General features: G+C 38.0%; 2 protein-coding genes across 2 annotated transcripts; one reads left to right on the forward strand and one right to left on the reverse strand.

The window, feature by feature from the left end:
• Positions 1-677: 677 nt before the first annotated feature.
• MOV10L1 (Mov10 like RNA helicase 1) lies at positions 678-32,550 on the reverse strand. Its single transcript, XM_034062928.1, has 23 exons — positions 32,463-32,550; positions 30,829-31,013; positions 25,777-25,927; positions 25,264-25,376; positions 24,266-24,456; positions 20,463-20,576; positions 18,424-18,618; positions 17,624-17,738; positions 16,002-16,179; positions 15,293-15,363; positions 14,830-14,921; positions 14,019-14,077; positions 13,403-13,513; positions 11,139-11,317; positions 10,515-10,661; positions 9,722-9,843; positions 8,760-8,859; positions 8,168-8,332; positions 6,181-6,354; positions 5,258-5,407; positions 3,533-3,640; positions 1,108-1,245; positions 678-773 (listed from the first exon to the last, which is right to left on the reverse strand). The coding sequence occupies exons 1-23, from the start codon at positions 32,548-32,550 to the stop codon at positions 678-680; spliced, it is 3,042 nt and encodes a 1,013-aa protein (XP_033918819.1).
• A 4,286-nt stretch (positions 32,551-36,836) lies between these two features.
• On the forward strand, positions 36,837-55,733 carry MLC1 (modulator of VRAC current 1). The gene is made up of 12 exons (XM_005146100.3): positions 36,837-36,935; positions 37,508-37,691; positions 39,795-39,884; positions 42,136-42,189; positions 42,277-42,378; positions 47,842-47,943; positions 48,848-48,919; positions 49,395-49,511; positions 50,419-50,475; positions 51,572-51,694; positions 53,108-53,275; positions 55,163-55,733. The coding sequence occupies exons 2-12, from the start codon at positions 37,512-37,514 to the stop codon at positions 55,235-55,237; spliced, it is 1,140 nt and encodes a 379-aa protein (XP_005146157.1). The 5' UTR covers positions 36,837-36,935; positions 37,508-37,511; the 3' UTR covers positions 55,238-55,733.
• Positions 55,734-68,968: the final 13,235 nt, after the last annotated feature.

Raw genomic sequence — 68,968 nt, forward strand, 5'->3', positions numbered from 1 at the left:
TTTTCACTTCGTGAAGTACTAAAATCTTGTTTGTAGAAGCTTCCAACTGTTTCAGAACATGTGCCCTTCCCTGAGGGCAAAGGGTGCTGGCTTTCCTCAGGATCAAATTGCTGTTAAATATTCTTAGTTTCAAAACAGATGATGGCTGAATGCATCTTGAACACTGGAAAACTAATCACACCTGTCAAAGGGAAGAAGATACACAATTTTTGGTACCTTTCCATGAACAACAATATTGACTAGAACAAAAATAAACAGGCCTTTCAGCTAGTAGATCACATCCGTTTAACAACATATCACATGCTACTAGAAGAGACATGTTTAAATCAGTCTTCGAGTTGATTTCTTTAATTACAGTAAAGTCACCTTAAACATTCCCCCCCACCTCCCTCTAACCCAAATCATTATGGTCAAATACGTAATGCATCATTAGGGGAATATGTAAAATGCCAAAGTCGTCAACAGCTCTTACACAATATTTAATGCTCAGACTCCTATGGGGCAGGGGAAATATATGGTTACATTACATGTTATTATGTTTGAAGCACTTAAGAATGCAAAATCAAATCCCACGCTGATACCACAGGCTGTTGTATTCATCAATCTTTCAGATGGTATTAGCTTTACAAATAGTAAACTGATCTGTGCCTAGCAAGGTTGAGGTGAAGACCAGAAACTCACTTCTGCAGGTATGCCAGCTCTGGAGGCAGGTCACAACCGACATAAGCTCCATTCATTAAACTGTATTCTAACAGTGCACAAAAACAGGGATCCTGGAATAGAAGTGGAATATTTTATTTGAATCACATTGCTCTGTGAATTTTCTAACAAATTAACTCAGCACATGAATGCAGGAGATTTAACAGGACCTTTTCCAGCAATAGGGCTGCTGCAAGCATGGCCTAACACTGAAGGAAGACTTACAGCTGCTCTAAGTTAGCATTTGTTGCACATAGGTGTGGGGAGACAGAATTTACTATTCCAATCATTTCCAGAATACTGCTTTCCTTTTTATCTGGAAAGTCAGACATAACATCAAGAAAAAAGTAACGACCCAAATCATTCATTCACTGTGGCAAATACCAAAGGTATAAAAACAAAACTTACTTTTGCAAGAACATCAGGATTTCCAACGACGATGAGCAAAGCTTTTGCTCTAGTAACTGCTACATTAAATCTCTTTGGGTTAAAGAGAAAGCCCAAAGAGTATTTGGCATCACCAAATAAGCCTTCACAAGATCGCACCTAAAATTATGGATAATTTTAGTAATAAAATAAAGAGAAAGCAACTTACCTTGCAATAGCCATAGCATAACTTTAACACAGCATTTGCTTCCTGCCGCAATCTACATCTGCAGCTCAACATCAGCAATGCACAAGTTAGCTTCTAAATTGCAGCTACCTAACTATTTCCCACCACTGGCTTTCCCACAGGAAGTCTATTCCCCAACAGGCTGCTAAGACAACTTCAGCAATTATAAGAGAATGGTGCACTAGGTTTTACTTTAGCATCAGGACTACCCCCCTGTAATCTGAAACACAAGATACCAAAACTGCTTCAGAAATCCCAGTAATTATTATCTTGTTAGTAGAAGAAATGCTAGAGCTGCTGGTATTCCAAGTCCTGCAGCTGAATGACAGTGCATCTTTTCTGCAGGCCTCCTTCAGTAGTCTCATCAGTGTGCTTTGATTTAGCTTAGAAAAAACAGCCAAAGCAACTAGTGTGCTGTAGCGTACTCATTAAATTTACACCTCTATTTTACCTATATTTGAACCCATCTTTGATAAAAGATGGTTTTCATGACCAAAATAATGAGTTGTTATAAACAGGAGCATGGTACATACCTAGGAGTAGTTTAAGAGAAAAACAATGCTGGATTGAAAAGCTATGGTATGATGCAGAACAAAGAAAGCAGTCGTAATACCACTGCCCTCAGGAAAAAAAAAAACAAACCAAACAAGACAATCCCCCAGACTCTTCCTCCAAGCCACAAAACAATCCCCAAAACCAACTGTTCCTCCACCCCTGCATCCACTCTGCTTTCAGTGCTTTGGTTGTTTACACAGCTGTTTTATCCTACTCTCTCCTGGAAATCCTATGTACTCCTGCTACAAGTAGGCCAGTACTGGTCATATCTTCAGCTACCCATTCCTGGTCTATACTTCCTCCTCTGACCAGTTTGCCATGTATGCCATTACTCAGACTTACAGGCTCTGCCTGTTCCATATGTTCTTGAACACCCCTGAGGGACCTAGGTCACAAAAACCTCAGGAGCTCCACATTCCAAACACTTCCATCTTCTAAGTTTAGAGACTTACTGCACCAAAACCATGTCACCATTTGGAAAAAAAGCAAATATATGCAGACTTCTCTATTCTGAATTCCACAGTGTAGAAACACAGCTATGTAGGGCCCACAATGCCCACTAAAAGAAAGTCTGAACCCTCAAGTATCATCCTACACTGACCTGGTATCATTTGCTGATACAATATTAAGCTTTCTCTAAGATTTCCCAACTGTCTTTTTCCACTGATCCAGCAGCGATTTTTACTTCTGTCCAGGAGTTCAGCATGCCTACAGCAGCATATATTTGATAGCTATTGACTCAGATTGGTACCATGTATTCTGGTAGCAAGAAGCTCTCTGCAAAAAAGCCTCAGCAGATATTAGCTGACTTGTCAGCTGCTGCTTACACTTCTCAACCCCACACTGATTTCTTCTTAGAAGCACAAAGAAAAGCCTCCTGACAAGAGCCTCAGGCAACAATCTTACATGCCTGAAAAGACAAAGAACATAAAAGTAGGATATAAAGAAGCTGCTGTAGCTTTTCCATTTATGGGGTTTTCACATGAATTCAAATACCAGGGACAGGTACATTTGCTGGAAGAGCATCTAGGATTTAGAGATGGAATGGGCATATGCTTACATTTAACCTCAGCTCAACTTGGGGAGTCTTCTGAAGCCTGGTGTCTCCGCTGCTACAAACAGTATTTCCATACTCTAGGCAACTGCCTGAAAACTATGACCTCATCTTTGCCACCAGCAAATAACATGCACTGAGATCTTTCAGAACAGACAGACATCTGCTGGAGCATATTGCCATCAACTTTGCAAAAGATGAGACACAAAGGTTACCAGCTTCCAAATAACAGCAAGCCCTCCCAGTACTCTGTGACAATCCTCTTCCCCCTTTGTCAAATGCAAGGAATAGCCTCAACACAATTCCCCATGCGTTATCTTCCCAAACGTGTATCTAAAGACTCTCCCTAAGTGAAAGGTACATTATCTGCATGAACCTCCAAAATAAACTCAGCATGAGTATCTACAAAGGTTTAAAGTTTACTTCAAAAAATCACAGATGCTCTACTGTTTCCATGCACCTAAAAATAAGCTGTTTTCAAATACTGTGACAGACTGACAAAAATACATCTTTTTTTTATTCTTTTATCCTGTAAAGCCCTACATCAAAGAGGAAACACAGAGAATCAGACATACAAAAACTCTCGAGATGACCACAACAAATATACATACTGTTGATAAGATGACAGCCATGTACTCCTGCCCTTGAAACTCTTCTACTGAGCCAACTTTAATGTCTGCCAAATCGATACTTCTCAGAAGAAGTCTAATTTTTTCCACCTACCAAGAAAAAACAAAACCAACAACAAACCAGTGTTGGAAGGAATTAATTTTTACATTTGAGAGGTTTACATTTGATTACTTCTGAACTGAAACATACTCTGCATACAAGTATGTGATTTAACACAGAGAAGTCTCAGGAAATGCCTACACTTCACTCAGCCATCACTCACCAGTAAGGTTTTAAAACTGAACAGTAACTTTTCCTGAGGAGTATCACACTTATTACACAACTGACAAGGTGCAGCGCTTGCTACCATCACTGAAACAGAAATCAGTCTGGATTTTAATGAGAAGGACAACTTAGATCCATAAACCCTCTTCTTACAATTTTCATTATATCCAAAACCATGCTTATCACAGATTCGGCAGGGCAAGTAGCTTTCCCTAGCCCCTCAAGATGACTGTGCAGATTCCACCTTTGTCAGTTGCACCATGCAGTTAAAGACAGAGGTGAGATGTGACCTTAAGTATCCTCCCAAAAAGAGAAAAAGGAGTCTTGTGGACCAAAATGCTGCTATGTGTGGGATCAGCATCTTACCATCTGCTAAAAGCTTGCTGGAGAGCATACACTAAGAGCTCCAAGAAATTTACCAAGAAACCATGCCTGGCTGAGATGGGGAATAGTCAATGACTACTTTTTAATTGGCATTCCTGCAATACAAGGTGACTTTCTTGAAGCAGACATTATTCTTCTATGCCTTGCATCGCAGGCAGATGAAGGACATAATCACATTAAATGATGTGAAACGTTTTAGGGAGTATAAGAGGTTCAGCCACAGCAATATATAAATGTTTGAAAAACAAAAAGTAACTGCAAACACAGGCAGGCACATAATACACCTGACCAGGAGGATCAGCGTATTTGCAAGCATGATTTCCTCAACAGGGGTTGGTCTTTTCCACACAGGTCATGTTGTGTGGGTTGTCTCCCCCAACCCACACACGTAATGCCATGAAATCTGAGATGTGAATATCAAGGGAAATGAGATGCATGGTCCAGAGCATCCTCTGGAAATGAAAGGAGATGTATCCTTACGTACATGCTGTCTGCTCTCATTTTAAACAGACGTGAATGTAAATAGCTTTAAAAATAAAGCACAGCATTTCAAGTTGACACTCAACATTCTCTACAGGTTTAAATAGCAGCACAGACTTCAAATCTGACTACAGGACAGCTAAGTCATCCCAACTCCTCTAGTTTCCTCAAAGCCATAGCAAGGTGACATGCCACCTACTTCACTACATTTCCTTTTTGTTAAAGTCTTCAGTGCAGAAAGTAAGTGACACAATCAGACTGCTGCTCCAGCTGTTGGATAATAAATTCCTGACATGCACCCTTTACTCCCAACAGCTGAAAACTCTGCTTCCAAAACAGCTTGCCTTAATTGTTTTCCAATTTTTAAAAGTAAAAGAGTAGAATGCCATTACTTGCTGTCTTCCTCTATGTTTAGATTTCAATGGAAACATCACTAGGGATTGATAATACACTGTGTAGGATGATGCACAAGAGCAAAGTTTTGACATATGCCTCCCTGACTTTAACAAGCCACAGCCACAGTGTAAATCCATAAGATAAAATACAGCAACTCTGAAGTTGTTAGGCATCATTTCTACCTGTTTACGATATGGTGTAATCACTCCAATGTCAGTCACTGGCACTGCAGTGTTCTCACTTCTAGCAAGGTGAGAACAGTACCGCATTACTTGAACTGCTTCAACTGGATTAAACCATGAAGGACTGCGACTTTCACGTATTTCACTGCCCTGTATTAGGGGAAAGGAAACAAGATGAAGACCAGGTGCAGAAGTGATTACTTATTAATATATTATTCTTATACATACTAAATGCAAAAAAAAAGGTGATGTAATGTTATATACAATTTGTCTTCTTCCCTACACACCTCTTCCAATGAACAGTATCAACTAACTCTTTTTGTTAAGAATTTGGTGGAGAATTTATATGACAACAGTACTTTAGGTGTGCAACAAAGGGATTAAATCTCAACTCTCTAACACATCAGCACATTGGTATCTTGTGCTTGTGCAAGGTAGACGAGCTCAAAACCAATCCTCTCCAAGCAGTGGATGTTACCACTTTTTACTAAATTCTTGGAAGACTGAAGAAAAAAAATCTTGTTCTAACCCACTATTTTTCCCCCCTGCCTACTTAAGCCTTAATACTCATCTAGTTTTAGAGCCCTGTATTCATTTGCATGCAGCAAACTCTCAACAAAAGCAATCTAAAGGCATCTGACTGTAGCTGCATCTTGGTTAATCTGCTATGAATTTAAATTTGTGTCAAAATGTCTCCACAATACACTGCAATGGGCAGCTGCTCAAGTTCTTAGCAAACATTTGACTTCAGTAGCTGTTTCTAAAATCAGATGTGCAGAAAGTCATATTACTGGCAAAAGAAAAATTTCTTCATTTTTCACATCCTTTCTAGATTTTTTTCTAACGAAAATTCATCTACAACATCAGTAAACTTCTATAAGGCATCCTCATTTGTATTTTCTCTACAGAAACATTTTACATACCCTTACTCCATGAAAAATTAGTGGAAATCCCTTCTTGGGCAGTTTCCCCCAACGCAACAAAGAATTTACTACTGAAGTGTCCGCACAAACTTCTAGTTCCTTATGATAAAACAATTTAGATGGCAAGGCAAGCAACGCAGGATGTGACCTGTAGTTCTTTGTAAGTTTTGTGATCTGCAAAACCAAAACCCCAAATCCATAACTGAAACAGATAATTATTCATCAAACTTCACACTACACAGCTCCCAAGCAGATATATACAAAGGCAGGCTGAGAAAGTTGGGGCTGTTCAGCTTGGAGAAGGCTGCGTGAAGACCTCATAGCAGTCTTCCAGTATCTGAAGGGAGCCTACAAGGATGCTGGGGAGGGACTCTTCATTAGGGACTGCAGTGATAGGACAAGGGGTAACGGGTTAGAACTTGAACAGGGGAAGCTCAGGTTAGCTATAAGGAAAAAATTCTTTACTGTGAGGGTGGTGAGGCACTAGAATGGGTTCCCAAAAAAGTGTTAAATGCTCCATCCCTGACATTGCTCAAGGCCTGATTGGACAGAGCCTTGGTCATAGTCTAGTGTGAGGTGTTCCTGCCCACAGCAGGGGGTTGGAACTGGATGATCTTACCTTCCTTTCCAACCCTAACTGTTCTTTGACTCTGTGATTACTTCACCATCCTCTAACATTCAGCTTTTCTAAAGCTGCTGAAGACCTGTATTGAATGCAAAAACTGCAGGTGTGATCTACTCTAAATAAAAAAAGCAGTCTTTTGAAAAAACATCTCTTTCCTCTCCAAGGGGAGGAAAAAGAAGAAAGATAAAGCCAGCTGAATGTACTTGACAAATGAATTGGTTTGAATGGGGTTTCCATGGACGTAGCCCAATTTTTTTTCTGAAGAAGTCCTGACAGGCAGAAAGGGAGCATTAAAACAGCTGACAAATACATTTCTGGCTTCTGTATTTAAATGAAAGAATGGCCCTTAAGGAATAATTCTAGTCTGTAATGAACAGCTCAGAACCCAGTATGTCCCATAAAGAAGACTAACATATGATACTCAAAGTTAAATAGTATCTTTAAAAGCCCTCATACTTCCTGCTCTCTCATTATGCCAATTCTACTTAAAGACCATATATAAGGCACACAGCAATGAAAGTTTGCTGTAACAAATTTTAGGAGGAAGTACGACAGGTTTTTCAGCAGGATGAACCCAATGTAAAGCCCAGGGCCAAACACCTCACTTTTCCCAACAGGTATGCCATCAGATTTTGTCCCTCTTCTGTTTACATGGTCATCTAGTCATCTGTGCTCTCAGTTTAATTCTCCGAAGTGTATTACCATGAGAAGAGGAAGGCATTTTAGTAAGTTTAACTTTGGCCCTGTACTTCAGATTCAGACAGTAAGTTAAAGCAGCTGAAAGATCTGTGCTTGTTTACGTACTATCCTACCTCTGCCACTTAACACAGACTTTAGGTACGTCACCATACAAGGTTTCGGGAAGCTGTACTTCAGGAAGAGGTGATAAAAAAAAATCCCTCAAAACAAATAACCAGGAACTGCTTTCTTTTCCTTTCTGAAACACTGTGTTTCAAAATTAATCTTTATGTTTAAACAAGATGGTTTAGTTTTTTTTTAAATCTTTTTATTCTAAAAGTAGAATCTGCTCTCATGTAAGTAATGCAGTTACAGTAAAAGAAGACCATGGAAATGGAAGGGAATTTTAAGTCATTATTTAGACTTCTGTTTTGTATACAACATTTGACCTATTCTGCTTGAGAATAGAGAATCCCTTCAAAGAAGGATTTTAATATGCTGGAGGACTCAGCATCCTTGTTACCTGGAGTATATATTCAAAATAATCAAGGTTTCCTAGACAACTAGCACTCAAGCTAACCTAATCATTAAGCATCAGGGAGCAGAAAGGTGGTAAGGAAAGAGCAGGAACCACAGTTTCTCCTTTTTTAATATAGGTAAAATGAAAATGGTAGTTTTCCTCACCAACAAAGGATTATATGCTCCACAGGCAGCAAAAGCATCCTCATCTCTCAGGTATATCTCTCTTGATGTCAGCCTTTCCAGAAAGGACACGTTTAATCCAAACATCAGTGCAATTTTAGATTTTATTACTGGCCCTAACTGCTTTGGATCTCCAGCAAGAACTATCTGTATATGGAATGAAAAATAAAAATACATCCATCATTTATTAAGAAAGTTATTAAAATGTAATTTCAGTAACAACATACACAGTTCAGAATTAAAAAAGGTCAACTGATATGAAGTATTCTGCTTTCCTGCAAACATCCGATCTGTCTGCACAGGCCCAGGACAGAAGTACATTGCTGCCTTAAACTAAGAAAGCGTATTTTTATTTTGACATCTTCCACACCCTGAATCCTGTCCTACCAACATAGACTTGTTTTGATGTAAAAGAACTCATGCAAGTGTGGGAAACAGCTATTGTGCAGGAATAAGATTCATTACAAGTACTCAGAATCCCATATTCATTACCAGGAAGCTGCTACTTGCATTCATAGAAATAACAGTGGACCAAAATTTTCTTCCTTTCAGGAAGTGATGCCAAGAGAACTACCTGTCCATTAGCTTCTGATATCAACCCAATAGGAATCAAGCTCTCTGGTTCAGTTACTTGTCCGGCCTCGTCCAGAATCACATGAGTGAAATGTCCAAGCCTAGAATTAAATAACATGAACCCCAGATAGGTCTGTTTTCAGATTAGTTCATTCTGCCACCCTGTGGCTGATCTCAGCAATTCTGTTAACGTCCTTGTCAAGCATACCAGGCAACTCCATTCACTGAGCAAAGAAGTGTATTTTCAACATGCAACATAGAAAAAAACCCCAGTAAGTTCAATATGTCATCTGTGCTTTTACTTACATACTCCAATATACACAGCCACTGGTTATCTTAATTAAAGCATTGCTCATACCAAGGTTAAGACACTCAGAAAAGCCTTCCTTGTTCTGAGTTTCCTTCAAGCTACTTAATTAGAACAGTGCACTTGGTGGAGCCAAGACAATCCCCAGGCTTTGTTTCCAACAACTCAAGCCAGTTAGGCTTCAGAGTGTCCTTTCACGAAGTTAAAATCAAAAGCAGAGGAAGCTTTAGTTACCAGCAATTGACATGGTAGGTTTGGGGTTGTTTTTTTTTTTTCCACAATTAAAGGTAACTTGCTAAAAGCCAAGCATAACATATTTTTTAGTGTGACAATCATTTTGAGCCAAAATGATTATCAAGAGCTATATCATTTCCAAGGCTCCCATCCATTTTGGAGGGCTCCCACTTAGTGAAGCAAAGGTTATTGTGTCAAAAATCTTTTAACATTATTCAAGATAATTCTTGCATTTACCACAGAGAAAGTCTCTGCTGCAGTATTCCTAAAACCAAATTGTTTGCTAGGAAGACAATTTCAAAAGAGGGACACATGCAATAAACTGTATTAAAGAAGCTTGAGTTACAGTACAGAGCATATATAAAAACTCAGTTTTGTAGCACCCAGCTACCTCAGCAATATGCCTATCTATAGTACTCTACCGTATTTCTGCTTGATAAAACATTCCTGCACTGCTGCATGTGGTAATTATTATCCTGAACCATAATGCCTTCTGAACATCATCACCATCCTTGCAGTAAGGTTTCACCAGGTCATTAATTTGCTGCAAAAACAAAAAAGTATTTTGCAAAACAAAATGCCACTCTAAACCAAACTGCTTCAGTTTGAATTAAAAAGCCCACTGAAAACTACTTTAAAAGCTGAGCAAAACACTTTTAGACCCATTCATATACCAAACTGAATTCTTCATTAATTTGCCTAAACAAAGTAGCACATATGCAAGACATCTGTGGGGTTTTTTTGTTGTCAGGATCAAAACTGAACATACGGATGTTTCATATACTTATGTATGTATATGAAGTATATATGTATACATAAAATACACAATGTGTATTGTATAAAAATGCCAATCCTACTTGTTTACATTTCCATGTAAGTAATCTGAATCTGGAAACAAGGCTTGACTTCAGCTACAGACTTTAAGACTGCTTTGCATATCAAAGCATCTTACATGAAAAATCTGACCAATATGCATGTGCTGCTTGTGAAGTTAGGCACTGCAAGGAAGAGGTGAAGATTCTGTGGTCATACAGTCAGACTGTGATCAGCATTTTCCAGTTAATCTTCTGGAAAAGCTGAAGTAGTATTTTTATAATTTGGATCCTAAAGAAGCCTAACCAGTCTAATAACCATGATAGTTACATTACCAGATCAGTCATTTAGGACCAAAATATTAAAATGGAAATATGAATGGCAGATATCTATCATATTTACCTCTTCTGACCTGAACAAAGCATTAACTCGGACCATAGTTCCTGGTTTTAATAGATTGCTTTGATGCAGCCGCAAGCAAATTAGATCTGTTGCAGCATTTGATGGTGCACAAACCAAAATTCGACTGTCTGGGAGAGTAGAATGTATCTACATTAAAGAAAATAGACATAAAAAAAAAGTTTAATTAGAAAAACTGCAATAGCTCCAACATACCTGATTTCACTGAACACAGAATCCTAAACCTTTATGTACATGTTATATTCATCCATCCTTTTGCAGCTCAAGAACAGCAGTCTTCACAGTTACAACTCCTCTCAAACTGAGCGTACTGACAGGAGAATTAATTCATGGCTTTCACATTAGTGTATACCCATGCTTCACAAATATTTTGTGCCCTACTGGAATCACAAGTTAGATACTGTTCACTAAAGTTTTAAAGACAAAGACAAGCAGGTTTGAAAATAAGCCATTCAGGAATTCTACTGTATCCATTTCAAGATCTTTCCTTTTTCACTGAGCTTTTGAAAATGATCTTGGGAAAAAGTAAGACAGCACTTACAGAATTACTGTAAGTGTTCCAATACTGAAAAGATTATAGGCGACTGATTTCCCATCCACCGTTACCTGTAAAATAGCTTCAATTACTGTTACTGTTTTTCCAGTTCCTGGTGGTCCAAAAAGAACATAGGGTGTTGGACGGCATTCACCACTCAGTATCCTTTTCACTGCCAGTTTCTGTTGCTCATTCAGCATAGGATTGAAAAATTCAAGACCTCCCTGTTTAAGTGTCCCAGTTTCAGCAACTATAATCAAGATAAACATACATTAAAACTCCACATAAATGTTTTTAATGCAGGTTCAAACAATTCCAGTTCACATTATGCTTCAAAAAAAAAAGTCATTTTCTTTATGTGGTAACAACTAATGAAATGCTCAAAAATCTCAGTTTCATAGAGTAGTGTGTAGAAAATAAGCCATTAATCTCTCAGGAGCGTACTGGTTCTTTAACAAAACTGAAGGCCAGGAAAGGACTATGATTACGTAACTCAATAATCTTGCAAGCCTCTTTCTGTAATTTCAGCATGAAGCTCGTTTTTTTGGTCCCGCATCAGCAAAATCTCAGTAACTTTCAGTAACTGGTGCTGCAAGAACAGTACCAGTACTAGATGACCAGTAGTAAGCCACAACTACTGATTTTTTTTTTCCTTAATCCTGTCCAAATCAGTCTAGCTTTAGCTTTCCACAGCAGAATCTTATTAACTGTGGACAGAAACACACTGTAAGTAATCCATTCTGTATTTCTTCAGGCATCCTATTGCTAGAAAGTGATAAAAATCTCCCTCTTCGGGAATTAAATACACTGATATTTAAATTCACCCTTTCCGGAAAAGCTCAGGAATGATCTGGGCTTTCTGAAAAGTCTTCTAAAGATACGGCATCTTTTCAAAGGAGCCATCCCAAGGATGAGACACAGCATCGCAGCAGCAAATTAGAAACTTTGAACATGACCAAAAATTTTCTAGTAAATGACTGGGAGATGGTAATTTACTGAGTACAAATACATCACTAGATGTTTGTTGTCCCCACCCTGACAGCGTTCAAGGCCAGGCTGGACAGGGCTTTGATCAACCTGGCCTAGTGGAAGGTGTCCCTGCTCACGGCAGGGAGAGCTGGAACTAGGTGAGCTTTACGGTCTCTTCCAACGCAAACCATTCTATGAATGGAGATATTTAAGTAATCCACAGAAAGACTTCAATAAAACTTGCTGCTAGTAACATTCTAGAATTTGTCTCTTAAAAGACAGAACACAAGGATATCTCAAAAGTATCTTACTCAGCCCTGGCTTGCTGAAGTGACTGCAATCCTGAACTAATACTTTATATTCAAGAACAGAAAGTATACCAAGTTGGCTTGTTGGTGCAGCTACTCTCATCACATCTGCTGTGTTCACGTCCCTTGATACAGTGCATTTTCCCTGTTTGTTCTGCAGGTTTTTGACCTGAAAACAGCAAGTGAAGGTAAATGCATTTAAAACTGGGTGTACCAAAACAGTCTGAGAACACACTGGCTGAACAGTAATCCTCAGCCCTTTTCAGGATCCTTGCTTACTGTGAATGCTATGTTCTTGTTATGAATTGGAAAGGCTGAAAACTCAGATTTAAGTTTGGCTATGAGGAAGTGAAGAGGTAGTCTAAATCAAAGTTACAAAAAACTGACAGACAAGCCCTTCCTTCTTTGTAGTGACATAAGGGATAACATCCACTTGTTGCAGGTGGAAGATTCATACTGGGAATTCAGCAAAAATCTTGAGTGGAAAGGTGGTGAAGCACAGGTTGTGTAGAGACTGTGGAATCTCTAGACAAAAATAAACAAACGCTTCCCCACCTCCCCCAGGCTGACGTGATTTAGTGATGGTGACAAGTGCTGCTTCGAATAGAAAGGAGGACTAGAAAGGACTTCAGAGGGTTACCTAAGAAAGATTTCTACATATTTTTCATGTAATTTAGCAGTTAAGAAGCCTGAGTGAATCTACTCAGGATAGGATGATTACCTCGCATCATAAAATTAGGTCCTGCCACAGGTGACAGGACTTCAGTATCTAGTCAACAGTAGCTATGAAAACTAGTCTAAGGCAAGTCTGAAAATTCCAACTATAATCATATAGGGTTTTTTATTAGCACTTGCCTTAGCTTAATAGTATTAGCTATCATAAAATCCCCTGCCCCAGGCAGCAAAGACTTTCCTCATCAGAAAGCAGCAGAATACAACTTTGATTCTTTGATACACCATTATGCAATTCCTTCTAACAATAACTGTCTGGTAGGTACCTGTTACCAGTCTGAATGGCAGTCAGCATTTTAAGGAACATTTAAGAATAGATACCTTACTTTCCTGCTGGAAACATTGTTCAAGGCCATCATCAACAACACAATACTTAGCAGTATTCTGGGTCTTGACAGCTTGTGGTGATTGCAAGACAAGTCTTTCTGGAAATAACACTTTAAATTTACAGGAAAAAGAGAAAGTAGAGAAATTTGAAAGCACATTACATTGATTAACATCACTGCTGCTACATCAGCTTGCTCTGAGTTGCCAAAACTGGTTTATCAGAACTAACATAAATGCGGTAAAAACCTGTATGAAATTCATACAGATTGCTCTACTCAACCATAAAGCCAGAAATCAGTGCTTTGTAATAAATTGAGGTAACAAACCACTGCTGTTTCGCTTGCTATTCTTCTATCAGTGCAATTTCTACATTTGTTATTGGCTCAAACAGTTTGAAGTTTGTTTCTGCTCCTCTCCCTTGTGATGGCCAACAGATGAAATTATTTTGATGATACCCACTCCAGATTCAGAGTTGTTTAGAAAATGAACATTACAGAAAAATCCTGTAAGTACAACCTACAATGCATTCTTCTCAGTATGCCCTGAAAGCAATCTAAACCACAATAAACCCCACAAACTCACTCCTCTAGACAGCTTAAGTCAACTGAAGTGTACCTTTTTCACCCAGGTAGATAGCTTGCTCAACTGCCAACTGGCATCGCCTGCTAGTAATCCTGTTATTAGAATACAAATTTGTAGATTAAGGAGCTTATATTTCAACAAACTATTGCAGCATACAAGGTCCATACAGAGATAAGTTGTTTTTTTTTGTATAAAACATTTTTTTTTAAAAGCAGCACCTATTGAGAAATACACTACAGAAGTGTCATTCGACAGCTCTGCCATGAAAAATACTAACACGTATATCCTCTAGCTCTTCAGTGAGACAAAGATGTGTTGGTGTTCCAGGCCCAGATAGCCTTTAAAGGAAGTTCTCTGCAAAACTGGTTTTACAGAGAGGATAATGCAACTCTACAGATAGTAACATCTCACAGATGAGACAAAACCATAAAAGGACAGGTGGTTAGCATCAGCAACTTTTGCCCCACCTCCATTCCTCCCATATTCTTGCAGCCATACTGGTGTATCTTTTTTTCTTAAAAAACTCTAAGCAACCAAACCCTACCTCATTCCCCCCCAACTCTCCCACCTTCTTCCCCCCTGCACTGCCTGGCATTGATGCAGTCATTTTGAGAAGCTGAAGACCAGAATTATTTGTACATCCTGACTACAGATATAGCCTTCTACCGATGAATGCAGTGGCAAAGGTGTGTTGAGGAAAAGAGGTGAAAGAGTTGGCAAGACCTTAATTATGTCCTTCTCCTACCTGTACCCATCAAAACAACCAATTAACAATCGTGTACTTTTTCAAAGTCAATTTACTAAAGGAATCATTAGATGCTGCTTTTTGGAAATATAAAAATACCTGCAATGCACAAATTCTACATCCATGGGTTCCGAGTTGTAAGACTGTTCAAAATCTGCATCAAGTTTAAGACTAACATCTTCATTACATATCTGTTGCAAAGATCAAAAGAAGTCAGTTTACTGATGCAAGTTGAGTACTTCAAACACAAAGAAGCATCCCTGAAAGCACTGAACACCCCACCACCACCTCCAAAAAACCACCTAGATTTACTGGCTGTCAATATACTGGGTATTTACATTATGTTATGAGTGCTTTCAGAGCAGGTAAAAATTATAATCTAAAAAGCATAGGGAAGCCAAAGACTTAAAGAATGCAATAAAAACACAGAAACATCTCTCAGAACACAAAATAAATTTAGTTTCCCAAAATTAGATTAAAATAGTCTGTAACTCCATGAACTGCCAACTTCTCTGAAACTCATGGACCGCAGTGTTTTCAACAGGAGATGCACCTTGCTTACCTCGGTAATATAGGCAACGTACTCCATTATATGTTCAGAGTAGACCTGACTTTTCAGTATCACCTTATCACCTAATTGTGAAAAAAGTTGAAAGGCAACATACTGTTAAAGGAATAGTGAAATGCTAACCACAGCACTAAATTTTTTGCTCTTTTGCATGGTTAAACTAAGAATTTGCAGGATACTAGAGGTTAATGAACTTCAGCAAAGTTGCTGTATCTGTGAGCCCGTTCTGAAATACCACTGAAATACAATTGAAATGCAGTTGTATACTGCATTTTAGAAGTGATCTAAATGTTGATGCCATCAGATAGTACCTCCTGAAAACAGTATCTTAATATATTATTTGAGGTTCTGAATTTAAATTACTTTCCTGGCTTTTGCTTTTGACACTCCTGTTGTCTTTTAAGTTATTACCACATTGTAGTTTATTTTTGCAGAAAGCCCCCACTTTTGCACATCAAAAATCCTAAGTATCTGAATATGTGCAAGAACAGCTACATGCTGCACTGCTTCAGACAGCCCGCACTTTAAGACTTTCACTGAGACACTATCAGCACAGTTCACCTGTCTAGTAGCCTAGATTAGTAACTTTGTGTTCAAATACATGTAAGACTTCTTTAAAACAAGTGAGTAAGCAATGGAGTTTGAATTGCACTGAAAATATTGATCAACATGCTATCTGGCTTTATTGCACATTAACTACTACCTGCAGTGAGGCGAGGTCTGCCCTCTTCCACTCCTGGCACTTCCAACACTAAAAAGTTCCCACTCCTTTTCAAAGTAACCCCACTCATGTTAAAGTCTTTTATCTCCATTTCTTCCTCGATCTCTTCAAGCCACAAGAGAGCAGAAAAGTTTGCTTTATAATTATCTAGATTAAGATGCTGAAAAATAAACCAGGATATATTATATTGCTGTAATTTCCACACTTCAGATGCAGAACCCACTATTCTTAATGTTACACAAAACATGTCTTAACACAGACTGCACAGCAACTGGGTTGTCAATTAAGGCACCTAAATACATGCTTCTATGTACTAGCTAATATTTTAAACTCCTCCAGTAGTCAAGAGAATTAGTATAGTCCTTGGAGATCAGATATGATGGCCAGTCAGCTGAAGAATTCACCAAGTCTCTCCCTTCTTCAATAGCAGTTTCAACATCTAAATTCAGGGGCAGTCTCCAAATGGTTTTCTATGCTCAGTAATCCCAGAAAGCACAAAAATCTAAGTACACCAGGAAGAGACGATGGAGAAAGTGAGTCATATCAGTCTTGGCACTGGCTGGTTATTATACAGTTTATGGCAAGCTGAAAGAACCTAAACTTTCTTCCTCAGAGCTCAATGCATCTCACTTGCAGAGGTATTTTCCAACAGCAAAAAGTTCTATCAAAACAATAACTGACAGCACAGAACGCTTTCTATTTGTTATCTTCTCACAAACACAAGGCAAATGAGCAGTGCTTCCTGTAACAGACTTAAAACAGTCACAGAACTTCAGGTGTGGCTAAAAGTTACCAAACTTCCTGTATAAAATTCTTTCAAACATTAGAGAGCTTTGTATTTCTGAGAGAACCACTAACCTGCTGTCTTAATGCCGTGACCTCAGATTTTGTGTGAGCTGTTTAGAAAGCAGACAACAGCCTTTTGCATTTTTGAAAAATTAAGCATCAGGCCAAGTTTACAAGTCCTTAAAGTTAGGGAAACAAAAGAGTGAGTAGCAGCAATGTTCTACCAGAAACCAGGACAAAGTTCCAGATAAGGAATCACTGGAACATACTTGTTAGATTTGCTTTTAATTTTTGGTGTGTATACGCTGAAGTTGCTGTACTTGTGTGAAGAATTTGAACAAGATTCAGGGAATTAAAATTGAGGATTTAAAGAAAGCCAAAAGTTCTGAGCATCCAGAAATGAATCCTCTGTTATTGCAGTATCTTAAGAAACTCTGCTTTCATTTACTAAGAGAAAACTGCTGGACTACTGTTCTGACACCCAAAACCCCCCTTTCAAATGATGCTCAAAAAGGGAAGAGGAATCTTTGTTCAGCTTCTGGGGTATTCCCTACCCCGTGTCTCCCCCGCTCCCTGTATACTCCTACTCCCTTTTCAGTTTTTCTCATTTACTCTTTTGTACTCTTACAGGCTTGGATTCTGTGACATACTGAAACTCAACAGAAGTTATGCCGCACAGACTAAAGTCTTAAGCCTACAGTAGTATCCCATCATCTTCCATTACACCAAAGGGCTACATTTTTCTGCTAAATTAAGGCCAGCTTGAACAAACCCCATACATAAAATACATTGTCTTATATAAACCTACACTTGCATACCTCTGCTAAGAGAGGCTGAAAAGCCAGTATGTCTAACTTCTGCTCCACACATCTTCTTAAATCATCTGGTACAGGATAATGTGGTAGAAAGCTTGGCAAACGCTTTCTGTGACTTCTAAAACAAAAATGTATGACAGACGATTTAGCTTTCTCAAATGAGACATGTGAAAAGCAGCTAATTAACATGCTACGTCATCAAGGCCAGAACATGCACACACATGACAGGCCAAATCGTGCCTCTGAAGTGACAATTAGGAAGTTTGCTGTGCTGGGAAGAAAAGTAAGTGTTCCAGTTAGAGATTATTGGAATACATCATGCATCTGCTTTTTCAGTTTAGGGATATTTTTATAACTAGGCAAATCCTCTAAATATAATGGAAGCTTATTCACAAAAGGGAAATTGTTTTGACAATGAAAGAATGGGCAACATTTATCATACATAGATCTCAAAGTTGCTTGACCAGTTAAAGAAGCTAACTCTCAGAAAACTACCTCAATTTTTCCATATTGTTTCTTAATTACACAATTGTTACTTGTAGAATACTATGCAACAGCATTTATCTTCATCACATTATATGGTAGAAAGCTTGTGTTTGAGACATCTACAGAGAAATCAAGCAGTTCATTACTAAAAAAAATCCTTTCCATCAGTAATGCCCACACATATCTTGTTTGCAATGTACACATATAAAGATGTACAGATTCTCCCAGTTTTACATTTCTTTGTCAGTGTTATAGAACAGATGTAGCAGTATCAAATAGAACAGCATTGGGGTTATTTTTGTTCCAATTCACAGTACCTGCTGTACTTAGGGAAAACCACTGTTGTCATCCTTGGCTGAGGTTGTGGATTAATTTGAGGCTTTCTTGGAGAAAATGGTTCCACAGGTGCTAGTAATAATTCTTCTTCACTTGTTACAGTGGCTTCAATATAACGTCCCACAGTAAAATCAGAAAAACCAAGCAACAGGAGCTCTCTGCTGTAACCGGGATTTCTTCAAGTAAGCAGAAGTTAAGTTCTTAAAACCATCATGTTCACACTTGATTTTCCCCAGCCATAAGTATTTTTAAAAACAGCACTGCAGATACTCATTTCAGGAACACATAAGAACTGATAACCTATCCCCATCTGGAGTTCAATTCCGGTATAATAAATAAAAAGTAAAAATCTCAACCCCTGTATTTCATCAACAGCTTGAGAAAAGAGCAAAATCCCTCCCCTCAACATATTAGGTACAGAATTCATACATCTGTCACAAGGAACATCTTGGAACTACTGCTACTGAAAGACTGGCCAGACATTTCCATCAGAGGAACCGGAAGCGTATCCCTTCACTGTTTGCAGAAACAGTGGTTTGCTCCACCCTGCTTAAGATGACTCAGAACTGAGCCCTAACTGTAAAACACAGCAAGGGAAGAAAGCAGGAGAGATCCTTTACTCTGGAAAAATGCACTTTACACATGTAAGTGGTGCTTGGGGAGTGACAGAGAGGGAAGGGAAAAAAAAGTAGAAATCAGTTGGAACAGTTTCTTCAGACTGGTTTCTAAGGAACTTAAGACAAAAGACCTAACACATACCATCTGCTCTGAAATCATTTAATGAACCCTTCCCAGCACTACCCAGAACACAATTCTCTCCTCAGCACTAACTACATGGTCCAACACTATCACTATGTGCTTGAAACAAAGGCATCCCATAAGGATTCCACAGCTTCCTCTTTGACATTACCACTTTTTCATGTCACCTAACACTACTGGCTCAGGTTAAAGCTGTACCCTCATTTTCTCCAATACATAAACTCAGTGCAGACACTGAACTGCCCAGATTTATGGCCTAACTTTGCAGGCTCTATGGTCTCTTAAGTGGCCAGCTTGCACTTGCTACCTTCATGCTGCAGCCTCCCATGGAGTTCTGTGTGGGTTGTTCTGTATTAACAGAAGATTCTCAGTCTTTGTGGCATTTACAGACCTACAGTGAGGTATACATTGTTCTTTCTACATGCCTTTCTTCACAAAGGCAGGCCATGCCTACAGTTTATCTTTCAAATAGCAACTAAATCATCCTCCTACAATTCCTACCCTTGCCTCTTTATTTAAAATGGTAACAGAAGTAGGGTGAAAGCTCATATGGTGTTGCTTTGATGAATGAAACTACTTGATTGTGATTTACTTTCAACTTTTAAGTTACCATCGTAAGAATCAATGGTTGTGGTACACAAATTTGTAGAGCTATAGCTGGAAGCAACTGAAAAGTACATAAAAGTAAGCTTCCCAATATGGAGGCTCCTATTGTGAAAGAGCTTGCACAAAGCCACTTTTTATTCTTAACTAAATCCATGAAACATTTTGTATAGCAAAGTATTTTTGCTTTTCAATAACTATGTCCTCCATAAATTACACCCTCAAGGAAAAACTTTTTTCTTTTTTTATTTCAGCATACATAATCTGCATTTAATATGACAGGACATCAGGGTACTGAAACTGGAAGAAAACTTACCAGGCACAACACAAAAACTCCCAGGAAATCTGTATTAGCTCTAATGCTCATCAAACAATGGGTTTTGCAAGCCAGCTGTAGGCACTGTCTTCACCTTACTGTGTTTTTTAAGAGAAGCTATCTATTCCCATTATATTTCTCCACTTGCTACTACCATTTTCTTTTGACAAAATTCAGAATCAAGCATTAAAAACATAACTCCTTTCATTACTGTATTTGCTATATATACTGGCTTATGTTATCCTGCACCAAAAAACATGCCTAGAATAAGGGAATGATTAAGTCAATTTTCATTACTTGTTTCCATTGTACTGGTCAGAACCAATGGAAAAAAATACTTACACAGCTGTACATATGACCACTATGAATGTTTTTCCACCTGGTGGTATGACAATTTCTCCGGTAATACTGACGCGTCCTATTGGCTGTTCCACATCTTGCCCTTGCTCCTTTTCTCTATTATGTAGATTTTCATCTTTCACCAGGGAAAAGATTTTTTCTGTCCTTGACAGATTTGTATCCTGAGAATTAATTCCTTCTGCAGCAAACAGATTTTAAATAATTATCTTACCCCAATTGCTACTGCTAGCAGAGACAAGGCATCTCAAACTTACAGGTATTCTGAGGAGTTAATACACAGCATTCAAATATTAACATTTCACTGTACCTGGAATGACTCCATTCTTCATAATGGATGTATTATGCAATGATTCATATGTTGTTCCTCCACTGTTATACAAATTAACTGCAGCTTTCGAGAGGTCTTCTTGATTTATTGGAAAAGATGACAGATATGCTTCTGGACTGGTCTGGCATTTTTGAGGCATCTGAAAACTGAATTGCTTGACTTTCATCCATCCAGCTAACCTGCAGCTGATTAAGGACTGTGGTGCACACCCTTTATTCCTAGTAGTTATGTAATTAATTATATAATTAAATGCATAGTTAATATTCTTGGGAAGCTTAATTCTACCTGAAGTCAAATACAACTGTCTATAGCAGGCTAGTTCACCATTATTTCACAACCACTATCAGAAAGAAATTGCATTGCTGTTTCTAACTTATGAGGACTAAAACCTTTGTTACATGTTAGTATTTCTAGGTCATATCAACTACTACTATGAAGCATACAGAAACATTCTGTATTTAAAAAAAAAAAAAGCTTTGGTAAATTATCATTGGATAACTCTTAGGAAAGAGCATACAGAAAATAATAGAGGGCATTCAGGTATGACTTCATTTGAGCCTCTATGCCCAGATGTGGAGGGGAAAAAAAACCTAGAAGCCCCCCAAAACAAAAAGAAAGCCACCAAAACAGAACCCCCTCAAAGATACACCAATATAGTTACTCAGCATCCAAGTTAAAAGTGTCTGCTTTTAATATCTTAGTAAGCAACAGCCTCATGAGCTAGGATTTTGAAGACAATCGTGCATCTGCAGTTAAATTTGAATACATGTAAAAGTAAAGCATATACTTCAATCCTCACTCCAGAAAAGGATTTTATTAGGACTGAAAAGAGACACAGGATTGGAAAACCACAAAGTAGTACCTGCAAGACAGATGCAAAATAAAAAAAAGACTATCCTAAAGACATTAAATTCAATATGAAATTCTCTTTAATTCCATAGTATTTTGGGGGTTATTTGAAGACCATGAGCCACAAGGCTCAACTATGAGAGGCCTGTATGAAAGACAGATTTACAGACTATGGAGCGATGGAAAGGAAGAAAGCAAGCTTAGAAAAATCAGAAAGGCTTACTCTATCCAAATGTTCATTCTTTTAGACTCCCCCTGCTTCAGAGTTCCAAAATTAGTCATTCTTGACACTTCCAACCCTCCTTTGTCTCTCATTAAGTCTTCATAAGGCTCATCCATATTGACTCCATTAGAGTGAAATTGTCTGTAAAAATAATTTTAGCTACTAATTTGAAACAGACTTAACAAATGTCTTTCAGCAGAAGTTTTAGAACCACTATACCAGAGCACAGGCACAACATTCAGGAAGATGCAGGTGAGAGGCTACTTACAATTCCAAGACAACTTGATTACCTTTACTAATTTAAGCAGCAAATTGAAAACAAGTCTAAAGCTGTTACAGACCTCCTTGGGAGCTAAACCAAGACACAGCAAAGAACAGTTCCTGGTTAGCACTGGAGCTTAAGAGATAAAATGACTAGACTGGAAGTGTTTTAATATGTACCCCAAACACTTACATCTTCTGCTTACTGCTACAATCTGAAAGCAGCAAATGGAAAATTAAGTTTTTAAAAAGCTCAAAAATCAAAAAGCACCCTTAAGAATTATCACACATACTGCTGATGAAAAATGTCTATGAAGCCAAAGTCACACGCTCTTCCCTGAGACAGCGACCAGAGCTCTCTCAGTGCCAACTACCTGCAGAAACAATAAAAAAAATTGCTTCTATTCTACCATGCAGGAACTACTCTGTTAGATAAAATGGCATGAAAACAACTTGAAAGTATTTTAAGTGTCGCTAATATCTGCACACCCTAAGTTTTCCTTAGTCAAAGAACTGCAGAATCATAGACAGTTTGGGTTGGAAGGGACCTTAAAGCTCATCTACTTCCACCCTCCTGCCACTCTAGACCAGGTTCCTCAAGCCTCTGTCCAGCCTGGCCTTCAACACTGCCAAAGACGGAGCATTTACTTCTTTGGGCAGCCAGCGCCAGTGCCTGACCACCTCAATAAAGAACTTCTTCCTTATAACTAACCTAAACTTCCCTGTTTAAGTTTGAACCCATTACCCCTTGTCCTGTTGCTATAGTCCCTAATGAAGGGTCCCTCTTCAGCATCCTTGTAGGCCCCCTTCAGATACTGGAAGGTTGCTATGAGGTCATCTAATACCATAAAGTAAAAAAACAGCTGCAATCATTTTCTATTAGCTACATCAATTTAGTAGCAAAGCCCACTAGATGTCTCCCACTGCAGCTTAAGCTATCTCAAGTTTTTGATACGGTAGGAAATAAAGCAAACCTGAGAAATCAACCTGAAGGTGTACTTTTGTAACTTGGCTTTAGTAAGAATTTTCTGTATAAAATCCATCATTAAAAATTGGTCAAACTGAAAAACAAGTGAAGAAATTTTACTATTGTGCAAAGTGATGTAAACACTTCAAGCTTTATTTAGGTATAATTTAAAACTATTGCATCCATTTTCTCCAGTGAAAACTGATTATTCCATTCTTCACAGTCCCTAGCAAGATCTGCAAATGACATTGTTGGAGACGTATCCAATGCCATTTTTGCTCTCCTTAGGACTTTCCACTTGGTCGACAGCTTAGTTTTGGCCTGCACAATCACATGCAGTAATCCTACCAAAGCCCTGTCAGCACCGAGTGACAGATTTTACAGGTAACAGCCCTATCTATACACATTTGGGCAGTACTTGTTCTTTTCACAGAACAGACAAGCAAACTCACAAGCCAAACTCCAAATCTTTGCTGCAGAACTGCTACTGACTAGTTGCTCCTTTCTACATTTATGTAGTTTTTTATTCCACAAGATTCTGCTTGCTCTCATTAGTAATCATCTACTTTTTTCAACCTTTTCTGCCATCTGTCCAGATCCTCTTCACATCCCATATGGTCTCTATAGCGCCTGCAGAGCTTCTTAGTTTGGTATATACAACCCAAGAATCTCTACTCCTCAGATCATTGAACTACTCTGTTTAGGACAGATACCTGAAGAATACTACAACTTATGCAAAATGGATTAAAGATACAACCATTTTACATCAGTTTTGCTGATTTGGTTTTCAAGAAGCAAAATCCTCACTAGAAGAACACAGAGGAAACACAAGGTAAGAGCATGAGCATGGCATTTTCCTAACAAAATCATGCAAAATTCCATCCTTGCCTAGCATTACCCATGAGCTGCTACTAGTTCTGCTTCTCTCATAAGCACAGGCATCTTTACCTTCTGGGGAGGAGGAAAAAAAAAAATAAAAATCAAGGGCTAAATTGTATCACAGTGATCTTCGCATCAACTAGTCACCTAGCCTTCTAGTCAGCTAGTGAAAACTCATAGTATTTCTTGCTTTACAGATGCAGAAGAATTTAAGCTGCATAACTGCAATTAATCTCTAGTGTTGTTAAGGGAAAAGAGAATAAAAAAATAAACGTTACCCATCCTGGCTGACCGGCACCAATCCGAGGGCTCTCCAAACATAACAGGATTGATTGCTTTCCACCACAACTGCATTCACTAGATCATGTTTACATGGTGAATAGCCATCAGGAAGTCTCAATGAATCCAAAGTAAAAAATATACTCTCATTTATTGCACCACTTCTTCCACAGATGCTGGTAATGCGAGCCTGAAACAGTTTGTTATCCACTGTTACTTACCAACCACTGCAGGTTTTTTTTCCTGCAACAATCATTCCAGCATTAACAGAGCTGCATTCTTAAGTTTCAGTTGCTCATGGGAGGTAAACATACAGATCTAACCCAGAATCTCTGTGCTCATCTTTAGATTTAGAAATGTAAAGAAACTCAACTACCTCAGATAAGCATAAGGTTTCAATGAAATGATACTATAATATGCATATTTGACTTATCATGATACCTATCTTGTGACTTACCAACTTATCTAATTTATACTTCAACATTACCAGTCATAGAAGAAATTTTTTCCTATGCTTGACATGCAAATATTAGTCATTATCTACAGATAGGGCAAATACAATAAACCATAAACCTAATACATGTATTACTAGAGGTAGCAAGTATTTTCATTAAAATGAAAAAGGGGACAACAGTTATTTTCAAGCCAAAACACTTGGATAAATTAAACAACATACATTTCAAAGTCATTACTTCTTAAAGTTTGAAAAATACACTGGTTGTAATGAGGATATATATAACTAAAACAGTAAGCATCTGAGTCAACAATTGATAGCCAGTAAATAAGTAACTCTTCCTGCTCTAACAAAGCGTGTGTGCTTTTTCAAAAGGCTTTGTTATTTTAGAAATAATCCTATAAATAGATGAGGTGATATGCTTTACCTTTTAATAAAAGATATGTTACAGAAGATCTACCCATATTAGCAACTTAAAACCACTTTCAAAATCCCACTTCACACAAGATTCCTCTTGCCAAAAACAATATACAGAACATTTACCTTGTTTACTTGCTTATATCTCAAAGGCTTTACAGCAACTGCTTCACTGTTCCACGTTGTTGGGTTAATAAAATATTTTGCTTGCACACAGTCACCTTCATAAGGTTTGAAGCCTATGTAAGACAGAACATTTGTCAAGTTTAATTGCAACTGATGTCTTCTGCATTACTCTCATGCAGAACTAATTTAAATTAAATAAAATAACCAGCCAGAACAACACATCATTCAGATCCAGCAAGTTCAAACTTCTCTTAGCATTTCTTTCCCCAACAGGTTATGACAAACTATGGAAGAGATGATAGCAAAAAAATACGCTTGCATGCATGTAATTTATGCTTATATGACTGCATGCCAGTTATGAACAGGCAGCTTTCTTCACCCAAACCCCGTGTTTGTTTTACTACATACATGGCATAAGAACTTATTTGTGATGTTGAATGGAAGTTTATCAGAAGATATTTCTATTGTACATATAAAAAATAAGGAAGAGCAAATAAGAAATCCCCTACACACCTTCACAGACATTTTCCATTGCAAAAAATGTATTGCAATTAATATAGCCACCATTCTTAGAGACAGAGGTAATATTTCCAATTAATGTTTTCATATCTTGTTCAGAAGCATCATCACTGGAGTCTCCCCAGGTATTTTGGGCAGCCTCTACCTATTAATATGAAAAATCCCAACATTCAAACAACTGGTACTTAGGCTTATATGTTAAACATATATTAATACAATAAATACCATAATTTAAACAGCTTATGGAAGTCAAGCTCCTCATTAGATGATTCTATGCTCACTGTAGCTGTTCATTTTTGTACACAAAAACCGTAAATAGTAGCCACTAAACTTTTTAAGAAGTCTCCTGGATACAGCAACACTGACAACTACTACAATTTCATGTTGATTATCAAATCTCTCATGCCTTTCTCACTTTGGTTCTACTTAACAATTTTCTTCTTATTGCAAAGATGACCACCACCCTCCCAGCAACCTGACTGCATAGAAGTGGAACCAGAACGTCACTATTTCAGGAAAAAAAAGATGTTATTTATAAATACTCTATGCATTTCAGACTGCCCATAGTCATTAATAATCTGAAAAAAAAACCCCAACCAATCCCAAAACAAAAAACCCAAGACTTCAAGAGCTGCTTCATACCGACTCCCTCAAATGAAAGTTCACTTGCTTAAACAGTCCTCTGCAGAGCATATAAAGCATCAGTGTATGCAACTTCCCTTCACCCCCAGCTATGCTGGGGCAAGTATATGTCATCTCTGTTCTTAATTCTTAGAACTGTGTGTTCTCTTTCTTGCTCCCAAAGAGCCACCACCATCATGGGTTCAGGCTTCAGAGGCTGTGCAGTCTGTCTACATCGGTGGAATTTTCATGACCTGACTGGATAACACCCTGAGTCACCTGGATCCAATTACAAGCTGACCCTGCTTTGAGCAGAAGGTCAGACTAGAAACCTCCTAAAGTCCAGCCCAATTTCAACTGTACTATGATCCTAATTTCTGTATGATCAGTTTTGTTGAACATAAAAAATACTATCATTTAAGACAGTAATAAATGGCTTAGGTCTAACTCTACTCCAGAGTTTGCAAACATTACTGTTAAACTGTATGTAACTATTTATTGTTTAGTCAACATTGTTATATCGCATTAAAAGAACCATTTCTATATGTTTTTTTTTAAATGACCTTAATACTCACTTAAAAAAAATAGAGAAAAAAATTATGTTTTGCTGCAGTCTGACAGATATTATCTTCACATTCACCAAGAACATCCAAGAATATCAAACTTTCTCCTAAGCAATTTGTATGGCTTCATATGGATAGAATCTGAATAAACAATTACACTGTTCCACAGAAGAGTAGTAAATTTACATTTAAAATTGGTTAGATATGGAATTATACTTGCAAGTACACTTAAGGAAATGTTTTCAACACGTGAAAACACTGAGCAGAGGGCCACCCAAGACTGACCACACTCTTCCTTAACACAGGTAATACAGAAAACACATCTGACACCAAAGAAGTTTTAATTGTGCCTCCCAGATTCTCCACAAGCCTACATGCTGGCAGTGCTCAGGCTGTAGGGCTTGCGCTCATTTCTGAAATCAGGGCGTATCTTTAAGGTTACTTCAACACCAAAAGTTAAAAGACACAATATTCAGTTTTCCTGGAAGGAGATAGTATTGGTGCCCAAACACAACTCTGTATTATTTAATGATTATGCTCATCAGGAAGCTATTTTATTTTGTTCTATCTAAGGGATTAAAGAGAGACTTCCCTCTGCCCCCCAAAACGATTACGACTGGAATGCCGTCAGCTATTTTGAGCAAACTCTCAAGGGCATCTCAAGTTTGTGCTACTACATGGAAAGTAATTCAAGATTTATCAGAGTATAGAATCAGTTCAATTTTTTAACCAAATACCTAGAACAGACCCTTTTGAAGAAGGGAGAGTAGTGCTGTTTTTCTGTAATTACATGTTACGGCAACACAGACAAAATCTTGGAACCAAAAGTGATAACCCTAGATTCCTTATGCAGGAAGTCCATTACAGTCAGGGTTGCTCTTGCCCAGCAGTAACTTCGATGCCTTTTTCCCACCTTCCCCTCCCTCTCCCATTCTCGAAAAGAACACTTATACCATTTTCCTTTTCATTTGCAGAAGCTCACATATTACTTTGTACTTTGAAGAAATCTTTGTCTCTCAGCTTGTTAAATCAATTTGGATCCTGATTTTCTATGGAGTATGGTCAACTTTAGGCACAAGGTTGGCTTTAAGCTACTCATCCAGTCAAAAACTACATTGCCAGAAAGATCTGAGATGCCCACAGGACTTACAACTGCCCTGGTTTTGGCTGGGATGAAGTTAACTTTCTTCCTAGTAGTTACAACGGTGCTGTGTTTTGGCTTTACCCAATGTTGACAAAGCACCTGCTGGCTGTGTTTAAAGCATGATAATGACTCATCACAAACAGGCACAAGATAAAGCATTACGTTTATCCCCAATATTTTGAAAAGGCCATTATCTAGCACATGTAACAAACCATCCCACAACTGCTAAAATATCCTAGTTGTTGAGCAACTTATGCAGTTTCTCAGTTACCAGGTTTATGTATTTTTGAGTGATGACAATATTTCAACAGTATTGTGAAAATATGTCAGTCAGATGGAAAACAAGGAAGGAGAAAGATCTAAATGAACATATTTTTTGACTGTGTGTGAGAGTACTATTTTACCAACCAGCACTGAATTTACTTGGACTTCCTGTATTTAGTTTCATGTAATAAAATCATTCTTACACTTAGAAAACAAAAACCAAAACAAAGAGCAAACAGACATATACAAAAGTTATCTTACAAGACACAAGGGCTCTCATGGCACTAGAACTGCTAATATTTTAGAAATGAGCCTCCTCTTTCACTTTCATGTTTCATTTTAGACCATACAACTAAACTTTCTCCCCACTAACATTCTTTCTTCAGTTTTATTTAATCAATGAGACTGCACTGGTTTCAAAATTAGACCTATTTTGCCAAGAAAAAAATCCCTTCAATTTTGTATGTAGCTGTAGTTCATTTTGCAGCTTAATATTGCTTAGTATGAAGCATCTTATTTACTTCACGAATTATTCTTGTTGCTGTTTTGAATTAAAGGAAGCACAGAACAGAAAAAAATAGAAGCAGGAAACATTTAGAATCTTCCTGAAATAAATTATTAAAAAACAGATGCCAAACAAATCCAGAATAAAAAAAAAACACACCTATAAACAAGCTCCCAGTTGATAATTAACTGCCAGCATCTCAGAAACAGTTTTCATGAGATTATCTATTCCCAAACCAGCAACAGATCTTGAAAAAAGTCGGTGCAAGTAACTGTAATCCATTTCCTCAGTAGTCTACAAATGTCATAAGTATGTGTGCTGATTACATTATTTATAGATTGCATGAGTGGTAAGATGCTTCATTACCCAATTTACTAGAAAACTCAAGTTAACTTTTAAGCTAGTTACCCTGTGATTTGCTCTATAAAAGCAGCTCAAGCTTTGGCCCAGACTTTGGTCAGGGTGCGTTTATGAGATGAAGTACACTAACCTAGTGCTGTACTTGAAAGTACACTGCAGCTAAACCAAGCAGATACATGCCAGGAAGATGGATTCTGTACCACCCAGTTATCAACTGCTTCTACACTGCTATCAGTCCTCCAAGCACCAGTTGTATTTATGTAGTACCTAAATGTAGAAGGGTCACCTGACTCAGCTCCTCAGCTGGATTATCACAGGCACCTGTGGTGGTTTAAACCAATCCACACAGCTCCTTCACTCACTCCCCCCTCCTTGCTCCCCTGACTCCCAGAGAGTTAGGAAGGAGAATCCAAAGAATGTAGCCCCCATGCGTTGAGATAAGAACAGTTTAATAGCTAAGGTATAACACCAATCACTACTGCTACTACTACTACAAATAATAATGATAAAGCAAATAACAAGTGAAGAGAATAAAACACCTCACCAGCCACCGACCTATAACTCACCCCACCCTGCCTGACTGAGCACTGACCGATACCTCCTCCATCCCCCCCAAAGCTCCAGCCCTTCCAGGTAACTCCCGGTTACATCCTCAGTATGATGTGCTATGGTATGGAATACCTCTTTGGCTAGCCTGGGTCAGGTGTCCTGCCTCTCCTTCCCCCCCTCCTTCCCTGATAGGGCATGAGGCTCCGAAAAGGCCTTGGACAAACCAAACATTTGAGCAGTAACTCAAAACATACTTGCTATCAGCAACTGTTCTCAGCCCGAAAGTCAAAACACAGCACTGCACCAGTTACCAAGAAGGAGAAAAAATGATTGCTACTGCTGAACCCAGGACAGCACCTCAGAGCTGAGCCTGTATGATTAAAAAAATCATGGTAGTTTAAAGATGTGACAATATATAATCAAGCTTGAAGTAGGTTTACAAATGAAATAGTAAGCAAAAAGGTATAAAAATCTCAATTTTTTATAACTCTACATGACAGTAAATTGCTGATTTTTGTACAAAAGTTTTGAAAATTATATTTTTATTCACTTCTATGCAAAAACAGTAAACTTGCAGCCTGTTTTTATTTTTTATACATTCATGCAACAATAAAATTCGTAGAATCATAGAATCATGGAATAGTTAGGGTTGGAAACGACGTTAAGATCATCTATTTCCAACCCCCCTGCCATGGGCAGGGACTCTGAAACTCAAAAAATGTTAATACACGGAGGTTTGAACTACATTTGATTAAGCAAATTTTGATGCAATTATCTCAACCAATAGTTTCATATTGGTTGAGCATATAGGTTTAGGTGCTCAACCAATCTAGACCTATATTCAAAGAACAAATATGAAAGGCACATTTTAGAGGATATGAATAAAATAATAATAAAATACCAAATCAATTTATCACCATTAGATGAAGAGCTGGCAATGCCTTCTATTTTGTAGAATCCATGAGGCTATATTAACTTTCAAAGAAAAGTCTCAAGGGATTTACAGAGCAAGTGAGACTACTGTTATCTTCACCTCTTACCCTGATAGCCTTCAAGCCACCTGATATTTTATCCTCTTCAACAGTGGCAGTAACTTCCTGTCCAACGGTCAGTGGCACAGATGTTTTAACAGCATCCTTTGTGAATATTATCATGTCATCTATCATCCCATAATCATAGCAAAATCTTGTCACAACTCCTTGGACAGTTTTTAGTTCTTTATCACCTGCAGCCAAAGGAAAAGTGCTAACATGAAACCAAATTGCTTCAGTTTACAGAACTATGCAACAAGTAACGAATGCTACTGAAAGTCCTAACCTTCCTATAAAAAGGTCTTTCTCTTTTCAAGTGAAAATACCAAGTTGCCAACTATTTAGTTTCACATTTAAGTCTTTAAGTCTCATGGCAACTTATGGTTTCAAACAATTAAGAAAGCTAGTTAAATACAAACTACATTGTAAAAACAACATTCTTCAAGCCACATGAAAAAAAATAAATCACAGAATATCTCAAGTTGGAAGGGACCCACAAGGATTGAGTCCAATTCCCTACTCCTCACAGGACTACCCAAAACTGAACTATATGACCTAGAGCATTATGCAGACGCTTCCTGAACTCTGACAGGCTTGGTGCTGTGACCGCCTCCCTGAGAAGCCTGTTCCAGTGACTGACCATCTTTCCAATCAAGCATCTTCTCCTCATGTCCAATCTGAACTTCCCTAACGCAGCTTCACCTTGTGTTCTATCACTGGTCCCTGGAGAGGTCAGCACCTCCCCCTCTGCCACCACCCTCCTTGAAGCCTCAGCTGCTCCTCATAAGACTTGTGCTCCAGACCCTTCACCAGGTTTGTTGTTCTGCTCTGGAATTGCTCCAGCATCTCAATGTCTCTCCTGTAGTGAGGGACCCAAAAGTGAACAAAGGATGTGAGATGCAGTCTCACAAGTGCTGAGTACAGGGGGCAATTATTCCCCTAATCCTGCTGGCCTCGAATAAAGGATGGAGATTTTCCTTAGCCCTCCTTTTGTTGTTAACATATTTATAGACAATACTGCTTGTTGTCTTTAACAGCAGTAGCCAGATTAAGGCCTAGCAGGGCTTTAGCCCTTCTAATTTCCTTCCTGCACAGCCTCACAACATCCTTGTGGTCCTCCTCAGCTGCCTGATCCTTCTTCCAAAGTCACAAACTTCCCCCCCTGACAGTTCCAGCCAAAGCTCTGCTCAGCCAAGCCAGGAGTGACTCATTTCAGGTGTAGAATCCAGCACTTAAATATACATATATATTCAAATACATTGAAAAACCCAAGATAAAATAATACCCACAAGCTAAACAGCTTCTCCCAAAAGCTCTAGGTCAACAGCTATTTTCAAGGTTCTTCTGTAACAAGTGTTGTGGTTTAAGCCCAGAAGAACCACAAAGTTCTCAGCATCGCTTGCATGGGAAATCCAACACATTTAAAACTCCTATACTGAAAAAGCAGAAAGTGCTGCTAGTAACACTCCTACAGACTGTGCAGTCAAAAGGCTGCCTTCTTGAGTCCCTTCCCTAAGTAAGCCGGTCTTCACTCAGCCCCACTCCTGTGAGGGGCGAGACCACCAGCACCCTCAAAGATCTGAAGGTGCACACATAGCCCGCGTGTGCCACGTGAAACCCACGACAGACCCAGGAACTCCTACCTGACGCTGCACATCTCTCCTCTCCTTCTTCCTCGTCCTCTGCGCGCCTCCAGAGGTAGGACAGCGCCTTACCCAGGAGCCCGAGCATCACCAAACGCGCCCCGCACCACAGACACCCCCAAGCTCCCCAACACCCCCAGTACTGCTGCGCTTCCAGAACCCTCGACTGCGCAGACCAACCACGCTGCTCTCTCCTGGTCACGTGAAAGAGCAGCGCGCCGTGACGGGCTGTATGCCGCCAAGAGTTGGTGGGGGAGGGGTTTCTTTCGGCCTTGCGCCGGGGTCATGTGACACCGGGCGGGGCTGCTCTGCCTACTCCGGGCAGCATTTGGGGACTTGGCCCGTGGGGGGGAGGTGACGCTTTACGGCAGGTGGCGCAGTGCCCTCGCCCGGTGGGGCCGAGCGGCGGGAGCGCTGACAGAACGGGTGCTGGGACGACTCCTTCGTAGGATTATGGAATATCAGGTTGGAAGGGACTCAGGGATCATGCAGCCCAACATTTCATGACCTAGACAAGGTGGCCCAGTACTCTGCCCAGTGGGATCTTAAAGGTATCCAGTGCTGGGGAATTTGCTTCTTCCCTGGGGAGAAGGTTATAGTAATTAGCCATTATTCCAATGGCTGATTGTTCTCATAGTGAAAAGTTTTCTTGTGTCCAGTTGGAATAGCACCAGAGGTAACTTGTGCCTGTTACCCCTTGTCTTTTCCACTTTACTCCTTGTGAAAAGAGAGTCTCCATCTTCTTTGTAGCCTGCTTTTAAATACTGAAACACGGTGTTAAAGGTTTTTCCTGAGGCTGAGCAACACTGTCTCCCTCAGCCTGTCTTCACAGGAGAGGTGCTCTAGCCTTTGTGGCCCTCTTCTGGGCCTACTCCAATAGCTCCACATCCCTCTCATGCTGGGGTCCCCAGACCTGAATGCAATACTGCAGGTGGGCTCGCACCACAGCAGAATAGAGGGGCAGGATCACCTCCCTCGGGCTGCTGGTCACGCTCCTGTTGATGCAGCCCAGGATATGGTTGGATTTCTGGGCTGCATCACTGGGCTGCATCACTGGGCTGCTGAGCACACACTGAAGCCGGCTCATGTTGAACTTCTTGCCAACCAGCACCCCCAAGTCTTTCTCTCTGGGGCTGCTCTCAATCCATTCTCTGTAGCTGTGTTGGAATTGCCCTGACCCAGGTTCAGGACATTGCACTTCATATTGTTGAACTTCATAAGGTTGGCATTGGCCACCTCACAAACTTGTCAAGGTCCTTCTGGATGGCATTCCTTCCCTCCAGCGTATCAACTGAACCACACAGCTTGGTGTTGTCATTAAGCTTGCTAAGGGCACACTCAGTCGCACTGGCCATGTCACTGACAAACATGTTGAATAACGATCCCAACATTGATCTCTGAGGAACACAAGTCATCAGTAGTCTTCACTGGTCTCTAATGTCAGTAGCAGCCAGTTTCAAAATCGTAGAAGTTGTAGATTATTATAGACTTGGTTAAAAGAAAAGAAATGAAAAGTACTTTTGTCTTTATATCATTAATGTAGGAGGTGCTGTGGCTCTAGAGGCAATCGAATTTCAGTGACAGTTGCTTACTATTTCCATAGTTGATATTTTTACCAGTTATCTTCACACACTTTAGGTATCTTGTGTAAGCCCTCTTTAAATTCTGTTGAACAAAAAGTGTTGCACAAAACATAGTTCTTGAGTTGATGAGCTTAACATCCCAGTAATGTAAGTGGAAAGTGCCTCATAAGACTGTTACAGGAGATGCTTTAGGAAGTTGGGCAGAGCAGTGTATACTTTTATAGGAAACTGCTTCACTCCTGTTGTAGAAAGGCAACATAGTCTGTGATTAGAATCTGAGACTAGAGTAGCAGTTGTCTTTGGCAACCTTTTATTTTCTACTTGTATGGTTAGCTCAGCATTATTTTGGTAAAGAAGGGTTAGGAGTGCATTGCAGATTGTTAACCCTTTATAGAGTTCTGTGCAGTTGCTAGACTGGAAGAAATTCTGGTTGACAGTAATTACACACAGGTTCCAGTGTCTTGCTCTGGAGGAACTGAGATGAAACTGATGGGAGGAGAACTGTATATGAATGTCTGTAGTCAGTGATCTTTTTAGGAAAGTGCTGAAGGAGCCACAGCCTCCACTTCTAGATATATTCATTTAAAGCATTTTAGCTGCGGTTTTCTCTGAGATTCAGTGCTCTGTGTTTTTGCATTTAGGTTTGGGAATGTGGGTGTGAGCCTGGGTTCAGTGCTAGGGAAACTGGTCCGGGACAGAATCATTTTTTATTAATTACTGATACAAAAGCAGGACTATGACAAGTTTATGTACTTTATTATCACATTGTCTCTTGACAAGTTATAATTGTGAACCTGTATTTTATCTTTGTGGTTACTGTGAGGATGCTCACATGGCACAACCCTGGCAAATGACCTATTATCTGCAATAGCTGCTTCAGGCAGTCTGACCTTGTTCAGTGGTCATTTCAGTGGTGGAAGTAAGCAGTTCTTCGTAGCCTCTCATGATTTGATTGGATTTTCATCCTGTTATATCTTTCGGTGTAACTTACAATGGAAACTCTTGCTAATTTGTAAATCCTTTTCAGAAGCCTGTAATATTTGTCAGCATTGTTCTATTGCCAGCAGTATTTGTGTAGGTTTCCTATGCACTTTTAAAATTAGAAGGAATTTCTTTGTACAGTACCTTTGTACCTTACCTACATTAGAAGATCTTGGCCTGTGACTTGTGCTGTGGCTACCCAGTCTTGCAATGTGCTTGTATATACACAAAAATGACCCGAGACTTTTTATGCAATCAAGAACATAAAATGAAGAGAACTTAAAATAGGGGCCCAGAAGATTTTTAGAGTAGAAACTGAAGTTTAAGTGAGTTTTGTTGACACTGATGTAGAATGCAGAGGGTACAGTAGGTGTGTGGTGAAGCTCTGTGCAAAAAGGAAAATGGCAAATACTAAGAACTGCACAGTGAAGGGACCAGAAGAAATTTCACCATAACCAGAGAAAGTACTGCAGTGCCATGCTTTCGAGAGGAACCTTTTAGATACAGTACTGGCTGAAACACTTGGAATTGTGAACAAAAAGTTCTAGGTTTTGAGCCTTGTTCTCTTCAGTGGCACAGGACTTTATAAATTCTTTTTTATTCAAAGAGATAGATCAATTAAATATCTGAATAGCTCACCAATTTTGTGTAGACAAAAAAAAAAAAGAAACGAAAAGGTTGATAACCCTAAATTGGTCAAAAGGGATAAAATATGATCCTGTTTTATATCTATGGTAGTTTGTGTTAAAGCAAACCACTACCTAGCATTCATTGAAAACAGAGGGTTTAATTACTTATTTGCTTGGCTACAGTCTTTTTCCCCCCTTTCCTAAGACAGTTTACAGCTGTGTCTGGTGCTGTCTCTGATTTCCATACTTCAGTCTATTAAAACAACTGTAACATTTTAATATTCTTTCAGTATTGGCTGACATAACAAGAACAGCAAAATCTGCAGTCCGTACAAACTGGGAAGTTGTGCTGTTCTGAAGTTTCTCTAGCATACTTTAAAGGTGATGCCCTTTAGAGTACTGAAGATTTAATTGTGTCTTGGTTACAAGAGTGTTTAAAGTTTGGACAAAAGACCCTGTCATTGCTGTAGCTGTCAAGGTGCCAACATCTTCAAGATAAAAGCATTCTTTTCTTCCTCCCCCCACCCCATTGCCTAAGAAGCAGCAGGACTGGATCTAGTGTGTACTGGCCATTGCATGTCACTGCTGCCAGCTAGAGCTAAAATACATTGTTTAGTCATCATGGTGTTCTGTAAGTATGAATGTCAGCACAACTGGAGCATGCAGGGTTTATCTGGACACTCTAGAAAACTAGTGTTAGTTGAAAAAGATAGAATTCTACAGTGAAGATAATATTCTTGATAGATTTCTAACTCTTAACTTTCTAACCTTTGGGTTGGGATACTTGGATACTTGAATTTTTATCTGCAGTGTATTCTAGGGGAAAACTGCATTGTAAGTAGTGTTTGCTCTTTTGAGACAAGAACTGATTGTTAAATATTGTTGTCACGGGTTGGTAGAATAACTAAAAGTTGTACAATGTGAGGGAGTTTTTTTACTGAAGATGCCAAGTAAGGGGTAGTACTCAAATAAAAAAGAGACTTGAAACTTTTTTAATTTGTTGGTCTGATTTGGAAGCAGCCCTATGAGAATGTAGTACTGTCATTTTCTAGTGTGTTCTGTTAATTAAAATTCAGGAGGCATTTTCCTGTTCCCTGGCTTAACTGAAGTTCTTGCTGTGCTTTTGTTCCGTATCTGAATAGATGTTGTTGAAAGCCAAAGTGTAAGGAAGAACTTTTCAAAGACGGCATGACTCACTGAACGGTGAGAATATCACAAAGTGTACAGGCAGCTGTGTTCACAGGACTGTTCTAAACTGACAGTTAACTTTTCAGTTGAAGGTAAGCATGAAGGTTTTTAACTGTTGAAAAATCTGCAGTAACTTAATTCTAATATAAGATACTACTCAAGGTATTTGAACAGATTGGCAAGCAGTGAGATGAACAAAAAAGGGCTAAGTGCACGAGAGAAATGGTTGATACTGGGTAAATCAGAAACAGTTTGCTGTAGCTAAGTTACTGTAAGTATATGAGTTCATTGGATTCACAGTGAAGTCTGACATTTTATATACCTGATAAGAAGTGTTAAAGTAAAATGGAAGTTAATACCTAATCATGTTTAACTTTACTTTCTGTCCTGGAGTTGTTTGTGGGGTTTTGTTTTGGGGTTGTTATTTTTTTTGTCAGAAAAAAGAAGATAAAAAATCTGTGGTTATAGTTACCCTTAAACCTCCATTGTTAGCATGATTACATATTTGGAAATGTAAATACAGCTTGTTACTAAATATTGCTTTTATTTATTTTAAGTAAACAACCCTGAGTCAAGCACTGATCTGTCTGTGTAAATTATATTTTTGGTCTTTCTTCATCATTTGCATTTCCATTATAATTATTATTTAACTGCCTTTGTGAAGTGTTATGACCAGGGAAGAAGGTTACAGAGAAGAATTTAGCTATGACAGGATGCCAACTTTGGAGCGGGGAAAACAAGAGAATGGAAATTATATACCAGATATCAAATCCAGTGACCTCCAGCTATCAAAAAGGCTTCATCCGTGCTTCAGTTACAAAACATGGATCTTTTCTTTGCTGATGGGAGTAAGTACTTTAAATGATACAAAATTTAAGAATGTCGGTGAGGTCTTAGTGCCCAGTAATCTGTTCTGTTCCATGTTGTTAGGGGACTCAAAATTCCATCACTGGTAGCATTGAATATAAATGTTTGTACAGAAAGGAACATATTTAGCAAATTTAGAATGTAACACTTAATTGATGAATGTTATTCTTCGGATAATTGCACTAATCAAAGATGTTATATGAAGGCTGATTTTTATTTTTATATTAATCTTATAAATAGAGAATAAGTGTGGTAGCGGTAAATATCAACCCATCTGGATCTATAAGCAGTGCCTGTTGGTAAAGGGTGTAAAGTATCCCAATCATATGCATTATTTTTACATATTTTTAACTTGCAAGTACTTCACTTGCCATGATAGTAGTGTAATTAAATTAGTATGGCATTAAGGATACATATGGTACTTATCTGCCACATTAATCTTTCAGGGTTCCATAGTCATGTAGTTATTTGATAGAATCTTCAATTCGTGAGGTATATACTTGTGTTTCTTACATGAATGTCCTGATGATGTGAAGATTTCTGTCACTGCTAGAATCGTAGGACTTGCCTGTACATCATGTGCTTCTTCATGTTCTGAGCCAAGTTAATTATGCTTCATTATAGTAATTAGAATTTGATCTTTTTGTGTCAGCTCATGTGTTTTGAAGAGCAATTTTTATTGAGCTGAAATATTTCACTGTTAATACAGTAATTACTTGTTTCTGCACAGTGAATAAAAGAATTGCCTTGTTTTCATGGACTCAGCTGAACATTTTTTCCTTTCTGTCAATCTGCAAAACTTGGATTTCCTTTCAGATGTAGTTACATAGAAAAAAAAGAGCAAAAGAAGAGCTGCTTTTTTTGCATTAAATTTCCTCAGTTGTCAAAGAGGACAATTGATTGTAATTATCTTTCTCCTTTTTACTGAGTTGTGAAAGATTGGAGACACTGATGTTTAATGATAATTTGCTGAAAGTCATATTATGCTGAAGTCATATTATCAAGAAACATGAATTTTATGGATAAATGAAAATACGATGTTATTAACAAACTAGTCCAATCCATTCCAATTTAATTTTTCTCCCAAGTAGTTAATCTCCCTCAGCTCTTCTGAAACACAGTGTCCAGAAAGTCTGTATGCTAAGCAACAGAGCGAGCAGAACTCTCTACTTCAGGGAACAATTTCAAACTGTAGAGTGACATCAGCGTGGCTGCTAGTATGGGTTGTTCTTGTGCCGGAACAATTCACTGTGCTTCGACCACAATTTCAAGTTGTGTTCTATAGGTACTGTTCTTCCAGTCTGCCAGAATTCCCTCTGTGTGTGCTTATACACACACATACACTCTCATTATTTTCTGTAATTTTTTGACAATGACTTTTTAAAGACCCCCCCATAATTTTGTAACATGAAAATTGCCTAAATAAGAGAGCCATTCTGTCTCTTCTCTTCCCCAGCCACTTCAAATAAATACCTCCTTAGAAATTAAAAGCAAAAAGAAAAATGTTAGTAGAATACACTGATCATTTATTGTTGAGATTTTAACACTGATAGTTAGGAAATAAACAGAAAGCAAGGGAACAGGAGTTGGAACATTTATGGGTGAGCAACTGGAGCAAAGCAGGAAGAGAGCCTGGGGACAGGCAGGCATGTAGGTAGAATAATTATCATTAATGTATCCTAATATTATTTTTGTTACTGTGTTCTAGTTGGTAACTGCCCAGCTGCCCATATGGTTAATGAATGTTGGTGGAACCAAGCAGAGAATGCAAAGTAGAAGTTTAGCTGAGGCTTCTGAAACATTTTTACCCCTGAGCCTTTTATTAGGTATATGCCAAATCAAGGCACAGTGCTTGATACAGACATGATTATATTGTTCAGTATTAAGTCCTGGTAACCAGCAAAAGGTCATATCCAGAACTAAGCATGTTTTGGTATTTTCCTTCAGAATTATTCACACAAAGACTGCATTACAACATGTTCATCAATAGCTTAATTTGAGAGGAATTACTGATTTCTATATGACCAGTTGCTTTTTAAAAAATATTTTATTCATATTGATTTCTCGTATTTGTTACTTTGCAGACTTGCCTCCTTATCACTTCTGGATTTTCACTATATCTGGGAAATATTTTTCCATCTGAAATGGATTACTTACGTTGTGCAGCAGGTTCAGTAAGCATTTTTAATTATTTGCTGTGGCCATTTGTCAGCAAAATCAATAGTAAATAATTTTTGTAGGTTTATTGTCTTTTAGTCTGTCTTTTTACTACTAACCTCATGGAAGATTTAATTCTATTCATTAAATGAGTTTTCATCTCATGGTTAAAGGAATAAAGGTTGTCATAATGACAACTGGTTTGTGCTCCCATTTTTGTTAGCCAGCTCACCGGTGGCATGTAGTAGTTAACTGCATGAATGGTTTTTCTATGCCTGTTTCTAAGAAAGTTTTACAAATTTTTGCATTGTTATGTATCTGGGGAATTTCCTGGATAACTGTTATCAGAATGTATTTCAGATTGTATTTTGAAGTATTACTTACTCAGTTTATTTTGCTGTAATATCCAAGTACTGAAGCAGACTGAAGTTCTCTTGAATATTATTATGTTATTAGTAAAATATGCTTTAAAAATATCTGACATGTTCCAAAGTCCAGTATTTTTTACTATTTTTTTTAGGGACTCCTTTTTTTTTCTTACTATACATATATATGCTTTATCTACAGATCTGTGTGTGTCAGATGAGTCTGATGTACCTATTTTGTTCATGTCAGGATTCTGTTCTGTCATTGTTATTTTCACAACTTGAGTTGCAGATTTAAGTTAGGTGCAAGACTAATGCTTTACTTAAACAAGTCCCAGCAGTTCTTCTGTGAATGAGTTGCTGCTTATGTTTCTGCTAGAGGTGTTAGAATAAAATTGAAGTAATTTTTGATGTTAGTATCTTCACTGACATGTTATTCTCTGCAATGTTAGTTACTGAGATGTCTTTTTTTCTGCCCCAAATCTTATCTCTTTGAACTTTGTATTTATTGAGAATTTCCAAAGATCTGGCAGATGCAGAAGGTTATCATGTTGGGTCTGAATGCCTTGCTGTGGATGAAGATGTACACATTTGGATCTCTGTATGTGAGCAAGATGTTACAGCTCCTACTCCAGATACTGGAGTTGGATTTTGGAGTCAATATAGTTTAAGAACCTAGACAGCTGTATAGCCACCTGGCCACTAAGTATCTAGTTCAGCATGAGCTGAATTGCTCTCTAGACTTGTTTAAACATCTTGATTAGTAGTAAGATTTGGTTGCCTAAACATAGTCACATAGTGTTCCTAAGACCCTGGGTATCCAGGACATTGAAAGATGTTTTAATTATGTTAAGTACAGGTCATTTAGGAGTTAGGGAAGTGTTGCCAAGAATTTTATATGTTGATATTAATCAAGTTATAGTGGTTCTATTGTTGGCCAGTCTCAACACAGTTCAGAAGAACTTTGTAAAAATGGATCTATTGAGTCAAATTACACTCTAAGAATTGTGCCTGGGATCTCCACTGTGTTCACTAGGAGCTGTGTTTCTAAACCTAAGGGCAGAGCTAAATGGAAAAACCATGCATAAGTGAAAAGTTTTACAAAGCAATTTCTCTGCACCTTTACTATTGCCTACCACAATAGATATGGTACCATTACAGGTCCAACTCTATCTTACACAAATGCATAAAGTTACAACAATTCTAATAAGAAAAATAAAAATATATTCAACTAAAAATATTATGTTTCATGTTAAATAATTAATTATGTAATAAATGCTGCATTTCTTTACAGATGTCTTTACAGACATCTTTACACACATCTGAACACTAATGCACTTAAGTTCTGATGCCCTTAAGCACTAGTGCCCTTAAACTCTGCCCTTAAATTTAGAAACACAGTTCCTAGTGAACATAGTGGAGATCCCAGGCACAATTCTGAAAGCATAATTGACTCAATAGATAAGTTTTTACAAAGTTCTTCAGAACTGTGTTGAGACAGGCCAAATTTTAGCTTACACAACTGTGACTTTGTCTGTTTAAAAAAATCTGGAGGCCCAGTTTGGGAGTAGCGGTATTTTTCTTTTGCTTGCAGATCTCTAGGCCTTCTAGAGTTAATTTAAACTAACAAAGGCATGAAAAGCCTCATGAAAGACTTTCTTTCTTCTACTCATCACATTGTTCTGGGTAGCTAGTCAAAACTGAAGGATGTGGAGAGATATGGATGGATACAGAATCCACCGGTTGTAATTAATGAGCTCAGACAAGAGTGAAACTTTCCTAAGAGTTTGTGATCTTCTCTTTCTCCAAGTGAAATATGAATTCAGACCAAATAAAAGTATGTATAGAAATATGTATAAAAACCTTTGTGCAGAATATCCCACTAGTCTTCTCATTTTTCCAGTGTATTCCTTCAGCAGTTGTGAGCTTTGCTATAGCAAGGAATAAAATTAATGTGGTAAGTATATTTTACTGTCAGTTATCTCCCCCACTTGCCCCTGGTGGTTAAAATGAGAAAGAAACTAATTCTGAAACTGTTTTTCAGATACCCAATTTTCAAATTTTGTTTGTCTCTACATTTGCTGTTACAACAACGTGTTTAATTTGGTTTGGATGCAAACTTGTCCTCAATCCATCAGCTATAAATGTAAGTTACTGAAACAATTCCTAATTATTCTACATTGATCTTTGTTAAAAAAAAGATGTTGGGAGGTGGGTGGATATTACACATAATTATGTTGTCAGTACCCTGATATTCCTGCTTTAGTCTGTGAGGAGAGTTCATCTAGCAGTAACTTTACTTTTCTGAGTAAGGCAGGATTGGAAACTTGACATCAGAGATGAAAATTTACATGGCTAAAAGACACATGATGCAGCTAATTTAGAGGAAATAAATATGGAAACAACTTTCCTGTCTTGTATTCAGAGTTCAAACCCGTGAATTAAATCTTCAAATGTGATCCAGTTTTATTCACTGACTTTATTTTTCTATTGACTATAGCAAGTTTTGGTGTGTTTTTTTGTTTGTTTGTTTTTTTTTTTGAAAGAGTGGAGTCAGAAGAGAAAATGGAAAATAAATTAGTAGCTCATCTGTAGATTAGCCAGTTTTTAGGGGTGAATTGTACTGCAATGAGAATATGTCCAAACAGTGCTGCTTCTAGGACATTTAATCATCAGATTAAGTACAATCATTTCCTGGTTTTTCTTTAGTGGATAGTTTTGCTTGTGAGGCCACCAGCAAAGAAGCTTTTGATGAACATTTTTATTATACATCATCAACAAAGAGAGTGCAGCAATTATGTCATTTGAAGCACACATTTTTCATGCTGGGAAGAGTTAACTGGGTTTGAGTCACAAGCTTTCATAGTCTGAGCAGAACAGTAGAACTATAGGGTGGGTTTGTTATTTCTTTTCTTTCTTTTGCTATGGTAAAATGTCCTGAGACCTCTGTACTACATAAGGCTATTACACGTATGAGTAAATAACATAGTGATAGGTATTATCATTATTATTGATGAATATTCATGATAAGACTATCACAGAAGAGCAGTACTAATACACTGGCATACATTTCATATAAAGGTTAATGACTACTCTCGTGCTGTTAGTTCTCCCATCATATCAGCTGTTGTTGAAACTAAGAGCTCAGCAGTAATAATGGCTCCCTATAATAAAACAGCAAATCTGAACTAGTGTTAGTAATGAAAGACTTTTGTCATTGGAAAACAGTGCAGAGATAGAGTTTGCTTTGGAGTGATTTGTGCTATTTTTATAACATCACAGAAGCTGAACTTTTAAATTAACTGTGTTTACTTTCCTTTAGGAAGTGCAGTATATTAGGCCAATACTTACAAACCTGCATTTTAAATTAGATAACTTTAGCTTCACATGTACATCTGTGCAGATAGCCTAATTTTCAGAGAGGTGGAATGCTACTGTCAAGCAGAGCTGTGAATATTTAGCACTCTGGACAGTCAGATCACTTGAATTCAAGTAGTACTGACTTTGCATGTGAGCAGTTTTGCCCTGTGTTTGATGGGACAATGTCATGGTCCCCTGCATTCTGTGTGTATCTCAGGACAGTTTACACCAGCTGATTCTTTGCACAGCCTTTCCTAGCTTATTGCTAGTGTAGCAGTTCATGCATTTGCCCCCTCAAGTGTCTTAGGCTGTTGGAGCTGAAGTAAACAAGACAGATATGGGGGTACTGCCTTTTCCCTTTTCCCTCCCTTTCTTGGTAGAGAGTTCAAATATTAGAAACTAGTCCAAGCACTCTGGGAGAAACCAGAAGAGAAGTATGACTGGAGACTACCAGACTCTTTGCATTCCTTTCCCTTGGTAGACAGGATCACAGTGCTTTTAGGACAGTGGAGGGCTATGTCTGCTCAGAAAAGGTGGGCCCGAGGGATGCATTTTGCCACCACAGCAGTTATGAGTCCCAGTGTGATAAAATCAGTTTTGCATATGCTTTTGAGAAGCTTTGAGCTGGCCCTGGGTATAAAGGCTAAACTTCCGTTGCATACTTTTGAAGTGAGCAGTTTTTAATTGCATAAAAATTTGCATTTTCTATTTTTAAATATTAAACGTTTTTGTATTTTCGAGGCAGATGAAACCATTTGAAAAAAGGTTAAGTTAGACTGGAAAAGTGACAAACAATTTATAACAAGGCAAATTCTGTCTGTGGCAAATGTTAGTTGTCTGCAATAACGTACACAAGATATCTTTGGTTTTGTGGTTTTAATTCTCTTCACTGCCTATTGTGTGCCCATGCCATGTCATTGATCACTGAACAAAGCTATGTCAGGATAACTGTGCAAAGCTGGCTCTGAAGACTTTTTGAAACTTTCTGAGTTAAGAGTTACACATGGTGCTGACCCTCCTCTTTGAAGGATCCTGTTTCAGTGGGACAGTCTCACTGGCAGCTTGCTGCCAGCTGTTTTCCATTACCCATGTGGTACAAAGAAAATGTAGGATATCATCTCTAAATGTTCTTTCATCATCGTATTTATTTTCCCTTCCCATGGGAAACTGCACAGGAAAATAATACTTGGTCTGATACGAAATCACTACCTGTAGTTTAAAAGCAGTAAGACTCATAAAAAGGTTAAGTTTATCCAATCAAGGCAATTCACATTTAACACCCACCCCACCACCCTTATAAACAACCTGGGTAATTCTTCACTGATGTTACTCATCTTGATGGATAACTCTACAAAATTACTTTAGATAGATAAGTGGAATGCAAGATACAAGACACGTCCTAGGCTGTGACTCTGTGACACCATTCCAGTAGGGTGCAGTTCTGAAGTTAGTATGTGATTGGTGTGAAGGATGGATAGGATAGGTAGATACAAACTGTCACTGCTGTCATTCTGTTACTTCCCAGCAATCACAGTAATAAGCCTGATGGACAAAAATGAGCAGAACCTTGTGCATGCTGGCCACTGCAACTGAAAGTGTTCAGATCTTGAATGCAATTCAAATAAACTCTAAATTGAGTACATACATTTATTGTCCCCTGGCAACATAAGTGTCTGTACCTCCATTGTAGTTGAGATGATACAGTCATTGGGTCTATGCAATATTCTCTTGTTTGCCTCAGCATAGATGGGTAAGGTGGGATTCTGTGGCCTGAATCTAGTTATCTCTCATTTTAAAAATGCTGTGACATATTCTGCCTGAGTGCTTCTTCTAGTCTGGGTAGATGGGATTGTCCCATCAATCTTGTATCATACATCCCATTTATGCAGGCATGTCCAATATGCTCGAGTATTTCAGATGGCATTAGCAGCCAGCATAATGGAACCTCACCTCTAGCAACTGGTTTGTCCAGTAGCTTTTGTGGTTTCCCCTCTTGTGTATGGAGACTAGGTCTCCACTGGCAGTAGTGGAAGTGTAGGCAATGTGGGTGCACACAGATACTGAAGTGTAGGTTCCTTATTTGGTTACCTCAGCATAAGCCTTTGTCTCCATTAGGTATGTGCTCACTTGTCCTGCCTTGCTCCAGCCACTGGTCCAAGAAGGCTTCAGTCTCCTTTAGGTCACTTGCCATTATTTGCCAGACCTGTGCAGATGTCTTCAAACATCTGTAGGGTATCTTAAATCATATTAGAAGTATATATTTAAGCAACTGCATTGAACTTTAAATTATTTAAATTTGAAATTTAATTCAACCTTTTCATACAGTTTCAGAGAACCATGTTTTTTATACCTGGTGCAAATTCACAGTAAGTTGGATTAAAGTTTTGCTGATCTACTACTTTCTACCCAGTTGCACTTGCATTTTCCTTAGTCATGGAAGAGGATTAGCGACACAGTTTACTTAGTTCTCTGTAACCAGTGACAGATTTTATGTACAGTGGTAGTTGTAGAGAGAATTTTCTTTAGTGCTTAAAAATCTAACATTGAATTTCCCATTGTTACAGATGGTATAAAGAAGTACTTCCAGCTTTAGTTGTATTTCTGTTCAAAAAAAGAAACCAAAACAAACCAGAACAACTAAACCACCTAAACTCCAAAACTGGAGATACTTTCTTTTTTGTCTAGAGGCATTGAACTAATTTTAGGAGTGGAAGCCTCTTTCTGATACTCTAGACATGTTGTATCAGAAAAAACATACTGGAAAGATAAAAGTTAAATTAAAAAAATTAATTTATTTACTGTTACTTTACCAGTTTCTGTTATTTACTTCCTATACACAGCACTAAAGGAGCTAGTCAATCCATGTAGTTACAGTGCTGGACTCAAACTGTATGTCCACTTGGCACTGCACTGTACAGCGTGGCCTTACCGACCCATGTCAGTACCAGCACTATGTGTCAAAACAAATCCGAATCACAGGAGTTTACACACTGAATTAAATTGTTCTGCAGGCATTCTTCATGCTAGCACTTTCCCTAGAAGCTTATTGCTATGAGATTTGTTGCTGTTGCTGTTCATGGCTCTAGTACAACTGTACATTGTGTTGTGTAATGCAAGGCACATCGTTCTAGTTATGATTTCCTGAGAAGGATGATTTTCAGTGCCACAAAAAGCCTCTCAAATCTGCCACTTACGTTCTTTCTCAAAATACATGTGCTACAAGATACATGCCAGAGAAAAACTGAAATTCAGTCATCTACAGAGCAGGTCTGACATGAAGGAATAACCTAATTCTGTTCTAAGTCATTGAACAATGGTTTGCTGTAATTGTATAGGTTCTGGATGGAGCCAGTTCTCCCTAAACTTGCGGTACTTTGCCCAATGGCCTGAACTAGCTACCAAATGTTTTCTTGGGCTGCCAGTGGAAAAACCTGGTTGTTTTGAAGACAAGAGGGAGATTCTACTGCTTAACTTGTGTGCCTCTAGAAGATGATTCAGCCCATGTGTCTACCTCTTTTTCATGAGATAATAAGGAACCAAAGAGAAATATTAGGTGTTACATTCGCTTATTGTTATCTGAAGATGAGTAAGATGTCAGGAAGAATGGCAGCATCCATGTTTCAATATTGTAGTGTGTTAGACCTGCAAGGGTTTTGGTGGCACTAAAGAGTATTCATCAGTGTTCTACTAGGACTAGGTAGAGCACAGACCTGGGATTCTTGGCCCAGTTGCTTGGATTGTGCAGTCATTCAACATTAGACAGTGTATTGTACCACTTGGATTACAGCATATGGGTTAGGATCCTGTGACCCTCTTTCCCCTGTGCAATGGATTGCCTTAGCACCTGGGCTACTCAGGCTTGCTTTTGTTTGTCCTCTTTCTGTTCCTGTGAATCTTCCATGATCTCCTGCAGTGTTCTGGTTTCACATGGAAGGTTCTGCGAAATGCAAATGTACCCAGCAATCACCCCTTTGTCATTAAGTGCTCTACTGGAAGACAGTGATAAAATTTTCAGGCAAAATATTCAAATAAAAGTTAATTTATTAGGATATGCATTCTGGGAATTACGTATACAGATAAGTGTTGTCCTCGAAACTCATCAAGAGCAAAGAAAACAGCAAGATATTTAATTAACATGTATGTCTGAATGTCACAGAAAATAGCCTCTTGAATCCTGCTATATCCTGCCCCCTCCTTTATTTTTAATATGAAAGATGTAACTCATTTATGTCTGGGATTTTACTGACAGATAAATTTCAACTTGATTCTACTTATTCTGCTGGAAATTTTCATGGCAACTACTGTGATCATTTCAGCTAGGTCTACCGAAGACTGCTGTACGAGAAAGAAAGTAGGTATCTTTCAGGATCAAAAATGTCTTTAAATATGTCTTTCTGGGTTTATTTTTTATGTGTTAACAAGTATTGGATTTTCCTGTATTACATACTTAGACAAGTTACTGGCATCTCCAGTATATACTTCATATTATGTGGTTATAATAGATTTGAAGAATAAATAAAAGTACTGTGCTAAACAGTAATAGTATATTCTATCTTTAACTGTGTAATGGGTCCTCTGCAAAATGTCTTGTTAAAATTACACAGCACTGGGTTCTTTGAATACCTTGTGGCCTGGCAAATGTTTTATTTCTGTTTTGTAGAACAGAACTTAAGGCTGTATGAAACATTAGGGTTCTGTGACTTCTGTTTATGCAAGCAATGCCTTTTCGAAGCCTGAAGTGGAGATAGTATTTGTCATGTATACCACAATGAATATCGGCTCAGGATTTGGAGCAATAGGTGAAAGTTTCTTTAGTCACAAGTGCTCTCCCAAATTCCACCCTAATTTGTCCACAGCAGTAGTTCTTTTAGGTAATAATGAAGCAAATGTGCCATGTCATTTTGTGTTCCAGTGAAAGCATTGCTTGCTAGATAAAAGTCATCTGATGTCCTGACCTCCTTCAGTTACTGCTTAACCACATCAGTAAAATCTGAAGGCTCAGGAAGAAAGTATGTGTATACGAGATGACAATATTTGATCGTTGAATGGTGGCTGTACAACAGATAAACTGGGACTACCTTACTTGTTTTAATGTGATTGATGTGGTCTGGCACTGGTGAACACCATGATGTGTCACTGTCAGCTCTCACGGGCCAGACTGCATGCCACTGTTAGGGTCTGTAACAGGTTGTACAGGATATTAGAAATGTATTGCTTTGTATATTTTTTGATCATGATTTTTTATTTCCATCTAGAATACTGCATATGACAGTACAATTGTTTTGAGCAATGTCAGCTTTCCTACTCGAATCCTGAAGTCATATTCGGTAAGGAAAGTGTTGTTTTCTTTCATTAAATCAATTTGTTCTTTCATCTTTCTAAGTGCTAAGGTGCTTTAAAGCTAGAAAAAAAAACCAGCATAAGATTTTTAAAGTAAGAACAAGGACAAGAAATGAGAGCTGTATCTTAAAATGCTGCTTTTTAGAATATTACAAGATAAATATAACAGCCATGGGTAATAGGAATGAAACAACTTAATGACTTAAGGATAAATAGTATAAATGGAGCTGTTGTTCAATGGAGCTAATAAATGAGAGCATAATTATGTATAATGAAGTTGATCTTATTTTCACTTAAGTCAGGTGGAGTTTTGCTACATTTTATATCTGAAGAACACTGACTTCATGTATAGGTAACAGCACAAATGCATTTTTTTTCCCAGTGAGTTCCTTTCTATATGCAAATAGGAAATTTGGTGTTCAAATGCACTTTTAATAATTTATGTACTCTTCTTTGGTTTAGGTGATTGAGGTGATTATAGGAATTTCATCAGTATTTGGTGGAATAATTGCTTTGAATATGGATGTTCTAGTCTCAGGTCCATATCTTTCAGTAACATTCTTCTGGATCTTAGTTGCTGTAAGTAGTGCAAAATGAAGGTACTCTTTTAAAACAATGTCTTTGACCTCTTTTTTTTCTTTTTCCTCTTTCCCTACTGGAATATTTATTTGGCCTTAATAGTAATTGGCAGTTGCTGCTTACCAAATGAATTAGTGTTTCAATATACTTAATATACTCATGCAATATGTTCTATTTTGATTTACAGTGATTTGTTTCTTATAAAATATTTTGATATATTTTCAGTCCTCAGTTCAGTAAAATGGAAATGAGCCATATAACAAGGATATTAGAAGTGAAGTATATCCAAATCCTAGGTTTTAGAATATTTCAGGCTATAAAATAATAGTTGAGTGTAGTTTCAGTGTGATAGAATCCTTAGAACATTGTCTTTAGCCTGTCAGCCTTAACTGTTTTAAAAGCTTGAGGCTGTGATTGGTAACCATTGTCACAAATAACTGCCTGTACATAGGAGCAGTGGATTCTAACAGATGCTGTGCTGCCCTGCTTGCCACAGATTGAACCAGTTGAGAAAGAAGACAGTGACCATTAGATTTACATATGACTCCTATATCTGGAAAATCCCTCAGCATGAAGTAGAAAAGACAATAAATAGGTTTTTCAACATTCAGAATTAACAAAGTTCAGTATGGTTCATTAGGTTTTTATATAGAAGTGTCAGGTTTTGAGGATAATCATATTTCATATGTGTAGTTTTAATACATGATGCTCATTAAATACAGTTGAATGAAGATTAGTTTTATCTTCATTTGACTAATTGATTTCTAATACTGTCATAATAAGTCTATATAGTTTTACCTTTTCAGGAAGTGTAGGATGTGATTTGTGACTGGTGGGAATCACTGTAACTCAGTTGTAATTTTTGTAATTTTCAAATATGTAAATATTTGTTATGCTTTTTTGTTAGTGCTTTCCAAGTGCTATTGCAAGTCATGTAGCTGCTGAATACCCAAGTAAATGTCTGGTAAGTGTGTAAAATTTTTTGATTTTTTCATTAGAGTGGAATAATGCTAAGAAAGTTTGCCTGTGGTAAGTGGGCATTAATCATATTTGCTCACTTGTTTTTAGTTACTTACACAAAAAGTGACAGAAATAGGTAGCATGAATGTAAGGTGATATTCCTGAAAAGAAATCCAGTATGTCTTTTGGAGACTTGTTTCCACCAGTTCTAGGACATATTTCAAAGGTCTGGTGTTTTGGGTTTTTTTTAAAACTGGCTCTTTGGGAATGGATACTATGATAGAAAGCAACATACCTCATGGTATGGCCAGAACTGTGTTCATGCTCTGGAGCTGAGGTCCTTTCTGTTCTATTCTCTTTTGATTAAGAGCTGTGGTTTCTAAAAGAAAAAAATGATGTGTGCAGGCTTCTCTGGACCTAGAACGTATTTTAAAGAAGTTCTTAATCTGCAGGACTAGCAACAAGGACTAACAATGTTCAGTAGAGTGTATTTATTCTTTGACTGTCCCAGATGTGTAGTTAGGCCTCCTTAAAACATCTGTTCTAAGTAATAGTCATGTAACCATATTTAATTCAATAATTATGCATAACCACAACTGAAGTGAGAATTTGACCCTGTGGGGATGATATTTGAATGAAAATTCAGCTGCTATTGTACAGCAATACAATATTTGCCCCAAAGCACTCAAACCTATTTACATAGTTATTTTAAGTTGTAAGTCTGCAGTATCTGCTGTTAATTCTCATTACTGCATACAAACTGAAGAACAGATGATGCTTCTATGCCAGCTCTCTAAATTGGGTATTGCTTCTTCTATCTGCATGTAAAAGGCACTTTTAAAATCAAACAAAAACCCCATAATCCATATTAAATGCAAAATGAATTACAAAACAGCAGTATTTTGCCTAGGAAACAATGTATTCAAAGCTTGCTTCTGTATCTCCATGCATTGCGGATGGCTTTTAATATTTGTCTTGTATGTGTAATCTTATACATGTTTACACACTTCTGTTATGCTTACTTAAAGGAGATATAGCTTACAAACTAAAATGCTAACTTGTTTTTATTCTTGTTTAACATTTATTACCCTTTTTTTTAGGTTGAGGTCCTGATTGCCATCAGCAGTGTTACCTCTCCATTGTTGTTTACTGCTTCTGCATACTTATCCTTCAGTATCATGCAAGTTGTTGACATCTTTAAAAATTATCCACCTGCTGTTAAAGTATGTATTTTTATGCAATTAAAAAAATTAATATCTTTCTATTACAGTAGCAGCACAAGAATTAATTAGGAAGTATAAGCCGGCAAGTTACTGCATTATAAAGATTGCTAAAATGTTACAGAAATTATTCAGAGTTCTTACTTAACTAATGATGAAATTTTATGTATGTTAAATATTTTGCCTCCCCCCCCCCGAATTGCAGCTTTAAAGAAATGGGTTATTATTCTAAAGAATCAATAAAAATAAAATGTAATATGCTGGACTCTGTGAGGTTTTATAAATTCATAGTATATAAATTGCAGATTCTGGGTTCACTTGAGGGATGTATTTTTCCTATTTCTTAGGATGTCTACCAACAGTTGGGATTGTAAGCTTATACCTGAATTCATTCTAAAGCCTGTATTGGGGCAGAGAAGAAAAAAAGTTTGCAAATCTTAAAGTGTTTCATTATGAAGTGTTACCTGTGCATTGCTGAAGGGCTTTCTAGGGCTTTACCATCAAAGTGTTTAGCAAAGCACTTTGCAGAAAGTGATGGCCAAGGGAGCAATTATGGGGGTTAAAATAGTGTCAGTGTCTTGACTCATAGTACATGCTAGTCCTTAAGCAGTCTTGCAATTTTAGCAGAGACAAAATGTTTATTAGACTGAGATCTTAGGGACTTTAAAACCAGCTTTGGAGTATGTGATCCTACTCTGTTACTGGAAGAGCATAACATGTTGTTGGACCTCAGGAAGTGGCCACAACTTACATGTTCTAAGTAGCTTCTCCTGTTGCACATGTTGGAGACAGAAGATGGGACAGTTGGTGTGACCCTGCAGAGCATTTCTTACATTCTTAGGCTACTTCTTGTCTGAATGCAGCAAGTGAGAGCTGCTCTGCAAAGGAGGGCGAAAAATGGAGCAGGAGGTGGCAGCAAGGCAGACAAGGGCAGTGACCTCATCGTGCAGTCCTACAGTACCTAAAAAAAAAAAGAAAAACATGTCAACCAGGTTCAGCCAATAGTACAGTGATTGCCAGACAAGTCCCTAGTAGTGTGGCAGATCCAAGGTCAGCCAGGAATTCAGGTCAGCAGGGAAAGGTCAGAGCCAGCAAGGCACAGAGCCAGCTGTGACATTGCTCAGGACAGAACTAGCAGCGAGGCTCTGTATATTTGAGAATGGTTTTCTCAATTCTGTTATATTTCTAGAGGAAAAGATCATTTGTCAAATTAACATTTTGCTAAAAATTATTGATGTGTTCTACTTTGAGCAAACTTGGACATTCAAATTTAAATTAAAGTTTCATGCTGCAATAAACTGTAAAATATAATTTGAGTTAAATAAAATCTAGATGCAAATCCCAAGAATATGGAGGTGTGAACAGCAGAAAATATTTTACTTAAGTAGTTAACAGCATATTCTTATCTGTTTTCAGCAATCGTATGATGTACTCCTGTTGCTTCTGATGTTGATGCTGCTAATTCAGGCATGCCTTACTATTGGAACTGTAATACAGTGTGTAAATTACAAGACAAAAATGAAACTACATGATTCATCATGGACAGCATCACAGGTTAAAAAACAGGAATTCAGAACAACAGAGGTATATATTTATACTCATAAAATCTAAAAGCCCATGTTTTATATTTTTTAAGGCTTTGGGTTACTTAATTTAGATCACACTGAAAAGCTGGTCTGTAAGACTGTGAAAATGGTCATGCACTGGGGAATTTTGTAATAAAGGGATAATATTTTGCTGGTTAAATGGTAACTGGGGCATGGGAGACACAATAACTGGAAATCTGTGACAAGTCCTGTTAAAACAGCTGTAAGGTTAAAACAGCTGTAAGGTTAAAACCCCATTTTGTTCTTATTTGTAGTATGGGCTCCCACTTAGAGATGAGGCTCATCATTGTATTAAGATAAAATGATGGTCCTACTCCACAGATCCATAATGGCTATTTATATGTCATAATGAATTTACAGAAAAGATGTGTGACCATGTTCTGATAATGAGATAGCCATCTCTTAAGAAAGGAATGGACATTAAATGTAAGCAGAATTTTTTGGCTGTGGAATAAGAGCACTTTTTTAAGACCTGCTGTGGGGGAGTGAATTTACTAAGCCAAGTTAGTGCTCTTAATCTCCCCAAACTTCAAATGGGAAGAGTTAGGAACCCGGAGAGTAGGAACAGCAGTGGGCAAGCTGAGTGAGTGGCTGCCTGTGCTGGACAATATGAAGTAGTGTGCAGGGAAGCATGCCTGGAATCCCAGGTCTCAAGATCAGATTTGATTTCCTTAAAAAAAAATTTTGAAAATTTGATTTTTCCTTTCAGACACAGATATGGCAAATACTTTTTTAGAGCATAGCGGTTCCAGTATTACTGTTCCCACTTTTTGTGTAATCATTCAGGGCTGGAGTGCTATTTCAGGCACTGGGGGAACCCAGCTTTCTTCAGCATGCATAGGTTAACTACATCCATCTCCTAGCACAGTACTGTAGCCCTTAGGCTTTCCTCACCTCTGCTCTGTGGAGCAAAGCACCGTATCCTTAAAGACTACGGGAGAGTAACTCAAGTTAGCTGCATGCTTACTGCATGGCCCAGTACTAGAGAGTGTGCTGGATTCAGTCTCTGTGCTAGAAAGAGCATATGCCTTGAAACAGCACTGGATAGAAAGCATTGAGAACAGAGACTTGAAATGAAGTCATTATACAGCTGGTAAGGGAAAGCCGAAGCTGTGGATTTATGTCCCCTCAGGTTGCTGAGAGCATTCAGTATAGCTTGCCTATGTTCTCTATCTGTGTCCCGAGTTATGTTCTGTGTGAAGGATGAAGCACTCCAGCAACTCACAGTTTGGAATGTAGTGCATGGCACAGCTAAATAGACTTATTTGGGGGATTATTTCTGGAAGTATTGCTAGTTTGTGAATCACTGAGAAATTGGGTGTGGGTTAAATGCTAAAAGGAGCATTTTGTCCAGGATAGCAACACCTTTTGATTACCTTTTAGTATTTAAACAGATGAATAATGTTACAGATGAAGTTGTTAACCCTGCTGGCTTCCCAGAAGTCTGTGTTCTTAGGCAAGACCTTAGCTTGCTTGCATGTATGTAGATAAATCCTGCTTCAGTTGCACTGTAGGGAGTACTTCTGACTTTAGGTTTAGAGATTTAGGTGCTAGTGCTTTCAGACACATTTTGGCAAAAAACTTGAAAAAATGGCTCAAATGACATGTTTGAAATAGGTATTTGGCCAAGTTTGTTTGACCCAAATGTCTCAAGTATAATGCAATATATGCTATTAAGTTTTGTATCATAAATGTGTGCTATGTAACATAAAAAAATTATGCAATTTACAATGCATAATCTATCAGCTCTGCAACTACTAATGTTTACATTCCCCTAGCTTCTCTCAGATATGTATTTGCTTGAACTTTGTTTTTAAACTAAATGTTTCACATTTCCCTTTGTCTGAAATTTGTTTACTTTCAGGTTTCCAGTAATACCTTAAAGGATTTTGATAAAGACAAAGCCTGGAAAGCAGTTGTGGTGCAGATGGCTCAGTAGTTTGGATTCTGCAAACACAGACTATACAGTACAACCGAGTACAGTAAATCAACTGTTTGAATTAAGGCTTATAAACTTTTCAGTATATTATCAGCAATATAGTTACAGCAGTAGGAACCAAGGAATAATACAGTAAATAATGTCTCTCTAATAATTTTTAAATATATTGATAATACTTTTAACACATCTGTCTTCTGTTGGTATCTGTATTCTAGTGTTGCTTTACAAGATACCTTTAGAAAAAAAATAATGAGTCATGGATTTATGCTGATGGCAAAGTAAAATATGGCAGTATGTAGCAGGCTTCATATGTTTGCAGGAGATTGTTATAACTGCAGTTATGCAGTCAGTGTAACTGATAAATGCTTTTGTAAAGTTATGAGTACAAGTCATGATTGATATTTTTGCTTATACTTCACTTTTGTAGGAGTTGTAAAGTTGTTTTGCATCTCATTGCTTTTATATAAATAAAAGTCTTTATTATGTGGAAATTCAAGACTGTGGGTTGACATTTGAATTGGAGAGGTGAAAGCAGAATATTCTCTACCATTAAGCTTCCATATCTGGACTGTTAAAGAGGGAAGGGGCTTTTACTGAGAGCACAAGCCACAACATCTACTAGCCAAAAAACTCCCAGGAAAACACATAGAAGCAATTGGCCAAATAGCAGGAGATAATACTGATATTGAAAGAGTATTTTCATATATAAAAATGTATTTTTTGGTATGTTACCTTTCATTTATTTATTTCCCTAACTATCTTTGAAACTGACATAACCTAACTGCCCTTAAACAAGGGATATACACCCATACAGACTGCCTTTTCCTCCTAGTTGAATTATATGTGTGATCATGCAGAATTCGAGTGCTATAGAAATTTCCATGTTAATAGGCCTTTTGGTGTAACTAGGGAAATAGCTGCTGACAAGTTGGTGGATTTTTTATTTTTTTTTCTATTTTTATCCTTTTGTTGATGGTTTATGACAGATTCTAGATATTGAATTACATTATTTTTTAAATAACTCAAATAATTTTTTCAGAGCATGCTGCAGAGCTTCTCTCTTTGCTTTTAGGAAGGGGAAATAGAGAGAAAGGTACATGCAGTGCAGAGCCCTTCAGGTATGCTAACATGTTTTTTTTGGTTTTGGGAAAGCTATTATTATGACATTTTAATACATACAGAATACTCTTTCAAGTTTAGAGAAGGGCTTATTTAGAGTATGTGTATCATTCCTCTCCAGCAGCTGAAAGCAGAGATTTTTGCAAGGCTAGTGAGCTGAGCTGACTCAGTGCTGAAAGGGATTGTCTTCTCTGACCCCTTCCCTTGTGCTAGCCATGGCTGCTGTCTGATTAAACTTGTAGAAAATATATCAGTTAAAAACCAAAAATAGTTTCCTGCTGATTGAGCCAGTTTAGCACACTGCAAACTCATAGTGGCCCTATTTAAGATCTTGGATGTGACTTCATACCCTCTGGAAGTAGAATTGGACTTCTGCCTCACTGGAGGTAGACTGACAGTGTATTGGTCTTTTGTTAGTACTTCCTTTCCCCCTTCCCATCATATTGCTTGCCTATGTTTTGCATTGGTCATATTCCCCTTCTCTATTCCCTGTTTGAAAAAGTAGATTTCCACATGATCTTACCAGGACTTACAACTTCAGACTGACCATGTAATCAGTTGGTTTGTGTGTAGATCACTCTCAATTATAGTTGGAGTTAGGAGTTTCTTAAATAAAAAATTGCATGATTCGTGATCTAGGTCTTGTGTTTCTGAAGAGAATCCATGAGATCAAACTAATGAAATCTAAATAAATTTCAGAAACTGGAGTGGTCAGGCTTCCCTGACAACCCAGTGAGGTTATAATGATTTCCTGTTATTTTTCAGATGTTAGAAGCACTTTTGTTTGTTATTGACTGGGAAGTTCTGCAGGGAGAAAATGATAGGAAAAAAAGTTAGTGTCATCTATTTTATAAATAGTAGTATCTTACATAAAGTATCTTCTAAAGATGAGGTTTCGATTATTTTTTCTCCCTTATCTCGTGTTACCTGTTGAATGTTAGTATGGGATATTGCACAATAAACTGTTTTTCTGTCCCTATATTTATAAGGAAAGCAGCCAAGGAATGAAATAACAGTGATAGAGCTGAATGCATTATAATGAATCAGATCCATGCAAAAGGAGAATCATGCTGGCTAGCTTTAAGCAGTGAAGAAAGAAGTGCTCATGAAAACAGTTTATATTCGCCAATTACTTTCTAATCAGTGTTTTGTTAATACCAAGTTATGACCATCAAATATAAGCAAAGATTACTTTTTATACTTCTTTTTTTCAGGAAGGAGAAGTCTACAGGTCTAAAATATCCTTATGTAATGCTTACTGGAGTTGTCCTGGGGAGTAGGTTTTTAACATTTATTTTCTACTTAACCTTTCTGTTTCATTTGTTCAAAAGTCGTACCCATTTTGATTAACAATTTATAATGATTCTTTTCTGTTCTGTAAAGATGACCTGTTTCTGGAGAAAAATCTATTAAAATCTGGTACAGCTCCTTCTTGTGTTTTAACCCCAGTCAGCAGCTCAGCCACATGCAGCCACTTGCTTAATCTCCCCTGGTGGGAAGGGAGAGAGAAGTGGGAGAGTAAAAGTAAGAAAACTCATGGGTTAAGATAAAGACAGTTCAACAGGTAAAGCAGAAGCTGCACACACAAGCAAAGCAAAACGAGGAATTAATTCACCACTTCCCATCACAGGCAGGTCTTCAGCCATCTCCAGGACAGCAGGGCTCCATCACACATGATGGTTACTTAGGAAAACAAATGGCATCCCTCCCACCGTCCCCATTTTCTTCTTCCCTCAGCTTCATATGCTGAGCATGACACCATATGGTGTGGGATACCCTTTGGGTCAGTTGGGTCAGCTTTTTTGGCTGTGTCCCCTCCCAGCTCCTTGTGCACCCCCAGCCTGCTCTCTGGTGCAGTGGTGTGAGGAGCAGAAAAGGCCTTGGCTCTGTGTAAGCACTGCTCAGCAGCAATGAAAACATCCTTGTGATATCAGCACTGTTTCCAGAACAAATCCAAGACACAGCCCATAGCAGCTACTATGAATAAAATTAACTCTACCTCAGGTAAAACCAGAACACTTCTAATCCAGGAAACACCTTTTATATAGATGCTTGGTAGTGACCATTTCCTTAAACAAAGGGTGTGGAGGTTAACACTTCTATGCTTATTGGGAACCATAGAGATTGACATCCAGATACCAAGAGTCTGTAGAGCTCCTTAACACCTGTATGTTCTGGAAAGAGAATATAAGGGTTTGAAAATACTCTGTGCATAGAATGTTTTGCTGTTTTGTATTGCATGGTTCTGTTCTTTATGCCACCAGACTTTGGGCATCCAGAAGGAACTTGGAAATGTGTTCCTGTATTACCAGCTGTGTTTTCAAGCATCTACAAGAGGCCAGGTGCATCCCCAGGGAGTGAGTTGCTAGAGGCTGCCACAACATTGCATCTTTTCAGAAGTGCCACCAAAGGGGAGATGCTGATGGAGTGACTCCTACCTCTGTACCACTACACTGTCTGTATAGGGTATAGCCCATCTTTTCCACTGGCCCCTGTTGACAGAGCAGGGATCATGACTTGATTGTTCCCAGGCTCACCATTTCACAAATAAACAGGATTAATATCAACTATTCTGGGTCTTGTTTTTCTAGACAGAGGCCTTGACTCACCCAGGCTCAGCTCTTTGCCAGCACCTCTGGTTTAAATTATTATGTTCTGCTGCTCATTTGCCCATTTTTTCTTTATTCTTCTCTCTCTTTTTTTTTTCCTTTAATAATGCATGGAGTTTTCATCAACCTAACTTGGAATTAGATGATCTTTAAAGGTCCCTTCTAACCTAAACCATTCTGCAATTGTATAATTCTAATTTTAGGAAAAGAAAATCTTTAGCAGCTGTGGGTTGTACCCAGTAATTCATAAAAGTTTATGGAAAAATTGTGGAGAAAATGCTTCCCTGTACAAGAGGCTGGAGGATGGAAAGGGTGCCCTGCATTGTAGTTGTGAAGATCTTGGGAAGAATGGTAGGATTCCTCAACAACTTCTCTAATGTGGGTGAGAAAATCTTACAGCAGTGATCAACACAAAGTGTTTAAGTATAGTTTGCTTGTTTGGCATTTCTAACTAAAAGGACTTGATGATGTGAGGCTGTTGAGAAATTCCAATGGGTCCTGCTGAGAAAACAGAAGGTACAAGTGACAGAAGGAACAGAAGAGAGAGGAGGTAATCTAGCTCCTTGTCATCATCCTATGATAGCTGCTGGGAAGCAATACTGATGGGCTGGACACAGCATGTGTGTTCACCTGTTTGGGAAGGTGTCTTAGAAGGTCAGTGGTAATGAGTAAGTATTGCTTTAAACACCTGCCTCTCTCAGAAGATTTTTCACTTCACAGTCTGCAGGACTGAACACTGTATGTAGAGTATATCAGTCCCAGCTTGATCTCAAAGTAAACCACACAACTTGAACCTCAAAAGTTAAGAAACTCTTCCTTCAGTATTACTTTTTGTATTTTAATTTGGAAAGAAAGATTCTGAAGGAAAAGAATATATGGAGTATTTCAGAGCAAAATATTGTGAGTTTTAACTGTAGGCAAATGCGTATAGCGCGGCACACCTCTGAGTAGCAGCTGAGCTCATAGCTTGTGTGTTTCTTCCAGAGCTGCAGAATGTGATCTTTGCCCTCTCTAAATGATGTGATGTATTTGGGATGCTTGCTTGCAGGTGATGGTAGTTCCTTCCACAGTAGTGATCATTTTCTCTGCCCTCAAGCAGCTGAGGAATTACAAACCAGTCTGGCCAAGGCTTTAGTATCACCATTCCATCTCTATGGTGAGAGCAGCCTGGTTTCTCATATTCAGGGCAGCAAAATCAGTTTTGTCTGTGCTCAGAGATACTTTGAATTAACCTGGCACACAAAACTGCTATTGCACAATGTCTTAGGAACTGTTAGTCTCTTGCCTATTTCTTAATCCTCCGGGTTGCCCTTATTGTGTTCTCAAGTTTCCCTGGTAAACTTTAAAATGATAACATTGATATGTGACTGTGGGATTTTTTTTTTTTTATTTTTTAAGGAAAGAAAAATATGTTGTGGTAAGAAGCAACTTGTGTTAACAATTCAGATTACATTCATGCCTTGATGGTAAGATTAAATACCTATTGTTTTTCTATTTTGAAGTGTATCTTTGTTACCTGTAATATTTGTCATAACAACTGTTTCTTTATTTTTTTTAATTTTCTCCCTGTCAGAAAATGTTGTTTGTTTTGGGTTTTTTTTTTGCTATTACAGTTACAACAGGCCAAATTTTGCTGAGAGCAAGACACACGACAGGTATTTACCTAAAGGCTAGCAGACAGTGATGCCAGTAAATACTTGTTTATGCTGGAAAGAACTTGGCACTGTATCAGTTCAACATATCATTTTGAAGTAAATCAGGCATGTATAAATGTGAAAAGGATCTGTAGCCCTTCTTGAATCAGGTGTTATATATCAGATTGAATGGCATGGGTAAGCACAGACATAGTAATGATGGACAAATTTGCAGCCATTAAGCAGTTAAGATGATCATTTGTACCCCTGAAATCAACATCTGTGGGTCATGCCTTGTCTTATTACATACTTGTGGAAGCCTGTGTCATTCTCTTTATTGTCCACAATGATGGATGGAAGTTCTGTGCATATTTTCTAGAAGTGAAGCTTCATTGTGTCTGGAGAGCAGGTGAAACGCTGAGTTCCTCTGGCAGTACTATAGTCAGTACAGTATTTAAAAGATTATCTTGATGTTGTTTCATGGTCACAATGTGTAAACATGAACTGCTGCTCAGGTGCAAGTTTCGAGTGAGCTTAAGAACTTTTGAGGAGAAGGGAAGTGAGATGGTTTGAGGGCTTCAGGTGTGTTTGGGCCTACACTTAGCTCAGGTATTTAACCACTTTCCATGACTGGCTTTGTTAAAGTCTTATGATGAGTGCCTTGGGATATTTTTTTTTACAGAGCACTCTAATGTTGTATGGCTCAAAGACAGGTAGGATTTACATGTGATTTAGTTTTGGGCTGTCTTTATAAGTGTGTACCTATATATGAATAATCTGCACATCTGCATCTACCAGTGCATACATGTCTTCTGCCAGCATTGACTGTTTTGTGCCACATATATCAAAGCTCTATGTTATTAAGACAGTCTGATACTCCAGGGAAAAACATGTTCTTCTAAGTGATTACAGGATGAACTAATCCTTTCTGTGACTTTACGCAGAAAGTGTGTAAAACTCTTCCCAGTTTAGTATTTTCAAGGGTTTAAATCTGTATGGTGATAATACAAGCTCTCTTTTTATATAACTCTAGACTGATAAGTGACAGAGCACTGGGAACAGGTTGCCCAGGGGGGTTGTGGAGTCTCCTGCATTGGAGATATTCAAGGCCCACCTGGACAAGTTCCTGTGTGATGTACTCTAGGTTACCCTGCTCTTGCAGGAGGGTTGGACTAGATGATCTTTCGAGGTCCCTTCCAACCCTTGGGATTCTGGGATTCTGTGATAAGAAATGAAGATGTCTCTTTGTTCTTGACTGTAAGAAAGGGTGCTCTTACTGCCATACTTGCATTATAGCCAGATGTTGAATTGTTATGGAAAAACTGGTTCCTTCACAGCTAAAGGAAGTAGATTGCTGAAATCACATGGTTTCCAAGTCGCAGATGGCAATTACTGGTGCTGCTGGTTTACATAGGAAGGGATCCAATTTCTTTGTAAACCTGATCACCCGTGAGATAAGAAGTTGAAAGTCTTAAGAGAAATACCAATATATTCAGCTTTACTATGCAGGGTCCCAGTTAGCAGTCAGATCTTTACATCAGTGTGGAGCCTGTGCACATAAAATGATTAATAAGATCCATGTGAAACTTCACATTTTGCAAGGCTCATGACATATTCAAAATTAATCTTTGGAAAGAGGAGATGGAAAGTTATCAGATTGTTCTTCTTTGTAGCTGTAATTGTCAAAGGCACAGGGGTTTTTCAAATATTTATGTCAGCTTTTTTGTATTCGAACATGAATGTAAATATTGCAGAGATGGCCCGAATGTTTCTAAATTAGATTCTCAATTACATGTTTTTGCACAAAGCCAAGTATGTTAATATGTACGGTGAGATTTCAGGTAGCTTTTTTAGATTTGGCTTCAGAATTAAAAGTTGGCTCTATTGTTGACTTCAGATAGAAGACAATAATTCAGGTGCTTGAGAAGTAACTTGCAATTTTAATATCTCAATAATGGTTTAACAATGGCAGAAGAGTAAAGACAAGGGAAAGAGGGCAGCCATAAACAGTGGAATTCTAGGGGTTAGATCTTGGTTTGCTTTAAATCTTTTCTTGGCTTAAGACCTGTTGTTTTTTTTTTTCAGAAAGCATGGCAACATTCATGCAAAGGCCTTGGACTGATTCTCCTGCACTGCATAAGGGGCAGCTGGGTGGCAGGAGGCTGAGGCCTCCCAGCTCTGTGCTGCATTACAGCTTTTCCTCATATTGTCAAACTTGCTGTGTTACTTTCATTGTAGTACCAGGTTTGGAAAATTAAATTCTGTTCTCTACATGATGAATGGAAGAAAAGGACCTCCAGAGGGCTTCAGATTCTATTTTCCTCTGTTCACTAGGAAGAGAGTCAAAGGAGATTGGTTACTCACTGAGGCTGTAATTTTGTGAGATGGTTTGAACTGAGTTATGTACTGGACTAAAATTTAAAACCACATTTTACTTGATGTCCTCTCCTTCTCCAGTGTCCATTCCCAGCCCTGCACCACTGCTGTTTGCTTGCCCTGAGTCAATTTAGGTATTAATTTTATTTCAGACTAGATTTAACTCACTAATGCAGCAAATAGATTGTTTTTTCTTCTTGGAATAATTAATTTAATTAATTTTTAATTAAATGAGTGCCAGAGTCTGTGTAATGGCAGAAGGAAGAGTGAAATTTTGAATGTGAAGGATGAAAGACCCAGGAAGGAAGGAGAGAGAAGTAAGCTTCCTTATCTCTCCAATGCTTAGTTCCAGCCATGCATTCCTGTCTTGTCTTGCAGGCTCTTGTGCATCTGAGCCAACTTTCTGGCCAACCCAAAGGAAAGCTGTTCGTTGGGATGGATTAATTTTTTAATAGGCCAACAAATTTAATCACGTTAGCAGGTAGTCTGACAAACAGGGCTGAGATAGAAGGAAGCAGAACTGCCTGTTGTGGCACCAAGCATCTAGAATTGGCTCATCTATATGATTGTATCATAAAAACATGAAATGGGATCCTTTTCCTACTGGTATGCTCAAGCAAATCCTCATTCCCTCTTTCCCTATTCTTAGGGTATTTACATGGAATATGAAAAGTGGGTAAGTCCATCTTTTAACTGTTCAACCAGGAGTATTTTTGTATACCTACAACTTAATACAGGAAGGTACTGAACACTTACCCGTATCTACTAAAGTGCCTTTGCATGTACCGTATAAAACATGCTTAGCTCTACTGAAGTAATTAAAACATACCGTTAAAACAGGTCCTAAAATGCTGTGTTGAGTTTCTGATGTTTCACTGTGTATCTTCACATCTTTGAGAAGATACATATAAGCAAAATCTATTAGTTTAGATATGCTGGTAAATGCAGGGAAATGCTCTTATCATGATACTGGGGAAAAAACCCCAAAAATCTTAATCCTTAAAATACCTTATTTACCTCAGAAGCTTTCAGAAATGTGAGGTAGGTTCCTTTGTTATACAGCTATCTACTCCAGCATTTCAGTATAACTTACTTAACTGAAGAGTTTGGCTTAAAAGAGGCAACAGTTTCTATTGCATGAGGGGAAAAGAATGAAATTTTCTAGCTTTTGAAAGTGACCTTCTTATATTAAGTTGCACAAGTTCCATGCCTGTTGTAATTTTTACAGTGCCTTTGAGATGGATCAGCCTGTGGGTCTTGGTCATAGCCTGTCAGTTATTTGAAAAGTGCATGCATAACTTTTTTGTTATTTTTCTAATAGCTGTGCAGCTCATGTGTACTAAAGCTGAAGATAGCTTCAGCCTCTGAAGACAACGCCTTCCTTTTTCATGTTTTCAGGCTAAGAGTCTCCCTGTCACAGAAGGGTATTGCTCCCATGACAGATACTTCAAACACAGCAAAGAATTACAGGGAAAACAAGTATTTTGAATTTATAATTGAGTATCTAATTTAAAATAGTCTTACCTTACTGATACAATGTGCTAAGTAGATCCATGATACTTGACTATGAATAAACAGTTCACAGAGCAATTATGAGGTCAAAGAGTTTGAAGTGGCATGTAATGCACTGTACACCTAATTTACAGAGTGTGTTCTTTTGCTTAGCCTGTGCCAGAGCTCTGCTGATCAGCCAACTGGATTGGTAAAGCAGCTGAAGTTTTTTAAACCCTGGCCAGTGTCACCACTGCTGGTTTTGTACACTAAAATCTTAGGGGAAACATATTGTTGCTAAATTTTTACTGTTGTTAAAGTGGAAAATGGCCACAGTGCATGGGATGATCTTAGGAAGTGTATAGAGTCTCTAAAGAAAATTTCTCCTTTTTTTTACTTCCACCCAGAATAATGGGTTGTTTCACTGGACTTTCCTCAGAGTCCAATTTGTGCTTTTCATTAGGGGTATTGTTGTTAAGTATAAACCCAAAGAGATTATGCAACAGTTCAGAAAGTATGGGCACAGATTTACTTTCTTCCAAATGTGCAAGACCACACATATAGAACTTTTAAAGTAAATGTTAAAATTCTATAAGTGGCGTGTGAATAGCATTCTGTCTCTTAAAATGTATTTAAAATCAATGAGTGATTGATGACATAAGGAGAGGAACTTGGCAGGGTTTTAGTTTTAGAGCTTGATCTAGTTCAGACAAATGCCTTAGAGTAAGGAGGCTGGTGCCAGTCCACTGCCCAAACTGAATGTCTTTTTCTGTACTAGATTGAGGGTTAGTCAAAGGATTGATTTACCAATGTTTAATTTCCAGAGGGCAAGGAGGCAGTAGAATTCCTTTACGGTTATTAATGGATTGATTAGATTTAGTGAAACAGAACTTACAATGGTGTGATTTATTTTAGAGGACTTCTGGAATACAGCAGCTTCTGTATTCTTTTTCAAGTGAGCTGTTTAAATGCCAGCAGTAGGATACCACAGGAGGCCAAAGAAAAAAATCAGTAAGAGAGATGTAGACACAGATAAAGGTATTTCTTAAGTAATGTTGTATTTTTTATTGTTCATTAAGGGACAAGTACTGTTGTGGGTTTTTTTTTTTCTTTTTGGTTTTCCCCCACAGATGTAATCAAAATGGTTGCAATTTGAATTGATTGTTGTGGCAGCCTCTTACACAGTTATACATGTTTACTTGTAATATAACAGTGTAAATGTAGTGGTGAAGGAATAAGTTGGTGGTTATTATTATTATTATTATTACTTTTACACTTTTCTAAGCATACTAAGAGTCCCAAGTTCCTATTTTAATTCAAATATGATTTTTAAAACAGAAAGGTTGACCGACCATACTGTGGAGATGACTCAATATACCTTTGAACCCAGAAAGAACCGTTTTGAGTAAAATGGAGCAGATTTTATTCTTGTGCAGGACTTTAGCACCATGGGTGACCAAAGTCAGCACCAACCAAATTTCCTTCAGCCACAGTCACCACAAAATTATGTATGCAGGTACAAGAAAATGCAAACAGGGTTGTTCTCAATAGTAAAAAGGATTGAAAAAAAGCAAGGATACAAAAAACTTTTAATTTCTCTGGAAAAAGTATGGAGGATACAGCATTACATTCAGGTCAAGGACAGCGCATTCTGGAAATTGCTTTAAAGTCTAAGAAATGTTTTATTGCTCTTGTACTTTCAGTTTAATATAGAGCACTTAAGTTAATTTTATATGTTAGAGAACATTCCTATGACTTCTTGTGAAACTTGACAAATTCCTTCTTCCAGTATTATACAGGTCTCATGACAATGACTTCAAGTGAATCTGTTATTTGGGAACTCTGTAGTGTACAGTTCAGCCCAAAAAAGTTTGTTGCAATTAAATAATTTTGTGTGTGTGTGTGCTTTTCAATCTTACTGAAGATGTCATTAATTTTATTACATTTCTGGCACTTGTTCTATGTTTAATTTGCTTAAAAGTAAAACTTAGTTGTATTCAGTTTGTATAGCTGTGCATACTATATGTAGGCAGGAGTTGGTTTACTATTTTCACAATAATTGTGTTTAAGGAGCTAAATAAAAGATCCAAGTCCCATTGTGCTGAGGTCACTACCAGATCAATGCCAAGGGTAAACTTACCTACTAGGTGTAGAAAAAGATGCAACTGACAGACAAATATGTCCAGAGGGATTTTAGGATTAGTTAGCAATAGATTACCAAGAAAGCTGATACATTACAGGTTTTTTGTTTTTTTTTTTTCTCTTACTTTGTGTTTATTGTATACTTATGTTCTTAAGTTTTTAGGTTTTCCATATTGTCTGATATGCATTTAGAAGTAGTTTATGAGACTGTACAGTATTTAATGTTTTGACTCTGTCACTGATCTGTCTGTCTCCAGAGTACTTTCAATCTGCTTTTGATTGTTACAGATCTCAAGACAAAAGGCTGTTCCTACCACTAATGTTAATGTTACAGAATCAGAGATACCTAAGAGTCTTTTCAACCAGCTGCCAAAAGTAGTCAGTAGTACCTTTAGTTTATGACAAAAAACATCAATATGGAAAAATTTAAAGTGTTCATTTTCATGCACAAGAGTTCTCAACTAGAAGAAGTAAAGTAAAAGATGTGCAGACAAAATCTTTTTGGGCACACCGATTTCCCCAGCTGTGCTGTATAATCTACATGGGGTGTTCCAGATCCAGACCTTTTCCCATCTGTTTGTAAAAACAATTCTGTTGCCTGTGATTTATGTACTGGCCTTAGGACCAGAGCACTCATTTGAGAGGATGAGTACTTTGAGACAGTGTTCTCAGCTTAGAGGGGTTTTAAACTTGAATCTCCTGTCTCTGAACTCTCAGTTTACAGATGAATAAGCTGAAATAGCTGATTGATGTAAAAGTGGGAGCCACCACAGATTATATATGTATCCAGTGTTTGCTTTGATATAATTTGTGCATTTGTTTTAGTTCAGTCAGTGTTAATGAAAAATGCGCTGCTTAATTTTTCTTTCCAATGTTTAAGTGCCTTAAGGGGCAGTATCATTTCCTTTTAGAACTGTGGTATTTGAAAAGTGAACATAAAAGTCTCTTTGTAGGAATGAATTCTTGAGGTGTCAAGGGGTTTAAGCATGGCCTCTTGTTAGTATTTCCCAATAGTCTAGCACTAGGAAGTTCTACTCAGGATGCTTGCAATTCCAGACCTTCTTCTCAATGTATGCACACTCTCCATGTACTATATTGAGAAAACTAGTATGTAAGTTGGCTTCAGATTCCTTTTTGAGGAGTAAGTGCCTAATTTGCAGCTTAAGCAGCTACAGCCATTCGAAGTCTAAGAGCACTTGCGTATACTTGAATGATGATGGCTTATATATATTGTGCATCTCTATAGCAAGTATTTTCAAGCTGAATTTCGAGCAGAAGCCAACTGAAATGATGTTTTATGACTTCTTTTCTCCTCCCTGAAGGTAGATGGACTAATGAGCAGAATAAATGTATCTAGAAACATTTTCAAGTGGGAGCAAATAAGTAAATGCTCATTTTGTTCAGCTGTATTGTAAATACATAGATAAATAAAAGTATTTATCTATGAATGCCTGCCCTAATCCCAAAAAGATGGACAATGAGTTGGTAAGTGATATAACTGTTTTCTGTCCATACATCTAAAGTCATTCAGAGCACTTTTCTCTTTGAAATAAAAGTGTCTTTTTTTTTTAATTCTGGGATGTGGTGATTTTTGTTTGTTTGCTTGTTTGTTTTCAACAAATAGAACTGTGCAAGATCTGAATAAAATGATGCTGAAGAAGATGTTTTGTCATTAACAAACCTGTAATATTTTAAACATAACCCTTAAAGTTTTAGCAGCATTGTTAGAGCAAACCCTGACATTGCTGACTGGCACCGAAGGTGATAGATCTGAGGGTCAGTAATCTGTAGCAAATTTTCTGTGTATGGAAAGCTCAGAGTATAGGCAGTTGCATTTTTTTGCAAGAGTTAAATCATCTTACTGAAGTGTCAGACCAGTGCTGCTGGAGTGTGCAGAGAAAGAGCAGCACTGCCCCTTCAGATGCAAGGGTTGCTCAGCTTGTCTTACCCAGCGTATGCTTGAGGCTGTTTCTATAAACAGATCTGGATGGAAAAGAATGGTAACAGTTCACAGATTCTTTGGGGGTGAAAAAAACAGAGCAACTGGCGATCCCTCAATAAGTCAAAACCTGCATGTAGATAATTGTATATATGCCAATTCAAACTACTGATTGTTCTAAGTGTCTATTAAGGGATGTGTTATAAGAGGCTGCCCCTCCAGCAGTACCTCCTGCCTGGCTGCTGGAGCCCAGCCTGGGCTGTCCTGAGGCCCAGAGGTCTCTGTCCCAGGCTGATGGACACAACTGCTGCTTTTCTGATTGCAGGTTCAACCAGCAGCAAGTCTGAGCATATGTTCCAGAGACACACATGCAGAGGACACTGATACAGCCATGAGGAGGCAACACCTTCAACAGCACCTG

Source organism: Melopsittacus undulatus, chromosome 5 (assembly GCF_012275295.1).
Source record: "Melopsittacus undulatus isolate bMelUnd1 chromosome 5, bMelUnd1.mat.Z, whole genome shotgun sequence".
NCBI lineage: Eukaryota > Metazoa > Chordata > Aves > Psittaciformes > Psittaculidae > Melopsittacus > Melopsittacus undulatus.

Coding starts and splice junctions, on each gene's coding strand:
- MOV10L1 (XM_034062928.1), bottom strand. CDS start 32,550: ATGCTCGGGCTCCTGGGTAAGGCGCTGTCCTACCTCTGGAGGCGCGCA. Junction 25,928..30,828: donor GTGGCTTGAAGGCTATCAGG/GTAAGAGGTGAA, acceptor TCATATTAATAG/GTAGAGGCTGCCCAAAATAC. Junction 8,333..8,759: donor TATCAGAAGCTAATGGACAG/GTAGTTCTCTTG, acceptor TTCCATATACAG/ATAGTTCTTGCTGGAGATCC.
- MLC1 (XM_005146100.3), top strand. CDS start 37,512: ATGACCAGGGAAGAAGGTTACAGAGAAGAATTTAGCTATGACAGGATG. Junction 39,885..42,135: donor TACGTTGTGCAGCAGGTTCA/GTAAGCATTTTT, acceptor TCATTTTTCCAG/TGTATTCCTTCAGCAGTTGT. Junction 50,476..51,571: donor AATACCCAAGTAAATGTCTG/GTAAGTGTGTAA, acceptor CCTTTTTTTTAG/GTTGAGGTCCTGATTGCCAT.